This window comes from Triticum urartu, chromosome 3A, assembly GCF_056163025.1.
Source record: "Triticum urartu cultivar PI428250 chromosome 3A, HENAU_Tu73, whole genome shotgun sequence".
NCBI lineage: Eukaryota > Viridiplantae > Streptophyta > Magnoliopsida > Poales > Poaceae > Triticum > Triticum urartu.
Window position 1 is genome coordinate 436,546,757 of NC_141875.1, and position 71,766 is coordinate 436,618,522.

Consider the following 71,766-nt stretch of genomic DNA (forward strand, 5'->3'; position numbering starts at 1 on the left):
GCTCAACCCGTAGAAATGTGTGTTCGGTGTCCCTTCCGGCAAGCTGCTGGGCTTCCTCGTGTCCCACAGGGGGATTGAGGCCAACCCAGAGAAGGTCAAGGCAATCAAAGACATGAGCCCTCCACAAACCCTCAAGGAGATGCGGAAACTTGTAGGCTGCGTGACTTCGCTGGAGCGCTTCATCTCCAAGTTGGGGGAGCGCGCCTTGCCATTCTTCAAGCTGATGAAGAAGAAGGGTTGATTCAAGTGGACCTATCGGCGTTCTGGGAACGGGGGTCCCTAGACTTGCCTGCCTGCGGCCCATGGCGTGGCTCTACGAGCGGGCCCGAACGGCCCATCTTCACCAGCAAGGACTCAAGACCCTCGCGAGGGGCCAAGCCTCGCGGGGAGGATGATGCAGGACCACCTCAGGAGCGGCCTCACCAGGCTGGCTTGCGAGGGGCATAGAGATCAAGGCGAGGCAAACTTCGTGAGGTCCCAATGGCGTGAGCCATGACGATCGAGGCCAGGCGGGCGCCAGCGCGTACAATTTCCTTGTTTCCTCTTTGGTGCTAAGGAGGCAAGCGTAGGCGAGGAGTTCCAAGGCATCAGGCAAAGGTTTCCATATCGGTGCAACGAGACCAAGACCAGCAGGACAGCAAGACGGAGGTCACCGTGGAGCCCAAGACGGCGTCACCACCAGAGCCTTTGGCAGGCGAAGACCACTTTTGTCAGGATAAGCTGTACTAGTTGTCCCCTTTCAAATTGGCCGTTGCTGGCTCCCTCGCCGCTCAATATTTGGGAAGAAGACCAGGGCCTCTATAAATAGGACTAGCCAACACATAGAAAGGGAGGCCGAACCTTGGATCCCCACAACCATAGGTTCACCAAGCACAAGAACACCTCACCTAAAGAGGCTGTTCTTCCCCTTGTACTATTCATCCTCAGCCCAAGAGGCAATCCGCCACCACCACACTGGAGTAGGGTATTACACCGCAATGGTGGTCCGAACCAGTATAAATCTTGTGTCTTGTGAGTTCGTGTGCCCAGCCTAGAGATCGCAAAGTGCGTAAGAGCGCGATCGGCGAGGGAGAGATCTTCGCGCGCACCCAGTGTTTGAACCTTAAGGGTTTTGCTGGAACCCGGAATCCAACATTTGGCGCACCGGGTAGGGGTGCGCCAGAGCCTCTCTCTTGTCAGTCGATTCACCGACGCTCCGCGGCCCCGATATCTGGCGACTCGAGGACCAACGCCGACCGCTGGATAGCCTGGCCAGCCCGGGCAGTGTTGCCACCCCAGGAAGACCTCAACCCCGTGCTCCCGGCGGCATGAGCGCCACCTAACACCGCGGGGCCCAGGCGCTGTCCACCCTTACCCCACGACAGACGCGAGCTGCTGCAAGGGCCGCAAGCCACGCCGCGGCGACGGTGCCGCACACCCGGAGGGAGCAGGTGAACATGCGGGCTGCACTCACGGTGGTACGGGAGCTGCTGTGCTGCAGGCTGATGGAGAACGATCGGGACGCACTGCTGGAATGCATCGCCGAGTTACTGGATGCAGCGGCCATGGGAGCATCGCCCTTCTGCTACCTGCTCATGCCCCAAGCAGCGGTCGGATCCCACGGCGGGCCTCGCCACGCCCGCGTGCCCCCGAGTGTGCCGGGGGCCTCGTTGACATCAGCACGATCCATAGCGGAGGGCGTCCCGTCGCACCCGCACCACCCCAGATGGGTGCGGTCAGGAGCGTCGCCGCACACGGCCCCGGCACGGCGCTACCCCACCATCTTCAGGACGACGTGATGGGCCAGGCGACATGGAGCGTGGGGCATTTCGACGAGGTCTTCGAGGCAACAGCCTCGGAGGCCTACGTGCCCCGCATGGTGAACCAGGAGTACACCCGGAAGATGACCCTGGCTTGTTCCTCGAGCCAGGCTGGAAAGAGGAGGCGTTAGGAGCTGAGGCCTTCCAGGAGCCGCCCGAGAGCCCCATCAACCGCTCCGTCGACAACAGCTACAGGGTACCACTAATCTACCAGGGGCAGACTTATGCTAACCATGAATTGCAAGTGAATCAGGTCACAGCGCCAGGTGACGGTTCTGGCATGGCGGCGTCCGTCTCACTAGGAGAGGCTCACTGGGGGCTGCGTGGGAGAGGCCCGGATCTAGGCCCCTTCCCACATCGCGCGGAGCAAGGCATCGCCTGGAGGTAGGCCCTCTGCCGGGGAGGTGCCGACGAGCCTTCCCCCGGCAGAGGGCCCGTGGTCGCCTAGGACGCCACTAGCGTCTCCTCTGCCCCCGTTGGTGCCCTCCTGGTCTCCGGTCGTCCCAACGGTGGTAGAGGGTGGAGCAAGGCGGGGCCCTCGTCTGGCGATATGAAGTAAGGCTCACTCTGACGTAATAATGAGTGGGGTTGTACACGCCCCGGAGCCTCAGGAGTGCCGCCCTCGGGCCTCGGGGGCTCCCTCCCACGTCCTAGTGGCAGCACTTAGCTCTGCGCTGGTGAGAAGTCTTGAAGACAAGAAGACTATACTAGGCACTGGACGCGGCCATTTGCTTTTAACCTCTTTTCTGTAACCCTGCTTTCTGGATTTGGATTTAAGTTGGAGTTGAGTTTTCATTTGATGCTCTCGGGGGGTGCGTTTTCTCGTTGGTGCTATTTCTCGCAATCTGGTTCTTGCCCTGCTTCGGAGCTCACGCTTATTGCCTCCCCCACACGAGCCCCTCACGGGCGGGGGTGGGCATAACGCACGCGCACCACACGTGTGTCGTGCCACAACTGGCGTACGCCTCTCGCAAGGCCCTCTCAGGCCGATCGGAAGGCTCCTCAGAGGCTCCTCAAGAACGCGCAACCTTGTGAGTCAGTTTGGTACCTGACCAGGTCAAGGTAAATTACAACAGCAAATTTGCCCCAATATACGTGACTTCATGAAGAAACATATTCAACTCGACCTAAAAAGATAGAGGCAGTAGTATATTTACATGAGGGGCTTCCCCTCCAAAAATGCTCTTACAACCCGTAGTTCCCGCCCGAGCTTCTACATGTAGGGCATTCAACTAGGAAGCACGGGATCAGTCGGACATGTCACTCGCCGCGTCCCCCGGATCGCCCTCAGACGCGTCGCTAGCATCGCTCCCACCATCGCTGGCATCACCATCACCTCCACCAGCGCCGCCATCACCGTCATCGACCACGTCACCTTCATCCGCCGCGACCACCAGCCCATCATCATCAGAAGTGAAGGCCCTGACCAGTGCGTCCACACTGTCTTCCACCCATCATGCCAGGTCACACCGGATGGCCTCAGGTACGGGAGCGATGGCGGCATCAAAATCAAAGTTGGGATCAATGTTTTGGAGATGGTTGAAGACGCGGGAGAACGTGCGCCCAAGCAGACCGCGGCTCGTCTCTTCAGCAAGTTGGCGAGCTCTCTCAGAATGATTCTCCAGGCGTGTCACTGAAGGAAATATGCCCTAGAGGCAATAATAATGTCATTATTTTATTTCCTTATATCATGATAAATGTTTATTATTCATGCTAGAATTGTATTATCCGGAAACATAATACTTGTGTGAATACATAGTCCAACCAAACATCAATAGTATGCCTCTACTTGACTAGCTCGTTAATCGAAGATGGTTATGTTTCCTAACCATAGACATGTGTTGTCATTTGATTAATGGGATCACATCATTAGGAGAATGATGTGATTGACATGACCCATTCCATTAGCTTAGCACCCAATCGTTTAGTATGTTGCTATTGCTTTCTTCATGACTTATACATGTTCCTGTGACTATGAGATTATGCAACTCCCGTTTACCGGAGGAACACTTTGTGTGCTACCAAACATCACAATGTAACTGGGTGATTATAAAGGAGCTCTACAGGTGTCTCCAAAGGTAAATGTTGGGTTGGCGTATTTCGAGATTAGGATTTGTCACTCCGATTGTCGGAGAGGTATCTCTGGGTCCTCTCGGTAATGCACATCACATAAGCCTTGCAAGCATTACAACTAATGAGTTAGTTGCGAGATGATGTATTACGAAACGAGTAAAGAGACTTGCCGGTAACGAGATTGAACTAGGTATTGAGATACCGATGATCGAATCTCGGGCAAGTAACATGCCGATGACAAAGGGAACAACGTATGTTGTTATGCGGTCTGACTGATAAAGATCTTCTTAGAATATGTAGGAGCCAATATGAGCATCCAGGTTCCGCTATTGGTTATTGACCAAAGACGTGTCTCTGTCATGTCTACATTGTTCTCGAACCCGTAGGGTCTGCACACTTAAGGTTTGGATGACAGTTATATTATGAGTTTATGCATTTTGATGTACCAAAGTTTGTTCAGAGTCCCGGATGTGATCACGGACAAGACGAGGAGTCTCGAAATGGTCGAGACATAAAGATTGATATATTGGAAGCCTATATTAGGATATCGGAAGTGTTCCTGGTGAAATCGGGATTTTACCGGAGTACCGGGAGGTTACCGGACCCCCCCGGGAGGTATATGGGCCTTAGTAGGCTTTAGTGGAAGAGAGGAGAGGTGGCCAGGGCTGGGCCGCGCGCCCCTCCCCCTAGTCCGAATAGGACAAGGAGAGGGGGGCGGCGCCCCCCTTCCTTCTCTCTCTCCTCTTTCCCCCTCCCGAATCCTATTCCAACTAGGAAAGGGGGGAATCCTACTCCCGGTGGGAGTAGGACTCCTCCTGGCGCGCCCTCCTCCTGGCCGGCCGCACCCCCCCTTGATCATTTATATACAGGGGCAGGGGGCACCCCTAGACACAGAAGTTGATCCACGTGATCATATTCTTAGCCGTGTGCGGTGCCCCCTTCCACCATAATCCTCGATAATATTGTAGCGGTGCTTAGGCGAAGCCCTGGGACGATAGAACATCAAGATCGTCACCACGCCGTCGTGCTGATGGAACTCTTCCCCGACACTTTGCTGGATCAGAGTCCGGGGATCGTCATCGAGCTGAACGTGTTCTAGAACTCGGAGGTGCCGTAGTTTCGGTGCTTGATCGGTCGGGCCGTGAAGACGTACGACTACATCAACTGTGTTGTGCTAACGCTTCCGCTATCGGTCTACAAGGGTACGTAGATCGCACTCTCCCCTCTCGTTGCTATGCATCACCATGATCTTGCGTGTGCGTAGGAATTTTTTTGAAATTACTACGTTCCCCAACAGTGGCATCCGAGCCTAGTTTTTATGTGTTGATGTTATATGCACGAGTAGAACACAAGTGAGTTGTGGGCGATATAAGTCATACTGCTTACCAGCATGTCATACTTTGGTTCGGCGGTATTGTTGGACGAAGCGGCCCGGACCGACATTACGCGTACGCTTACTTGAGACCGGTTCTCCCGACGTGCTTTGCATAAAGGTGGCTAGCGGGTGACAGTTTCTCCAACTTTAGTTGAACCGAGTGTGGCTACGCCCGGTCCTTGAGAAGGTTAAAACAGCACCAACTTGACAAACTATCGTTGTGGTTTTGATGCGTAGGTAAGATTGGTTCTTGCTTAAGCCGGTAGCAGCCACGTAAAACTTGCAACAAAAAAGTAGAGGACATCTAACTTGTTTTTGCAGGGCATGTTGTGATGTGATATGGTCAAGACATGATGCTAAATTTTATTGTATGAGATGATCATGTTTTGTAACCGAGTTATCGGCAACTGGCAGGAGCCATATGGTTGTCGCTTTATTGTATGCAATGCAACTGCGGTGTAATGCTTTACTTTATCACTAAGCGGTAGCGATAGTCGTGCGAGCATAAGATTGGCAAGACGACAACGATGCTACGATGATGATCAAGGTGTCATGCCGGTGATGATGGTGATCACGATGGTGCTTCGAAGATGGAGATCACAAGCACAAGATGATGATGGCCATATCATATCACTTATATTGATTGCATGTGATGTTTATCTTTTATGCATCTTATCTTGCTTTGATTGACGGTAGCATTATAAGATGATCTCTCACTAATTATCAAGAAGTGTTCTCCCTGAGTATGCACCGTTGCGAAAGTTCTTCGTGCTGAGACACCACGTGATGATCGAGTGTGATAGGCTCTACTTTCAAATACAACGGGTGCAAAATAGTTGCACACGCGGAATACTCAGGTTATACTTGACGAGACAAGCATATACAGATATGGCCTCGGAACATGGAGACCGAAAGGTCGAGCGTGAATCATATAATAGATATGATCAACATAGTTATGTTCACCAATGAAACTACTCCATCTCACGTGATGATCGGACATGGTTTAGTTGGTTTGGATCACGTAATCACTTAGAGGATTAGAGGGATGTCTATCTAAGTGGGAGTTCTTAAGTAATATGATTAATTGAACCTAAATTTATCATGAACTTAGTACCTGATAGTATCTTGCTTGTTTATGTTTGATTGTAGATAGATGGCCCGTGCTGTTGTTCCGTTGAATTTTAATGCGTTCCTTGAGAAAGCAAAGTTGAAAGATGATGGTAGCAATTACACGGACTGGGTCCGTAACTTGAGGATTATCCTCATTGCTGCACAGAAGAATTACGTCCTGGAAGCACCGCTGGGTGCCAGGCCTGCTGCTGGAGCAACACCAGATGTTATGAACGTCTGGCAGAGTAAAGCTGATGACTACTCGATAGTTCATTGTGCCATGCTTTACGGCTTAGAATCGGGACTTCAACGACGTTTTGAACGTCGTGGAGCATATGAGATGTTCCAAGAGTTGAAGTTAATATTTCAAGCAAATGCCCGGATTGAGAGATATGAAGTCTCCAATAAGTTCTATAGCTGCAAGATGGAGGAGAATAGTTCTGTCAGTGAGCATATACTCAAAATGTCTGGGTATAATAATCACTTGATTCAATTGGGAGTTAATCTTCCAGATGATTGCGTCATTGACAGAATTCTCCAATCACTGCCACCAAGCTACAAGAGCTTCGTGATGAACTATAATATGCAAGGGATGAATAAGACTATTCCCGAGCTCTTCGCAATGCTGAAAGCTGCGAGGTAGAAATCAAGAAGGAGCATCAAGTGTTGATGGTCAACAAGACCACTAGTTTCAAGAAAAAGGGAAAAGGGAAGAAGAAGGGGAACTTCAAAAAGAACAGCAAGCAAGTTGCTACTCGAGAGAAGAAACCCAAACCTGGACCTAAGCCTGAAACTGAGTGCTTCTACTGCAAGCAGACTGGTCACTGGAAGCGGAACTGCCCCAAGTATTTGGCGGATAAGAAGGATGGCAAGGTGAACAAAGGTCTATGTGATATACATGTTATTGATGTGTACCTGACTAATGCTCGCAGTAGCACCTGGGTATTTGATACTGGTTCTGTTGCTAATATTTGCAACTCGAAACAGGGACTACGGATTAAGAGAAGATTGGCTAAGGACGAGGTGACGATGCACGTGGGAAATGGTTCCAAAGTCGATGTGATCGCAGTCGGCACGCTACCTCTACATCTACCTTCGGAATTAGTATTAGACCTAAATAATTGTTATTTGGTGCCAGCGTTAAGCATGAACATTATATCTGGATCTTGTTTGATGCGAGACGGTTATTCATTTAAATCAGAGAATAATGGTTGTTCTATTTATATGAGTAATATCTTTTATAGTCATGCACAGTTAAAGAGTAGTCTATTCTTACTAAATATCGATAGTAGTGACACACATATTCATAGTGTTGAAGCCAAAAGATGCAGAGTTGATAATGATAGTGCAACTTATTTGTGGCACTGCCGTTTGGGTCATATCGGTATAAAGCGCATGAAGAAACTCCATACTGATGGGCTTTTGGAACCACTTGATTATGAATCACTTGGTACTTGCGAACCGTGCCTTATGGGTAAGATGACAAAAACACCGTTCTCCGGTACTATGGAGAGAGCAATAGATTTATTGGAAATCATACATACAGATGTATGTGGTCCGATGAATGTTGAGGCTCGTGGCGGATATCGTTATTTTCTCACCTTCACAGATGACTTAAGCAGATATGGGTATATCTACTTAATGAAACACAAGTCTGAAACATTTGAACAGTTCAAAGAATTTCAGGGTGAAGTTGAAAATCATCGTAACAAGAAAATAAAATTCCTACGATCTGATCGTGGAGGAGAATATTTGAGTTACGGGTTTGGTGTACATTTGAAACAATGTGGAATAGTTCCGCAACTTACGCCACCCGGAACACCACAGCGTAATGGTGTCTCCGAACATCGTAATCGTACTTTACTAGATATGGTGCGATCTATGATGTCTCTTACTGATTTACCGCTATCGTTTTGGGCATATGCTCTAGTGACGGCCGCATTCACGTTAAATAGGGCACCATCAAAATCCGTTGAGACGACGCCTTATGAACTGTGGTTTGGCAGGAAACCAAAGTTGTCGTTTCTGAAAGTTTGGGGCTGCGATGCTTATGTGAAAAAGCTTCAACCTGATAAGCTCGAACCAAATCGGAGAAATGTGTCTTCATAGGATATCCAAAGGAAACTATTGGATACACCTTCTATCACAGATCCGAAGGCAAGATTTTTGTTTCTAAATTCGGAAACTTTCTGTAAAAGGAGTTTCTATCGAAAGAAGTGAGTGGGAGGAAAGTAGAACTTGACGAGGTAACAGTACCTGCTCCCTTATTGGAAAGTAGTACATCACAGAAACCTGTTTCTGTGACACCTACACCAATTAGTGAGGAAGCTAATGATAATGATCATGAAACTTCAGAACAAGATACTACTGAACCTCGTAGATCAACCAGAGTAAGATCCGCGCCAGAGTGGTACGGTAGTCCTGTTCTGGAAGTCATGCTACTAGATCATGATGAACCTACGAACTATGAAGAAGCAATGGTGAGCCCAGATTCCGCAAAATGGCTTGAAGCCATGAAATCTGAGATGGGATCCATGTATGAGAACAAAGTATGGACTTTGGTTGACTTGCCCAATGATCGGCAAGCAATTGAGTATAAATGGATCTTCAAGAAGAAGACTGACGCTGACGGTAATATTACTGTCTACAAAGCTCGACTTGTCGCAAAAGGTTTTCGGCAAGTTCAAGGGATTGACTACGATGAGACCTTCTCACCTGTAGCGATGCGTAAGTCTGTCCGAATCATGTTAGCAATTGCCGCATTTTATGATTATGAAATTTGGCAAATGGATGTCAAAACTGCATTCCTAAATGGATTTCTGCAAGAAGAGTTGTATATGATGCAACCGGAAGGTTTTGTCGATCCAAAAGGAGCTAACAAAGTGTGCAAGCTCCAGCGATCCATTTATGGACTAGTGCAAGCCTCTCGGAGTTGGAATAAATGCTTTGATAGTGTGATCAAAGCATTTGGTTTTGTACAGACTTTTGGAGAAGCCTGTATTTACAAGAAAGTGAGTGGGAGCTCTGTAGCATTTCTGATATTATATGTAGATGACATATTGCTAATCGGAAATGATATAGAATTTCTGGATAGCACAAAAGGATACTTGAATAAGAGTTTTTCAATGAAAGACCTTGGTGAAGCTGCTTACATATTGGGCATTAAGATCTGTAGAGATAGATCAAGACGCTTAATTGGACTTTCACAAAGCACATACCTTGACAAAGTTTTGAAGAAGTTCAAAATGGATCAAGCAAAGAAAGGATTCTTGCCTGTGTTACAAGGTGTGAAATTGAGTAAGACTCAATCCCCGACCAATACAGAAGATCGAGAGAAAATGAAAGATGTTCCCTATGCTTCAGCCATAGGCTCTATCATGTATGCAATGCTGTGTACCAGACCTGATGTGTGTCTTGCTATAAGTCTAGCAGGGAGGTACCAAAGTAATCCAGGAGTGGATCACTGGACAGCGGTCAAGAACATCCTGAAATACCTGAAAAGGACTAAGGATATGTTTCCCATATATGGAGGTGACAAAGAGCTCATCGTAAATGGTTATGTTGATGCAAGCTTTGACACTGATCCAGACGATTCTAAATCGCAAACCACATACGTGTTTACATTAAACGGTGGAGCTGTCATTTGGTGCAGTTCTAAACAAAGCGTTGTGGCGGGATCTACATGTGAAGCGGAGTACATAGCTGCTTCGGAAGCAGCAAATGAAGGAATCTGGATGAAGGAGTTCATATCCGATCTAGGTGTCATACCTAGTGCATCGGGTCCAATGAAAATCTTTTGTGACAATACTGGTGCAATTACCTTGGCAAAAGAATCCAAATTTCAGAAGAGAACTAAGCACATCAAAAGACGCTTCAATTCCATCCGGGATCTAGTCCAGGTGGGAGACATAGAGATTTGCAAGATACATACGGATCTGAATATAGCAGACCCGTTGACTAAGCCTCTTCCATGAGCAAAACATGATCAGCACCAAAGCTCCATGGGTGTTTGATTCATTACTGTGTAATCTAGATTATTGACTCTAGTGCAAGTGGGAGACTGAAGGAAATATGCCCTAGAGGCAATAATAATGTTATTATTTTATTTCCTTATATCATGATAAATGTCTATTATTCACGCTAGAATTGTATTATCCGGAAACATAATACTTGTGTGAATACATAGACAAACCAAACATCACTAGTATGCCTCTACTTGACTAGCTCATTAATCGAAGATGGTTATGTTTCCTAACCATAGACATGTGTTGTCATTTGATTAATGGGATCACATCATTAGGAGAATGATGTGATTGACATGACCCATTCCATTAGCTTAGCACCCGATCGTTTAGTATGTTGCTATTGCTTTCTTCATGACTTATACATGTTCCTGTGACTATGAGATTATGCAACTCCCGTTTACCGGAGGAACACTTTGTGTGCTACCAAACGTCACAACGTAACTAGGTGATTATAAAGGATCTCTACAGGTGTCTTCAAAGGTAAATGTTGGGTTGGCGTATTTCGAGATTAGGATTTGTCACTCCGATTGTCGGAGAGGTATCTCTGGGCCCTCTCGGTACTGCACATCACATAAGCCTTGCAAGCATTACAACTAATGAGTTAGTTGCAAGATGATGTATTACGAAACGAGTAAAGAGACTTGCCGGTAACGAGATTGAACTAGGTATTGAGATACCGACGATCGAATCTCGGGCAAGTAACATACCGATGACAAAGGGAACAACGTATGTTGTTATGCGGTCTGACTGATAAAGATCTTCTTAGAATATGTAGGAGCCAATATGAGCATCCAGGTTCCGCTATTGGTTATTGACCGAAGACGTGTCTCGGTCATGTCTACATTATTCTCGAACCCGTAGGGTCCGCACGCTTAAGGTTTCCATGACAGTTATATTATGTGTTTATGCATTTTGATGTACCGAAGTTTGTTCGGAGTCCCGGATGTGATCACGGACATGACGAGGAGTTTCGAAATGGTCGAGACATAAAGATTGATATATTGGAAGCCTATATTTGGATATAGGAAGTGTTCCGGGTGAAATCGGGATTTTACCGGAGTACCGGGAGGTTACCGGAACCCCCCGGGAGGTATATGGGCCTTAGTGGGCTTTATTGGAAGAGAGGAGAGGTGGACAGGGCTGGGCCGCGCGCCCCTCCCCCTAGTCCGAATAGGACAAGGAGAGCGGGGCGGCGCCCCCCCTTCCTTCTCTCTCTCCTCTCTCCCCCTCCCGAATCCTATTCCAACTAGGAAAGGGGGGAATCCTACTCCCGGTGGGAGTAGGACTCCTCCTGGCGCGCCCTCCTCCTGGCTGGCCGCACCCCCCCTTGATCCTTTATATACGGGAGCAGGGGGCACCCCTAGACAAACAAGTTGATCCACATGATCATATTCTTAGCCGTGTGCGGTGCCCCCTTCCACCATAATCCTCGATAATATTGTAGCGGTGCTTAGGCGAAGCCCTGCGACGGTAGAACACCAAGATCGTCACCACGCCGTCGTGCTGACGGAACTCTTCCCCAACACTTTGCTAGATCGGAGTCCGGGGATCATCATCGAGCTGAACGTGTGCTAGAACTCGGAGGTGCCGTAGTTTCGGTGCTTGATCGGTCGGGCCGTGAAGACGTACGACTACATCAACCGCGTTGTGCTAACGCTTGCACTGTCGGTCTACAAGGGTACGTAGATCACACTCTCCCCTCTCGTTGCTATGCATCACCATGATCTTGCGTGTGCGTAGGAAATTTTTTGAAATTACTACGTTCCCCAACAGTCACCATGTCGGTAAAGAAGCGGAGGTGGCTGGCGTAGTCATTCGCGTGGGGATGATGTAACGCCCCAAGGCCGGAGCTTCAGATGCCTTCCATGGGTTTCGAGATTCCTCGTGTGATTTGTTTGGTTCTTTGCATTCATCATTGCATCATGTCATCCTGCCATCATGTCATCCTGCCATCATGTCATTTCTTTTCCTAACTCAACTAAATAAATGGCATGGATCTTTTATCCATTTAAATCGAGGGAATTCACATGATGATTCTATTTATAACATATCCTCCCGATATTAGGGAGCTATATTAAATATTCCATTTTCGGAATCACCCATGAACACAGTTGTAAATAATCACATGCCTTTTGTCGCTTCAAGTTTGGTCCCCAACTTTGCTTTTTATCCATTCTCCATTTTCCGGAGCTCCACCAAAAATCCGAACATTTTTGGACCTTCCTAACCCTCAATTCCTATTCAAACCATTTGATTTTAAATCAAATGAGTTTGAATTTAAAATTTTCAAAAATGCCCACTCCATTTTTCTTGGAACATGCGCATTTTTGCGAGCCCTGGAAATTTAGTCCCATGCCCAAACTCTTTCTCTACCCTTTTTTTTTCTTCCCTTTTCTTCCGCTTTTTCTGCTGTTTTTGAATAGAGTAAATAGAGGGAGAGCAGAGCCCAGCCTCTTAGGCTTCCCAGGCCTGCCCTTTTGCCTTAAGGCCCAGCCGACCCCCTCTCTACTGGGCTGGCCCCAAGGCCACTTCTGCCGTAACCCTAGCCGCCAGGGAGCGGGCTCCCTCGAGCTCATCTCTCTCCCTCGACCATTTCCTCTACCACCGCCTCCTATCGATCCCCACAGCGCCCGCCCAAAACCTCTCTCTCCCTTGAGCCCGATCCCCTCGCTCGTCCTCCTCTAGACCCCGTCACCCTCCCCTCCTAGTCGTGATCTGTTCCCTGGCCACCAAGAGCGCGAGACACCGCCGCCCCTCACCGGATCCTGCAGCCCCGCACAGTCCTCTCCTCCGCTCCTTCTTTGTCCTCCCATGCGAGTTGCTGCGACGCCGCACCCCCACAAGTCCAGCTGCGCATCCCCTCTGCGCCAACACCACAGCCTCGCCGGCCGGCCATCGGAGTTGTCGACCTGACCTGCCCTGCCGTGCTCTACACCTTCCCCGCGTCCCCGTCTCACCGGAGCGCACCACCACCATCGCTACCTCCTTGCTCGGGAGAGCAAAGGCTCGACCCCGAGCAGAACTGCCCTGCTTCTCCACTGGAGCTCTTCTCCCGTGCGTCGTTGCCGCCCAAGTCCATCAAGCCACCGCGGCGCGTTTTTTGCCTCCTCCACCTCGCCTATGTGACCTATCCTGCTGCTCCGTGCATCCGGCCGGAGTCAAACTCTCCTCCCCGAGTCCCCTGCATTGGACTCGGTAGCCGGTGTTCCTTGCCGGTGGTCTCCGCTGTCCTGTGCACCTCCGCTGGCTCTTGCCATTGACGTCAAGTCAGACGAGTACCGAACAAAGATTATCGCCAAGTTCCATTGTTGAAGATTTCGTCAAGTTCCCGTGGTTTCGGCAAACACCACCCCGCAAGCACCAAGTACCACGACGGCCCTCGAAGAGTTCAGATTCGACAAGTCTGATGGCGCACTTGTACAACTACATTGTCGAGACCGAGACCGGCAAGACCGACTACACGAAACTGCCAAGTGCCTCCACGCTGCATAAATTTCCTTTTGAACGTGTACGACTACGTGGATTCGTCAAGACCCTCATGTACGACTACACCCGATAATGCGTCTAGTACCTCTACCAATGACCCGAGCACTATGACTACGGGTACCACTACCGCCGCCCGAACGTCTACAGAACAGGTACCGTCGACCCTCGAAGACCTCTGGATGTCAAGTTCCGTGTAGTGACCCCGAACATCTACGAAAATGTTGTACGACTACTTTCGTGGCCGAAGACCCGTGTACAACTACCGTGGCCGTGTATGACTACTTCCCTCTATGAACTCGTTCTGCCCGAAACGCATGCTTCAAAGGTATAACCACCGAGACGATGCCCATGTTTGCACCGTTGTCGGCGTTCTGGGAACGGGGGTCCCCAGACTTGCCTGCCTGCGGCCTGCGGCGTGGCTCAAAGGGGGGCTCAGCACGGCCCATCTTCAACAACACAGACCCAAGACGCTCGCGGGGCGGACGACACGGAGCTTCCTCAGGCACGGCCTCATCAGGCTGGCTCGCGAGGAGGCGGAGAGATCAAGGCGGGGTACCTCACGAGGTGCCCGTGACGCAAGCCATGACGACCAAGGGTGCCAGGTGGGCGCCAGCCTGCGCAGTGTCCTCCTTTCCTCTTTGGTGCAAAGGGAGCAAGCGCAGGTGAGAGCATCAAGCAAAGGCACCCGTTTCGGTGCAACGAGACCAAGACCAGTCCAACGGCAGGGAGGAAGTCATTATGGAGCCCAAGCCAGTGTCACCACCAGAGCCTTTGGCAGGTGAGGACCAACTTTAGTCAGGATAAGTGTACCAGATGTTCCCCTTCAAAATGGCCAATTGTTGGCGCCCTTCCCGCTCAATATTTGGGAAGAGGCCCAGGGCCTTTGCCTATAAATAGGACTAGCCACCCCCAGGGTAGAGGGGGGTGGAGATCGATCAGAGAGAGATCGAGAGGGAAATCAGAGAGAGAATCGAGAAGAGAGAGAGAGAAGGGTGACTGAACTCCTCCTAGCAGTTCATCCCTCCAGCCAAGAACAGACCCTTGCGAGGCTGTTCTTCCTTGTATTGCTCATCATCATCAGCCCAAGAGGCAATCCACCACACCACACACTGCAGTAGGGTATTACACCACAACGGTGGCCCGAACCAGTATAAACCCTGTGACTCTTGTGCTGTTCTTTCCATAGCTTAGATCTTAGCGAGGCGGAGGGGTGCAGGTAGGTAGAAGGCGAAATCTCCGCGCGCACCCCAGTGTTCAAACCTGAAGGGTCTGCTGGAACCCGAAATCCGACATTTGGCGCGCCAGGTAGGGGTGCGCCGGAATTCGTCTTCCACCACCCCGTTCTCCTCCGACCATCGCGTCCATGTCTGACGCTTGTCGGGCCCGCGCCGAGTGCCGGGCCGCTCTCGCTTCCCGCATCGCCCAGACGGCTCCTATCGGCGGGCATCCTCACCGGTCCCCGTCACCTGCCGTCAACGCCGCCACCGGCCCGGCGGGGGACGAGGAGCAAGCGTCGTCTCAGCATCTGTCCGGGCGACAAGACGGCCGCACCGCTACTCCCTCGCTCACCCCAGCTGGTTCTTCGTCCCGCGCGCTCCGCGCACCCATGGAGGCTCGAGCTGCGCTCATCGCGGCAAACGAGCTCCTGCGCTACCGTCCCGTCGACGAGGTCTATGAAGAATGGCTCGACCGCGTCGCCGAGCTCGTCCGCGCCGTAGGGGGCTCTCCTGCGCCGTCCATTCCGCTGCACCGCACCCCACCCCGCGCGGGCGACGAAGCTCCGGCGGCACCCCAGCCGCCTCCTCCTCAAGAAGGCGCCATGGCTCCAAGGCGCGTGGCCCCTGGGCGGAACCCGCTCCATCAGGTGCCAGCGCGGCAAGAGCAGAGCTGCCAAGAAGTCCCTCGCCGCAAGAAGCTGCCTGGGCACTCCCTGCTCCAGCACGTCGCGACCATGCTCCTGCTCCCGCACGTCATGACCCCGCGCTGCTCCCAGCTGTAGTGCGTGGGGACATGCAAGACCAAGCTCTCCATCACCCAAGGCCTCCCGTGGCCGCAGCAGGCTGTCGTGCCTTCACCATCGAGCTACACAGCGTCGCGTGGCCCGACAAGTTCAAGCCAGACCTGCCTCCTCGTTACGATGGCACGGCCGACCCTGCGGAGTTCCTCCAGCTCTATGAGCTGGGCATCGAAGCTGCCGACGGAGACGAGAAGGTCATGGCGAACTGGTTTCCCATGGCGCTCAAGGACGGGGCCCGCACCTGGCTCCTGAACCTGGCTCCAGGCATGATCTCCTCCTGGGATGAGATGCACACCCGCTTCATCGCCAACTTCCAAGGTACTCGCGACCGGCCACCCGCCGTGAGCGACATGCGCCGCATCAAGCAACAACCCGGAGAGACCCTGCAGAAGTACATCCAGCGCTTCAACAACGCAAGCCTCAAGATTCCCAAGGTGACTGAGGAGGCCATCATCTCAGCCTTCTCCGACGGTGTGCGCGATGTCAAGATGAAGGAGGAGCTGGCGATGCATGAAGACCCGTGCACTTCCTTGGAGTTGTTCAACTTGGCAACCAAGTGCGCCAGGGCTGAGGAAGGGCGTCTCTCCCTCCTCGAGTTGCCTGCCGCAGACCCAGAAGAGAAGAAGCCCAAGGCCAAGGATGTGAAGCGCAAGGGGGCTGCCATGCTCGCGGCAGAACCAGACACCAAGAGGGGCAGAGATCAGCCCGAATCTTCCAAGGGCAGTCGGTACTGTGTGTACCACGACCTCCACACCCACAACACCAACGAATGTCAAGATCTCCGAGCCGTGCGAGAAGGAAGGATCGGCCGTCGCCCCGACCGCGGTGACCGGGGCTACGGTCGAGGAGGAGGAAGGAACGCAGGACGCTGGGAAGACCGCGGCCCGCGCCAAGGGTGGCGCGATCAACCTCGCGAGGATCGCTGGCAAGACCCGCCTTGCGAGGGAGACTGGAGGGATCAGCCTCGCGAGGATCGCCCGCAAGGCAACGCAGGCCTCCCTCCGCTGCCGCCACAGCCAAGGAGAAACGAGGACCACCATCAGGACGAGGGGGCTGGGGGCTTCCAGGAGCCGCGCGCGATCGCCTACATCCTGGGCGGGGCTCAAGCCCCAGCCTCTCAACACATCTTCAAGCAGTTCGCCCGTGAAGTGAATGCAGTCCTCCCCAAGCTCGAAGCCATGCACCCTCTCAGGTGGTCGGCGTGTGCCATCACGTTCAGCTCAGCAGATCAGCTCAAGTGTGCGGCTACAGCCGGAGTCCTCCCGATGCTTTGTTCCCCAATCATCAGCAACGTGGTGGTCACCAGGACCCTCATCGATGGCGGGGCAGGGCTCAACGTCCTGTCCGTGGAAACATTCAACAATCTCCAAGTGCCCTACAGCCAGCTTCAGCCAACCAAGCCTTTCTCTGGAGTCACCGACGGCTCCACGGCCCCGATTGGGCAGGTCCGCCTCCCTGTCACCTTCGGGGCACGCGACAACTACCGCACCGAGCTCATCGACTTCGACGTCGCTCACATTCGCCTGCCATTCAACGCCATCCTTGGGTACCCAGCGCTGGCCAAGTTCATGGCCATAACTCACCACGGCTACAACGTCCTCAAGATGCCAGGAAGTGGCGGAGTCATCACGGTGCCCTGTGAAGAGAAGGACGCGGTGTGTTCCCTGGAACGAGCCTTTCAGGCCGCATCACTGGAAGACCCGGATCGCGGAAGCAGGAGGCTTCCCGAGACTGCCCCCAAGAAGAACAAGACATCGTCCGGCCCGGCCCCTCAGGAGGCAGGCCCCTCAGGGCCCGCGCCTGCCCTAGGGGAATCTCCTTCCATCGCATAGGAAAGTGCGCCCGGCGCCCTCCTCAGGCAGGGCTCGGGGGCTCTCCCCTGGAGGGCGACCGACCTGGCTAAGGTCACGAGGGAGGCGCTTGGGCACCACATGGAGGCGTTTTTCGAAGCATGTTTCCCTCAAGAAGGAGTAAGGCAAGGAGAGCCAGACCCTCAGGAGTTCGTCAGCAAGGCCATTCAGGAGCTACAGGAGTCAAGAGTCATGACAAGCGGCCGCCGCCTACCAGCTGTGGCTCCCCATCCAGGCGAGGATGGTGGGCTACGCGTCTGCATCGACATACCAGGGCTCAATCGAGTCACCTCTCTGGAGCGCCTCTGGCCCTCGCGAGTGGGGCGCTGCGAAGGTCCACCCCACAGCTACGTTCGCATGACTTATGGCTTGCCGAACACGGCTGCCACGTACCAGCGCCTCATGAGGGGCATCATGGAGGCTCAAGAGGCCAAGCGTTCCACAGCCCTGGCGGAGATGGAGATGGTCCGCGAGGAGCCACCAGCGCCTCCGGAGCCTCCCGAGGCCCCTGGGCCTGGGGGCTCGTGAGGATAGGCTTCCGCAGCCCACCGAGTCTGCTACATCAACACTCCTTCGTCCTCAACATCATCAGGTGACATCTTTCATGTTTTATTTCCAGCTAGGAGCGCCCCCCAGGGCTGCATTATTCCCAGGCCGCATGGGTCCGTCCCTGCGGCATGTATCCCTTTTATTTCATGTTGTTAGCTTACTTTGTTGGGGGCGCCCCTCGGGCTGCATCATCCCCAAGTCGCTCGGGCCAGACCCAGCGGCATGTATCCCTTTTGCGTTTATTTCCGGCTATGCGTTCGACCCACCATGCTTGATTATTTGATGCCGGTCCACGGCACCTCTTCTTCTCCATGCCGACCATTTGCACGTTAGAGGGGGGCGTACCTGAGCATCGCGACTCAGGGCTCTTACTGGCTCTCCAGCCCTCACCCTCTGGCCTTGTCCACGGCATCGCGACCTGGCATACCAGCGATGGCTGAGATCAGCTCGAGGGCCGGGACCCGAGGACGTAGAGTGTCGGCATCTAACCAAATTTGCAGGTACACATCACAAGATAAGGCCCAGTGCCAGGCGCAACCCGCCTAGAGGTAGGGCCCCGTTAGTCCCGCGCTGGCTCACGGGTGCCTAGATACACCTCGCCAGGCCCTACCGTGCCAGCCACGTGTCAGGGCGGGGCTGTACTCGCCCCGGGAGCTCCTCCCAGAGGGGAGCCCCCTCCCACGTACCAGTGGAAGCACCGTGCTCCGCACTGGCTGACGACACTGCCGAGGAGCGGCTTTGCCCATACACATACGGAAGCGCTATGCTCCGCGCTGGTGATAAGCAACTAAGGGTGCCCCCCGGGCCGCATCAACCTCAGGGAGCCCAGAGCTTAGTGTCCAGCCTCATCGTAAGGCCTCCCCTCGTCAGTGCCACGCGAGGGGGCTGGGCACAGGGGCTGCGCCTGGGTCACGCCCAGACGCACGCCGCCCAGCCAGGCCCCCCCGGGCCTGGTTCGTCACGCGTCTCTCCCCGAGCGGAGCCAAGGTACGAAGGCCGTTTGAGCATCAATGGGGACTCCTGAGCATCGCGACTCAGGAGCCTAACTGGTCACGTAGCCCCTCACTCCTTAGTTCCGAAAGGCTAACGGCGGTTGAGGTATGCGCGCGGCCGGGCTCTACAGACGTAGAACGGTAGATCCACCCACATCACACCTCCCTACTTGTTGTTCGTGCGCCAAGGGGGACTCCTGAGCATCGCGACTCAGGAGCCTAACTTGTCACGTAGCCCCTCACTCCTTGGTCCCGTCCTGGTTTCCGGTCGGGGCTAACGGCGGCTGAGGTATGCGCGGGGCCGGGCTCTGCCGGCGTAGAACATAAGCAAGTAGGAAGGAAAAGCGTAAATTTCAAGGAATTCAAAAGCAAATATTACAGTCCACACTGTTATCTCAATGCCAAACGCAAGTTTAAACACCTCCCCGAGGCATGATACATGTGCAGGAATTAAAGGCAGGACATGAGCCACAACGGAGTCACTTGTCGGCGGTGGAGCGGCGCGGAGTGGGCCTGCCTCATGGAGCAGCGGGGTCGGTAGCGCCTTGCTTCGGCTTGGTGCTGAAGGCCCGGAACTTCCCCAGCAAAGCCTCCGTGTGACCCTTCACGGCCTCGGCAGCGGCAGCGGCACGCTCGCCACTTACTGGCTCCAGCAGGATGTCGAGGTCGACGCCGGGATCATGAAGGTAGATGTGGGTGAGGACCTGCGTCATCACTACAGAAGACAGGACACGCGCCTCAGCCTCGGCCGTGGGGCCAAGGCCAAGGGCGACATCTTCAAGAGCGCGAACCAGGAAGGGAAGCAGCTTGGCGGGGGCGTCCTCGGCGCCAGCCAGCGGGCTCTCCAGGCCGCTGTCGTAAAGCGTCCTCAGTGAGGAGCGAGCCTTCGCCTCCATCTCCGTGAAGGCCACGCGGTCCTCGGCAAGAACCTGGGCCTTGTCGTCCAGCTCGACCTTCCTCGCCCCCCAACTCCTACTCCAGCGCGCCTAGGCGGTCGCGGTGCTTCCTGAGCTTGGCCTCCCGGCCCTCGACGGCCGCCTCGCGAGCCTTCACGCCTTCTTCCTGCTCTTGGCGAAGGCGGACCTCTTTCGCGAGCTGGTCCCGTAGGCCTTGCAGCTCGTCCTCTAGTGCCTTGCAGCGACCACGGACGTCGACCACCTCCCCCAGGGCTGCGTCACGAGCAGCCTTCGCCTCAAGGACGGCCTGCCTCTCCTCATCGCAAGCCGTCGAGGCCTGGACCAGCACCGCCCGAATCGAAGCGTCGGAGTGAATCCATCCTAAAGCCAGCTCCAAGCGCCCGGCCACCAAGCGAGGGTCGGCGCCAAGAAGATCCTGCCGCAGCTGGTCCAGCTCAGCAGCAGCACGATCTAGAACGGCAGCAGGAGTCGGAGAGACAGCAGTCGATGGAGTAGGAGGAGAAGGCGGCAGCGCGGCCATAGCATCCTGAGGCGGAGCCTGCTGCGCCCCAACGGCTGTAGTGGCGCCAGCAGGCAAAGGCACCTCGGGAGTCACTTGGGCCATGGGGGCTGAGCTGGCCACAACCGGCTCAGCCAGGCCTCGCGAGGACGACTGGGCAAGAGAAGCCCGTGCGTCGCGGTCACCTTCCTTCGTGGGCAGAGGCGCTGCCACGGATGGAACCTCAGGAGTTCCCTTCAGCTTCTTTGCTGCGGGCGCCAGCCTGTCCAAGAGATGTGGACGTCAAGCCTCAGCAGCAGAACAAGAAATAAAGACAAGGATCAAGCGCTTACGGGTCGTCGCCAGTGAGCTCAGCTGCTTCCGGCCATATTTGAAGCCTGAAAGCCGGCTCGAAGGGTCAACCATGTGAAGCTCGGGAGCGAAAGGCGCGTCTGCGGTCCGCCTCGAGGCCGGGGCAGACCCGCGGGAGATCAGCCCGGTCCTGTCCTTCTTCGGGATCGGGGGCAAGCTCCCACCGCCTTGCTCGTCATCATCCTCGTCGTCATCGCTCGGAAAGAGGCGGAGAGCGTGGGACCTGCACCGGGGGAGGGGAGCCCTCGACTCTCCGTCAGTTGCCTCGGAGTCAAGCCCCTTTTCCCGCTCCCCTCCTTCCTCCCCTTCGCTGGAGTCATTGGAGGACACGTCCACCGATTCCCCGGGAGTTTCCATGGGCACGGGCCCGTCCCCGTTGAAGACGGGCATGGACTCCACTACCTACTCCCAGTCGTCGCGGAGGAACAAGGGCGTAGGAGTGCCCTCCAACCTCGGCACATCACCCCCGACCAGAGATTGGAGGACCGCAGCCAGATCTCCGTCGGCCAAGGCCGCGGGGCTCGGATGGGGCCTCCACATTGGGAGTGAGTACTACCGAAGCGGAGCCAGCTGGTGCTCCAGGAATTCCCTCAGCAGCGACGCGCCGGTCAGCTTCGCCGCCGCCATGTTGGCCGGCCTCAGATCCGCGTCCATCTTCTCCAACACCAGCTTTGCGTGGGGGTCCGCGAGCTCCGCTCGACCCCAATTGCTGGAGCTCGTGGGTTGCTTCGTGGGCAAGATCAGCCGAGGGTGGATGCGCCCAGCATCTGCCAAGACCCACTTGCTACTGAAGCCCTCAATCCTTTTCCTGGGGTTCGAAATGGCAATGGCACCAGCGTATGCGATGAAGCTCGCGCACGCGGAAGCAGGACCGTGAGAGGTCCGGAGGTAGAAGTAGTGGCGCAGCAAGGCCACTGAAGGCTGCACCCCTACGTGAGCCTCGCAGTAATAGGCGAAGATTGCCAGGAGAAGGACGGAGTTGGGGTGGAGATGCAGAGCCTGTAGCTTATAATGGCGGAGGACAGAGAAGAAGAACTCGGAGAAGGGAGGCACCAAGCCAGCAGCAATGGCGCTTACAAAGAACGGATAGAAGGTGCTCCCTTGGCCCTCAGGGGTGGTGGAGCCGGCCTTGAACACCTTTGCCCCGTCGATTCCCTGCGCTGCCACCATCCGGCGCAACCGGGCGAGGCTCGCCTCCGACACGTTCGGCGTGTCCGGGGCAGACGAGTACCAAGCTCTGGCCGGGGACTGACGAGGCGCCATGGCTTCCTAGGTCACGCAGTCAGAGTAGATCTGGAAATTTTGGAGGAAGGAAGGAGAGGCGCAAGAAAGGGGATCTGGGGAGCAACCGGAGAAAGCAAAAAGCAAAGCCTAGGCAGATGCCGCTCCTTTATCAACTCGCGCGGTTGCTGAGGCGCTCACGTCCAATCAACCGCCACGCGGTGCCCAAGGCCGCAGGCGGTTAGGGCCCGTGGCGCTTTGCCCTTGCCCTTCTGCCTCCCTGCACGGCCAAGTCCGGGTGCGCCTTGGGCCTGGGGGCTACTGTCGGCGTTCTGGGAACGAGGGTCCCCAGACTTGCCTGCCTGCGGCCTGCGGCGTGGCTCAAATGGGAGCCCAGCACGGCCCATCTTCATCAACACAGACCCAAGACCCTCGCGAGGGGCCAAGCCTCGCAGGGCGGACGACACGGAACTTCCTCAGGCACGGCCTCATCACGCTGGCTCGCGAGGAGGCGGAGAGATCAAGGCGGGGTACCTCACGAGGTGCCCGTGACGCAAGCCATGACGACCAAGGGTGCTAGGCAGGCGCCAGCCCGCGCAGTGTCCTCCTTTCCTCTTTGGTGCAAAGGGAGCAAGTGCAGGCGAGAGCATCAAGCAAAGGCACCCGTTTCAGTGCAACGAGACCAAGACCAGTCCAACAGCAGGGAGGAAGTCATTGTGGAGCCCAAGCCAGCGTCACCACCAGAGCCCTTGGCAGGCAAGGACCAACTTTAGTCAGGATAAGTGTACCAGATGTTCCCCTTCAAAATGGCCAATTGTTGGCGCCCTTCTCGCTCAATATTTGGGAAGAGGCCCAGGGCCTTTGCCTATAAATAGGACTAGCCACCCCCAGGGTAGATCGGGTGGAGATCGATCAGAGAGAGATCGAGAGGGAAATCAGAGAGAGAATCGAGAAGAGAGAGAGAGAAGGGTGACTGAACTCCTCCTAGCAGTTCATCCCCCCAGCCAAGAACAGACCCTCGCGAGGCTATTCTTCCTTGTATTGGTCATCATCATCAGCCCAAGAGGCAATCCACCACACCACACACTGCAGTAGGGTATTACACCACAATGGTGGCCCGAACCAGTATAAACCCTGTGTCTCTTGTGCTGTTCTTTCCATAGCTTAGATCTTAGTGAGGAGGAGGGGTGCAGGTAGGCAGAAGGCGAAATCTCCGCGCGCACCCCAGTGTTCGAACCTCAAGGGTCTGCCGGAACCCGAAATCCGACAATCGTGCCCGACTTGCTCGTCGCACATCATCACTCATTTCCTTGCCACTGTCATGTGGGACACCCGGTATCCGGGATCACTCCCCGTTGCTCTTGCACGTTTCCATCACCCCACTCGTTCCTTGGACAGAGTTATCGAAACCGGGATGTTGCTATGGCGCCATGTCCATTTTCACCGCCGTGGCACCATTCCCGTTTCGCCGCCGTGGCACCCTTTTGTTCCGCCATGGCGACAAATGCTTCATAACATGCTCTTGTCAACTTCTAATAAAAATTGCATAAACTTGCATATTTCATCCGCATCATGATAATAACTTTTAAAATGTTTAAAATTGTTGTTTGCATTAATTTTCTAAATGCATATGGGGATTTACCAGATTTGTTGTTTGTTATATCCAGCCCCATTTAAATTGTTTAGATGCTATAGTCTAGTTATGCTTCACCACTTGCCATGCTTAACAACATTTAATATTGTTGGTAATCAGAGCCTTCCCCGACTTAGCAGCCCACTGCTTGATCGACCCCGAGCAGCACCGCTCTGCTTCTCCACTGGAGCTCTTCTCCCGTGCGTCGTCGCCGTCCAAGTCCAGCAAGACACCGTAACGCCTTTTTTTGCCTCCTCCACCTCGCCTATGTGACCTCCCCTGCTGCTCCGTTTATCCGGCCAGAGTCAAACCCTCCTGCCCGAGTCCCCTGCATCGGCCTTGAGAGCCGGTGTTCCCTGCCGGTGGTCTCCACTGTCCCGTGCACCTCCACTGGCTGTTGCTGTTGACGTGAAGTCAGACGAGTACCGAACAAGGATTCTCGCCAAGTTCCATTGTTGAAGATTTCGTCAAGTTCCCGTGGTTTCGGCAAACACCACCCCGCAAGCGCCAAGTACCACGACAGCCCTCGAAGATTTCAGATTCGACAAGTCCGATGGCGCGCTTGTACAACTACATGGTCGAGACCGAGACCGGCAAGACCGACTACACGAAACAGCCAAGTGCCTCGACGCCGAATAAATTTCCTTTTGAACCTGTACGACTACGTGGATTCATCAAAACCCTCGTGTACGACTACACCCGATGATGCATCTAGTACCTCTACCGATGACCCGAACACTATGACTACGTGTACCACTACCGCCGCCCGAACATCTACAGAACATGTACCGTCGACCCTCGAAGACCCGTGGATGTCAAGTTCCGTGTCGTGACCCCGAACATCTACGAAAATGTTGTACGACTACTTCCGTGGCCGAAGACCCGTGTACAACTACCGTCTCCGTGTACAACTACTACCCTCTACGATCTCGTTCCGCCCGAAATGCACGTTTTGAAGGTATAACCATCGAGACGATGCCCGTGTTTGCACCGTGCCCGACTTGTTCGTCGCACATGATCACTCATTTCCTTGCCACCGTCATGTGGGACACCTGGTATCCGGGATCACTCCCCGTTGCTCTTGCATGTTTCCATCACCCCAATCGTTCCTTGGACGGAGTTATCCGAACCGGGATGTTGCTGTGGTGCCATGTCCATTTTCACCGCCGTGGCACCATTCCCGTTTCACCGCCGTGGCACCCTTTTTGTTCTGCCATGGCGACAAATGCTTCATAACATGCTCTTGTCAACTTTTAATAAAAATTGCATAAACTTGCACATTTCATCCGCATCATGATAATAACTTTTAAAATGTTTAAAATTGTTGTTTGCATTAATTTGCTAAATGCATATGGGGATTTATCGGATTTGTTGTTTGTTATATCCGGCCCCATTTAAATTATTTAGATGGTATAGTCTTGTTATGCTTCAACTCTTGCCATGCTTAACAACATTTAATATTGTTGGGTACATAAACGGGAGAGAACTAAATAATTGATGTGGTGTTCTGTCAATATGCAACTCGTTGCATATTGGGCTCCATTTAACTTGTAGTTTTGTTTGTGCACTTTGCCATGCCATGCATATTTAAACCGGACATGCATCATACTTGGTTGTGCATCATGCCATGTTTATGTGATGGTTTTTTACTATATTGTTTGCTTCATTCCGGTGTTGCTTCTTCGGGTTAGTTTCCGTTAACGTCGCGTTTGTGAGGATCTGTTTGACTACGTCCATTTGTCTTCTTCATGGACTCGTTCTTCTTGCTTGCGGGATCTCAGGCAAGATGACCATACCCTCGCAATCACTTCTATCTTTTCTTGCTAGTTGCTCACTCTTTTGCTATGCTGCGATACCTACCACTTGCTATATCATGCCTCCCATGTTGCGTTGTCAAGCCTCTAACCCACCTTGTCCTAGCAAACCGTTGTTTGGCTATGTTACTGCTTTGCTCAGCCCCTCTTATAGCGTTGTTAGTTGCAGGTGAAGATTGGAGTTTGTTCCTTGTTGGAACATGGATATTGTTGGGATATCACAATATCTCTTATTTAATTAATGCATCTATATACTTGGTAAAGGGTGGAAGGCTCGGCCTTATGCCTGGTGTTTTGTTCCACTCTTGCCGCCCTAGTTTCCCTCATACCGGTGTTATGTTCCTTGATTTTGCGTTCCTTATGCGGTTGGGTTATAATGGGAACCCCTTGACAGTTCGGCTTGAATAAAACTCCTCCAGCAAGGCCCAACCTCGGTTTTACCATTTGCCAACTAGCCTTTTTCCCTTGGGTTCTGCAGACTCAAGGGTCATCTTTATTTTAACCCCCGTGGGCCAGTGCTTCTCTAGGTGTTGGTCCAACCTAAGCGATGTCCGGCGCCCCCTGGGCAACCAGGGTCTATGCCAACCCGACGTCTGGCTCATCCGGTGTGCCCTGAGAACGAGATATGTGCAGCTCCTATCGGGTTTTGTCGGCACATCCGAGCGGCTTTGCTGGTCTTGTTTTACCATTGTCGGAATGTCTTTTAACCGGGATTCCGAGTCTGATCGGGTCTTCCTGGGAGAAGGAATATCCTTCGTTGACCGTGAGAGCATGTGATGGGCTAAGTTGGGACGCCCCTGCAGGGTTTGAACTTTCGAAAGACGTGCCCGTGGTTATAGGCAGATGGGAATTTGTTAATGTCCGGTTGTAGAGAACTTGACACTTAACTTAACTAAAATGCATCAACCGCGTGTGTAGCCGTGATGGTCTCTTTTCGGCGGAGTCCGGGAAGTGAACACGGTTCTTGTGTTATGCTTGAACATAAGTAGTTTCAGGATCACTTCTTGATCACTTCTAGTTCACGACCGTGCTTTGCTTCTCTTCTCGCTCTCATTTGCGTAAGTTAGCCACCATATATGCTAGTGCTTGCTGTAGCTTCACCTCACTACCCTTCCCTACCCATAAGCTTAAATAGTCTTGATCGCGAGGGTGTGAGATTGCTGAATCCCCGTGACTCACAGTTTACTTCCAATACCAGTTGCAGGTGCCGATGATACCATGCAGGTGACGCAACTGAGCTCAAGGAGGAGCTTGATGAAGATCTTGTCTGTTGTGATGTTTCGTTTCCAGTTGATCAGTAGTGGAGCCCAGTCGGGGCGATTGGGGATCTATTGCATTAGGGGTTGTCTTTCTTAGTTTTGGTTCCGTAGTCGGACCTTGGCTCTATTCTGGATGATGTAATGCTATATTCATGTATTGTGTGAAGTGGCGATTATAAGCCAACTCTTTATCCCTTTCTTATTCAGTACATGGGATGTGTAAAGATTACCCTTCTTGCGACATGCCTACTATGCGGTTATGCCTCTAAGTCATGCTCCGACACGTGGGAGATATAGCCGCATCATGGGTGTTACAAAGCGTGCCAAGGGTTCCTCCCCTGCTCATGGCCGGCGACTTGTTGGTGGCGATCCTGGGGTTTTCTTCAAGCGGCGAGTCTCCACTCGTTTGGGCTCCTCGCGAGGCTTGGCCTGTAACTGGGCGTGTGCCAGCCCCTAGCCCCCTGTTGAAAGGGGGCGAGCCGCTTCGTGCCCCATCTGCGGTCCCCGCAGAGGAGGACGGAGTCAGCAACATGCTCAAGTCGGCGCAGGAAGGGAGCATCGTCCTCCATGAGCTCTTCCAGGAGGCGATGGGCGCGATGAACCGGCTTGGTGAAGAGATAGTGGATGTGGATGCGCACCTCGTGGCCGAGGGTCTTCGGCTGGTAGAGGAGCGGTGTAAGCTGAAGGTGGCCGGGCTTATTAGGGATGATAGACTACTCATATCAATAAGGAATTCCTTCTTTTCTGGGAGCCCACTCGAACAGAACTCCAAAGTTAAGCGTGCTCAGCTTGGAGTAGTGTCAGGATGGGTGACTGGCTGGGAAGTTGCTCCCGGGTGCGCATGAGTGAGGACAAAGTGCGCAAAAAATATTAGTATTGATCTGTGGGGCCAGTCTAGATCCCGCCATGAGTAACGACCACCGGCGGGTGTGTCCGGGGCGTTACAAGTTGGTATCAGAGCCGACCCTCGCGGTTACACGAATGGTTGCGGATAGGTGCGTGGTCATGTTGTTCATGATGTTTGTGACCCGTCGTGGCACACGGCATGGCACATGTACTGGACTGGAAGCACAGACGTATGTGCCAAGAGGGAACGTTCCTGTGGCCCGACGAGGACGTCGGTTCCTCTGAGTGGGGGTGTATGTGATGGCCTGGCTTATTAGGGATGATAGACTACTCATATCAATAAGGAATTCCTTCGTTTCCGGGAGCCCATTCGGACAGAACTCCAAAGTTAAGCGTGCTCAGCTTGGAGTAGTGTCAGGATTGGTGACTGGCCGGGAAGTTGCTCCCGGGTGCGCATGAGTGAGGATAAAGTGCGTAGAAAAGACTAGTATTGATCTGTGGGGCCAGTCTAGATCCCGCCAGGAGTAACGACCACCGGCGGGTGTGTCCGGGGCATTACACGCTTGGTGTACTCCAAGCAAGGCTGTGAAGGAGAGACGGCGAAGGCGCGAGATCAAGATGCCTTGTCGACGGGCCAGCTTCCCCAGTTGACTCCACGCCGTGGGCAGCGTGCGGGCATGCAGCGCTCAGGTCTGGCGGGAGAAACTTGGCGAGAGGAAGTTGATCCTCGGGAGATTCCGTGGCCTTGGCGGAAGGGATCCTGAAGAGACATTGTCAGGAAGGGAAGCAACACGTGGAGAATCACCAAGATCCAATACTTACTCGTCAACAGCGATGTACTTTCTCCGTTTTAATGGCCCGAAGGTGCCGCTGCCGTGGCTTGGGGACCCATTCATCTTGCGGAGCTCTTCGAAGTCCACGCAAAGACGACCGAAGCGCTGGACATGGCGGCCAACACGAGGCGCAACCGGAGAAGTGCTCGAAAGGGCAGCCTCAGGAGAGCCAAGCTGAGGGGAGCTATCGGGCTCAGCCTCACCATGACCTGCCGAGGCCTCAGGAGCCCCGGCCTCGGGAGACGGGGCTGCAACGCCTCCTCAACCGCCGCCCCAGGGCAAGGATTGCGAGTTCCCGAGGATGACTGTCGGATCATGGGTTCCGGCAAAACCCTTAAGGTTCGAACTCTGGGGTGCGCGCGAAGATCTCTCCCCCCTATCGATCCGCGTCTTATCTTGGCCTAGGTCTCTCGAACTGACTCGACGAACTCGCAACACAAAGGACACAAGATTTATACTGGTTCAGGCAACTGCTGTGGTGTAATACCCTACTCCAGTGTGGTGGTGGTGGATTGCTCTTGGGCTGAGGATGAACAGTACAAGGGGGAAGAACATCCTCCTCAGGTTGAGGTGTTCTTGTGCTTGGTGCACTTGTGTGGCTGGGGGTGAACTTGATGATCTCCCTCCCTCCCTATGGTGGTGGCTAGTCCTATTTATAGAGGCCCTGGTCCTCTCCCCAAATATTGAGCGGGAAGGGAGCCAACAATGGCCAGTTTGCAAGGGGACAACTAGTACAAGCTATCCTGACAAAAGGTGGTCTTCGCCTGCGAAAGGTTCTGGCGGTGACGCCGTCCTAGGATCCATGGTGACCTCCGTCTTGCCGTCCTTCTGGTCTTGCTCTTGTTGCACCAATATGCAAACCTGTGCTTGATGCCTCGGTACTCCGCGCCTGCGCTTCCCCCCTTAGCACCAAAAGGGAAACAAGGACGCTGTGCGTGCTGGCGCCCGCCTGGTCTCGATCCTCATGGCTTACATCACGGAAACCTCACGAGGTTTTCCCAACCTTGAACTCTCCGCCCCTCATGAGCCGTCCTGCTGAGGCTGCTCCTGAGGAGGTCTTGTGTCATCCGCCTCGTGAGGCTTGGCCCCTCGCAAGGGTCTTGATTCCTTGTTGATGAAGATGGGTCGTACAAGCCTGCCAGCAAAGCCACGCCGTGGGCCGCATGCAGGCAAGTCTGGGGACCCCCGTTCCCAGAACGTTGATAGTAGCCCCCGGGCCCAAGGTGCGCTCGGGCTTGGCTTCAAGGCGAAGCCAAGGGTCAAGTGCGGAGCGCCGCGGGCCCCAATAGCCTCTGGCCTCGGTCGACGCGTGGTGGTTGATTGGATGTGGGCATCTCCGCTTACCCATGCTGCATCGGCAACTGCCCAACGTGATAAGTCCCTGTGACATGCAAGGAAGACCATCATTACCTATGATCCTGGGGGGTGCCGGTTGGCCTTCTCCTGGTGCCCATCGCCCATCTTTCCTCTGCCTCTCTTGCTTCTTCTTATTCCTCGCTCCACTTCTTGCTTGTGTAGACATGGCGCCGATCCGGAGGTTCTCGGCCGCAGAGAAAGGCAAGGCTCCCCTTAAATTGCACGACCTGCTCTCGCCAAAGAAATGGAGGTCTCATCGCCGCGAGGTGGTCGTGAGGCCGGTGGTGTCGAGGCCTTGGTATGAGACGCCACCTCATGGGTACCCGCTGCCCTCGTACACTCACACTGACGATTCCGGAGGGAGGAGTGGTGAGCGGCGCCACCCATGCCAGGGCCATGGTCGCCGTGCCGCGGAGGCGCACGCCGTCGCCCCAGGGGTCCAGGGTGCGGAGTCTTTGCACGAATTCGTGCTGTGGGCGGCGATGCCCCCGAGAACCTGGATATGCCTCCCACCGTCTTCGCCGCTGAGATGCCGCCGAGGGGCCTTCGTGAACTTTGGGTGCAGCTCCAGGGCGACGTTGCGACGGGCGCGGGGCCCGCCACTGGTCTTGGCTGCAGCACCTCCAGCGACAGCAGTGACTCCTGGTGGTCCAGCGACTCTCCTGAGCTCTTGGAGTCTTCGGAGACGAGCGACGACAGTTACGTGCCCCCGAGCTCCCGCCGAGCCCGGAGCAGGGCCGCGGCGTCCTGCCACCATTGCCGCTGATCTGGATGGGGTTGGCGCCGTCCTCACGTGGCCCACTGTTGATGATGGCGTCGGCGACACCTGGTGCGCATAGATAGAAACCCCTAGGAATTCCTTCCCTTTGTTCCCTGCGAGGAATCAAGAAATGAGCCCCATGGGGGCGTGTAAAGCGTCTGTAATGACTTTTGTCAACATAGCCCTCGTTATGAAGATTTGTGTGTGCATATCCTGCTGAGGCTTGGCCTCCCCTTTCCAATCCCGCGGCAGCTTGGTGCTCTACGCTGATAGGTCCCGGTCCCCAGGCAGGCTGCAGCCGTCGCTGGTATGCCAGGTCGCGTGCCGTGGTCAAGGCCAGGAGGTGAGCGGCCCGAGGTCCAGTAAGAGCTCCTGAGGCGCGATGCTTAGGAGGTCACCCTTAGCGCGGAAGCAGCTGTCTTAGAACGGGAAAGGAAGAAAACATTGCCGCAGCAGGGCAGCGAAGGGAGTGAGCGGGGGTCTCGTGCCACAAGCGACTGGTGGATCCGGAGCGAGAACTTATCTTTGGCTATCTGGGGTCTGCTCCTCGGGCATACTAGTGTGGCTAGGTCTGGCCCGTGCGGGCCTCCCCCTCCCCTCCATGTCCTTCTTGGTGCTATGCATCCTCACGTCCCGGCCCTCGAGCGAGCTCACCCGCCGCTAGTATGCCAGGTCGCATTCCCTGGTTAAGGCCAGGGTGTGTGGGCTGGAGAGCCAGTAAGAGTTCCTGAGGCATGATGCTCAGGAGCCTCCCTTTTAACATGCAAGCGAATCGCATGAGGAGAGAGAGTGAGTCCATGGTACCGCCTGCTGTGGCCCTCATGAAGTTCTTGCAAGCAAGCACACGGAAGGGCACCGGTCGCCGTGGTGATTTCTAGTTTGCTTCTGGTGCGTGAGTGGGGACTCCCTACTGCGGAGAGCCCCCAGGGCGTGTACAGCCTAGCCCTAACACGTGGCTTGCAAGGCAGGGCTAGACGAGGTGTATCTGGGCGCTCGTGAGCCAGCGCGGGACTCACGAGGCCCTGCCCCAAGGCGGGTTGCGCGTGTTCTTGGTTCCTGTTTGCTGACTTGGTCCTGCGAGATGGTTAGACAACGCGAAGGGTCTTGAAGAAAGACGACTGGCGCGCGGCTCCCACGGTGGGTGACAATCAAGCAGGCGATAGTCATAGATAGATTAAGCATGGAAAGCAACCTAGCTCAGGTAAGCACAGGGAAGATGCATGCCACCGGGTCCGGCCCGAGTGGCCTGGGAATGATGCAGCCCTGGGGGCGCTCCCAGCTTAATGAACCTTGGAAAATGTCACCTGGTCCTGTCGATGAAGGAGAGTTGGGGTAGCTGAAGGCGTGCAGAGAAGGGTTGCCCCTCATGGTCCACTGGGGCCCTGAGGCTCGCGAGGCCCTGGGGGCCCAGGGGTTTCCTCGAGGGCCGTCTTCATCTCCGTCTGCACCGTGTGGTGCCTGGCCTCCTGAGCCACCAGGATGCTCTACGGGTTGCGATGATAGGCCGCCGCCATGCTCGGCAGACCGAAGGGCATGCGAACATAACTGTGGGGTGGGCCCTCACAGCGTCCCACACGCGAAGGCCAGAGAAGCTCCTGAGAGGCGGTCCGATTGAGCCCTGGAATGTCGATGCAGACGCGCAGCCCGGCATCCTCGCCTGGATGGGGAGCTGCGCCTGGTGAGCGGCGGCTGCTGCGCATGGCCCTCACGTCTTGCAGTTCATGAGTGGTCTTGGTGATGAACTCCTGAGCGGTGGGCACTCCTTGCCCTGTGTCCTCCTGAGGGAAACATGTCGTGAAGCACGCCTCCAAGTGGTGCCCAAGGGCCTCCCTCGTGATGCTGGCAAAGTCTGAGGCCCTCCAGAAGAGAGCCCCTGAGCCTTGCCCGAGGGTGGCACTGGGCGCGCCTCCCTATGCGATGGAGGGAGGCGCCCCAGGCACGGACGCCGATCCTGATGAGGTGCCGCTTGTCTAAGGCCCCGCGTGACCAAGCTGCTTCTTTTTCTTGGGGTGGCCTCAGGAGGGCGCTCGCCCTGACTGTCGGGGTCGTAGATTGCTGCAGCTTGGAAGGCACGCTCAAGGGAGCACACCGCGTCTCTTTCTTCGCACGGGACTGTGATGATTCCGCCGCTTCCCGGCATCTTGAGGACATTGTAGCTGTGATGGGTCACCACCATGAACTTGGCCAGGGCTGAATACCCGAGGATGGCGTTGTATGGCAGGTGGATGTAGGCGATGTCGAAGTCGATGAGTTCGGTGCGGTAGTTGTTGCATTCTCCGAAGGTAACGGGAAGGCAGACCTGCCCGGTCGGGGTAGTTGAGCCGTCGGTCACTCCTGAGAAAGGCTTGGTGGGATGAAGCACTTGGAGGTTGTCGAATGTGTCAACGGATAGGACATTGAGCCCTGCGCCGCCGTCGATGAGGGTCTTGGTAACTTGTACGTTGTTGATGACTGGCGAACAGAGCATTGGGAGGACGTGAGCAGTGGCCGCATACTTGAGCTGATCTGCCGAACTGAACGTGATGGGGCACCTGGACCATCTGAGTGGGCGTGTGGCCTCGAGCTTGGGGAGAACTGCATTCACTTCACGGGCAAACTGTTTGAAGATACGCTGCGAGGCTGGGGCTTGAGCTCTGCCCAAGATGCAGGCGACAGCGCGTGGCTCCTGGAAGCCCCCAGCCTCCTCATCTTGATCGTGGTCGTCATTCCTTCTAGGTGGTGGTGGTAATGGAGGAAGGCCTGCGTTTCCTTGAGGACGAGCCTCACGAGGCTGGTCCCTCGAGGCGCCCTCGCACGGCTGATCCTGCCAGCAGTCCTCATGAGGCCGGTCGTGCCACTCCTGGCACGGGCCATGGTCCTCCTAGCGTCCGCCACCACGTCTTCCTCCTCGGCCGTAGCCCCGGTCGCTGCACTCGGGGAGTCGACCGAAGCCTCCTTCTCGAATGTCTCTGAGCTCTTGACACTCGCTGGTGTTGTGGGTATGCAGGTTGTGGAAAGCGCAGAACGGCCAGCTTCCCTTGGATGACTCGGGCTGGTCTCTGCCACGCTTGGTGTCTAGCTCCGCCACGAGCACGGTTGCTCCCTTGCGCTTCACGTCCTTGGCTTTGGTCTTTATCTCCTCTGGGTCCGCAGTAGGGAGCTCGAGGAGCGAGAGGCACCCCTCCTCAGATCTTGCACACTTGGTCACAATGTTGAATAGCTCCAGGGTCGTGCACAGCTCTTCATGGATGGCGAGCTCCTCCTTCATCCTGACGTCGCGGACACTGTCGGAGAACGCTGAGATGATGGCCTCATCGGTCACCTTGGGGATTTTGATGCAGGCGCTATTGAAGCGTTAAATGTACTTTTACAGGGTCTCTCCTGGTTGTTGCCTGATGTGGCGTAGGTCACCCGCAACCGGGGGCAGCAGCGAGTGCCCTAGAAGTTGGCGATGAAGTGGTTGCACATCTCGTCCCAGGAGGAAATTCAGCCTGGAGGCAGGTTCAGGAGCCAGGAGCGGGGGCCATCCTTGAGAGCCATGGGAAACTAGTTCGCCATGACTTTCTCGTCACCATTGGCCGCCTCGATGCTCAGCTTGTAGAGTTGCAGCAACTCCGGGGGGTCGGGGGTGTTGTTGTAGCGAGGAGGCAGATCTGGCTTGAACTTGCCCGGCCAGGCGACGCTGCGCAGCTTGGGGGTGAAGGCGCGGCAGCCGTCTATGGTCACCGGGGCCTGCCTTGGAGGTGGAGCTTGGCCTTGGCGCCCGCGCACCGCAACGGCCAGCAGTGCGCGGCCTTGCCGCAGCAAACAATCCTGGCGCGGGGGAGCGAGGAGTGGCAGAGCGTTCGCTTGCGGTCGAGGGACTTTTTGACAGCTTCTTTCTTCACGCGCGGGCATCAGATGTGGTGGGTCGCGCCACGGAGCCGCGTGCCTCGGCGCTAGGGCGCCACCTTGGGGCAAAGGTTGTGGAGGTGCTTCATGAGCTGCGTCGCCCGTGGCTGGCGGAGGGCGAGGCAGAGAGTGGGATGGCGCAGGGGAGCCCCCCGCGGCGCGGACAAGCTCGGCGATGGAGTCAAGCCAGTCATCGTAGAGTTCTTCGACTGGGCGGTAGCGCAGGAGCTCGTGCGCCATGAGGACCGCGGCCCGTGCGTCCGTGGGAACGCGACGAGCGTGAGACAACGAACCAGCGGGAGTCCGCGATGGGGTGGCGGTGCGGCCGTCCTGCCGCACCGATGAGTGCAGCGAGGATGCTTGCTTCTCGTTTCCCGCCGGGCTGGTGGCGGCCTTGGCGGCAGGCGGTGGAGGGAGACGGGGTGGCCCGCCGACAGGGGCTGTGTGAGCGACGCGTGTGGCGAGGGCTGCCCGGCGCTCGGCACGGGCACGACATGCGTCTGCCATGGAGACGATGGAGCGGCGTGATGCGGAGCGATGGAAGGGAAGCTTCGATGTATCCCTACCTGGCACGCCAAATGTCGGATCACGGGTTTCGACAAAACCCTTAAGGTTCGAACTCTGGGATGCGCGTGAAGACCTCCCCCCCTATCGATCTGCGTCCTAACTTGGCCTAGATCTCACGAACTAACTCGACGAACACGCAACACAAAGGATACAAGATTTATACTGGTTCGGGCCACCATTGTGTTGTAATACCCTACTCCAGTGTGTTGGTGGTGGATTGCCTCTTGGGCTGAGGATGAACAGTACAAGGGGAAGAACAGCCTCCTAAGGTTGAGGTGTTCTTGTGCTTGGTGCACTTGTGTGGCTGGGGGTGAACTTGATAATCTCTCTCCCTCCCTATGGTGGTGGCTAGTCCTATTTGTAGAGGCCCTGGTCCTCTCCCCAAATATTAAGCAGGGAGGGAGCCAACAACGGCCAGTTTGCAAGGGGACAACTAGTACAAGCTATCCTGACAAAAGGTGGTCTTCGCCTGCCAAAGGTTCTGGCGGTGACGCCGTCCTGGCCTCCATGGTGACCTCCTTCTTGCCGTCCTTCTGGTCTTGGTCTCGTTGCACCAATATGGAAACCTTTGCTTGATGCCTCGGTACTCCGCGCCTGCGCTTGCCCCCTTAGCACCAAAGGGGAAACAAGGACGCTGCGTGCGCTGGTGCCCTCCTGGCGCCCACCTGGTCTCGATCGTCATGGCTTACATCATGGAAACCTCACGAGGTTTGCCCAACCTTGAACTCTCCATGAGGCTGCTCCTGAGGAGGTCTTGTGTCGTCCACCTCACGAGGCTTGGCCCCTCGCGAGGGTCTTGATTCCTTGTTGATGAAGATGGGCCATACATGCCTGCCAGCAAAGCCATGCCGTGGGCCGCAGGCAGGCAAGTCTAGGGACCCCTTTTCCTAGAACCCTTAAAATGATGCCTCGGGAGCCTTGGTCGGCGTCAGCACCTGGGCACCTGCTCCATCGACCTCCAGTAGTGCTCACCCCCCTGCATACACTCTTGGGGAGAGCTCGATGCTTGCGGGAAGGAGGGGAACCACGTCGATGGGGTTCTCACAGGGTCCCACCAGGCCACCTGGACGTGGCCCCCACTCATCGAGGGAAGGCATGTGCTCCGCGAATGTCCCCTTGTTCAAGCAGCGGTATAGAAGGAAACTCTTCCTTGGCATGTTGTCTGGCAACAGGACACCCGTCACGACCTCAAGCACTGTGCGCCGTGCCTCAAGGGGGAGCCCGGACTCCTGAAGTCTCATGCGGTCCATGCTGTTGAGCAAGACCCACATCGGTCGAGACTGGCGCTGAAGCGGAGCAATTCGGCGCCGGACGAACTCGTTGACCACCATAGGCGCACTCACGCCAAGGTCTTTGAGCTTCTTCAGCCTTAGCCAGACGGGGACAATCGGCATTCTGGGAACGGGGGTCCCCAGACATGCCTGCCTGCGGCCCACGGCGTGGCTGGGTTGGCAGTTCAGTACGGCCCATCTTCATCGACAAGGCATTCAAGACCCTCACGAGCGGCCATGCCTCGCGAGGCAGATGATGCAAGACCTCCTCAGGAGTGGCCTAGCCAGGCAGGCTCGCGAGGGGTGGATAGATCAAGGCAAGGCGAACCTTGTGAGGTCCTCGTGACGTGAGCCATGATGATCAAGACCAGGCGGGTGCCAGCGCGCAGTGTCATTGTTTCCCCTTTGGTGCCAAGGGGGCAAGCGCAGGCGTGGAGTACCAAGGCATCAAGCAAACGTTTCCATATTGGTGCAATAAGACCAAGAGTAGAAGGACGGCCAGACGGAGGTCACCATGGAGCCCAAGACGGCGTCATCATCGGAACGTTTGGCAGGCGAAGACCACCTTTTGTCAGGATAACTTTTACTGGCTATCCCCTTTCGAATTGGCCGTTGTTGGCTCCCTTCCCGCTCAATATTTGGGGAGAGGACCAGGGCCTATATAAGTAAAACTAGCCGCCGTTGTGGGGGAAAAACCTGAGAGGATCGACCTCATCACAAGTCGAGAGCGGATCCAAGATCATCTCACCCACACAAGTTCACCAAGCACAAGAACACCTCAACCTTAGGAGGTTGTTCTTCCCCTTGTAACTGTTCTTTATCAGCCCAAGAAGCAATCCACCACCACACACTGGAGTAGGGTATTACACCACAATGATCACCCGAACCAGTATAAATCTTCTGTCTTTCTGTGTTGTGAGTTCGTTGAGTTCGTCCGCAAGATCTTAGAGTGCTAGGGCATGGATCGATAGGGAGAAAACCTTCGCGCGCACCCTAGTGTTCGAACCTCAAGGGTTTCCCGGAACCTGTGATCCGACATTTGGCGTGCCAGGTAGGGGTGTGCCGAAGCTTCCTTCCGTCGCCCCGTGCCCTGTTGCTTCGTTGTGTCCATGGCGGACGCGCACCACGCTCGTGCTGAGCGTCGGGCTGCCCTCTCCGTCCATGCCGCTCAGACGGCTCCCGTCAGCGGGCCACCTCGTCATTCCCCGTTGCCTGCCGCCAACGCCTCCACCGGCCCGGCGGGGAATGAGCAGAAAGCATCCTTGCTGCATCCCACGGTGCGGTGGGACGGCTGCACCGCCACTCCATCGCTGACCCCGGCCAGTTCTTCTTCCCATGCATGTCGCCCTCCCATGGACGCACGTGCCGCACTTCTCATGGCGCACGAGCTCCTGTGCTACCATCCGGTCGACGACCTCTATGAGGACTGGCTCGACCGCATCACCGAGCTTGTCCACGCCGCAGGGGGCTCCCCTGTGCCGTCCCTCTCTCTGCCTCGCCCTCCGCCAACTACGGGCGACGTAGCCCATGGAGCACCTCCACCACCTCAGCCCCAAGATGGCACCCTGGCGCCAAGACGCGCGGCTCCGCGACGCGACCCGCCATGTCCCGCGCCCGTGCGTGAAGAGAGAAGCTGTCAAGAAGTCCCTCGGCCGCAACAAAACGCTCCGCCGCTCCACGCGCCACCGCGCCAGGACTGGCTGCTGCGGCAAGCCTACGCGCCACCTGTAGCGGTAGTGCGCGGACCCCATCAAGACCAAGCTCCACCCCCAAGGCGGGTCGTGATTACCACAGCTGGCTGCCGCGTCTTCACCCCTGAGCTGTGTAGCGTCGCCTGGCTGGGCAAGTTCAAGCCAAATCTGCCTCCTCGCTACGACGGCACCCCCGACCCCGAGGAATTCTTGCAACTCTACGAGCTGAGCATCGAAGCAGCCAACGGCGACGAGAAAGTCATGGTGAACTAGTTTCCCATAACTCTCAAGGAAGGCATCCGCTCCTGGCTCCTCAACCTGCCTCCGGGCTCAATCTCCTCCTGGGACGAAATGCGCCCCCGCTTCATCGCCAACTTCCAAGACACGCGCGACCGCCCCCTGGTCACGGGCGACCTGCGCCGCATCAAGCAACAACTAGGAGAGACTTTGCAGAAGTACATTCAGCGCTTCAACAGCGCACGGATCAAGATCCCCAAGATGATTGACGAGGCCATCATCTCTGCGTTCTCTAATGGCGTCCGTGACGTCAAGATGAAGGAGGAGCTCGCCATCCGTGAAAAGCTGTGCACGACCCTGAAGCTATTCAACATTGCGACGATGTGTTCAAGAGCTGAGGACGGGTGCCTCTCCCTCCTCGAGCCCCCTGTTGTGGACCCAAAGGAGAAGAAGACCAAGGCCAAGGACGTGAAGTGTAAAGGAGCAGCCGTGCTCGCAGCGGAACCAGATACCAAGCATGGCAGAGACCAACCAGAGTAATCCAAGGGCAGCCGTCCATTCTGTGCCTTCCACAAACTGAACACCCACAACACCAACGACTATCAAGAGCTCAGAGCCATTCGTGAAGGACGCTTCAGTCCGCGCCCCGAGCGCGGCGACCGAGTCTACGGCCGAGTAGCAGGACGTGGTGGCGGATGCTGGGAAGACCGTGGCCCGCGCCAGGAGTGGCGCGACCAGCCTCGTGAGGACCACTAGCAGGATCAGCCTCGCGAGGGCTCTTGGAGGGATCAGCCTCGTGAGGATCGTCCTCAAGGCAACGACGGACTCCCTCCGCTGCCGCCACTGCCAAGAAGGAATGACGAACACCATCAGGACGAGGGGGCTAGGGGCTTCTAGGAACCACGTGCTATCGCCTGCATCTTGGGCGGAGCCCAGGCCCCAGCCTCGCAGCGTATCTTCAAGCTGTTTGCTCGTGAAGCGAATGCAGTCCTCCCAAAGCTCGAAGCCACGCACCCGCTCAGATGGTCCCAGTGCCCCATCACATTCAACTCGGCAGACCAGCTCAAGTGCGCAGCTACCGCTGGCACCCTCCCGATGCCTTGCTCCCCAGTCATCAGTAACGTGCAAGTTACCAAGACCCTCATCAACGGCGGCGCAGGGCTCAACGTCCTGTCTGTTGACACGTTCGACAGCCTCCAAGTGTCGTATGACCAGCTTCAGCCAACCAAGCCTTTCTCAGGAGTGACCGACGGTTCCACCACACCGATAGGGCAGGTCCGCCTCCCCGTCACCTTCGGGGAACGCAAGAACTACCGCATCGAGCTCATCGAGTTCGACGTTGTGCACATCCTCCTGCCGTACAGTGCCATCCTCGGGTATCCATCCCTGGCCAAGTTTATGGCACTGACCCATCATGGCTACAATGTCCTTAAGATGCCGGGAAGCAGTGGGATCATCACGGTCCCATGTGAAGAAAGAGATGCGGTGTCCTCCCTCGAGCGTGCCTTCCAAGCCGCAGCAATAGACGACCCCGGCAGCAAGGGTGAGGGCCCTCCGGAGGCCATCCCCAAGAAGAAGAAGCAGCTGCGACACGTAGGACCTCAGGAGGGTGGCGTCACAGCCGGAGCCTCGTCAGGATCAGCGCCCGCTCCAGGTGCGCCTCCCTCCATCGCATAGGAAGGCGCGCCCGACGCCCTTCTCGGGCAGGGCTCTTGGGCTTTCTTATGGAAGGCCTTAGACCTTGCCCACATCACGAGGGGGCGCTTGGGCATCACATGGAGGCGTGCTTCATGGAACGTTTCCCTCAGGAGGGCACAGGGCAAGGATTGCCCACCGTTCATGAGTTCATCACGAAGACCACCCAGGAATTGCAAGACGCAAGGGCCATGCATAGCGACCGCCGCTCACGAGACACAGCTTCCCATCCAGCCGAGGATGCTGGGCTGCGTGTTTGCGTCGACATTCCAGGGCTCAATAGGGCCGCTTCTCAGGAGCTTTTTCGGCCTTCGCGCGTGGGACGCTGCGAGGGCCCACCGCACAGCTACGCCCGCATGCCCTTTAGCCTGCCAAGTGCATCATCCGCCTAGTAGCGCAACTTGTGGCACATCCTAGCAGCTCAGGAGGCCGGGCACCACGCCGCCCTGATGGAGATGGAGACAGTCCTCAAGGAACCACCTGAGCCCCTAGAGCCTCCCCGAGGCTCAGAGCTCCGTTGGCTCGTAAGGAGCAACCCCTTTGCCGTGCACCTTTAGCTGCCCCAACTCTCCTTCGTCAACATGACCAGGTGATATCTTCCCAAGTTCATTTAGCTGGGAGTGCCCCTCGGGCTGCATCATTCCCAGGCCGCGTGGGTCAGTCCCTGTGACATGTATCCCTTTTTATGTCTTTAGCTTACCTTGTTGGGAGAGCCCCTCGGGCTGCATCATCCCCAAGCCGCTCGGGCCTGACCCAGTGGCACATATCTCTCATGCACCTGCTTAAGATTGCTACTCCCATGTTTAATCCACCCATGATTATTACTTGCTTGATTGCCACCCATCATGGGGACCGCGTGCCGGCCGTCTTTATTTAGAACCTTTCACGTGAGTAAATTGAGCATGACGTTTGTGCTCGGGTCCGTCCCTGCAGTATCATAAATCCAATGGCTGAGCTCTGTCTGGAGGGCCGGCCCCGTTTACGGCACCTCCTGGGGCCGTTGGTGCTTGGCCTTCTCGCGCGATAACCTCAGGAGATTCATTCAGCGCAAGTTTCCTGACCACCTCGCAGGTCCAACACCGCAAACAAGAACCAAGACCAGGCACAACCCGCCTTGAGGTAGGGCCTCGTGAGTCCCGTGCTAGCTCACGGGTGCCCAAATACACCTCGTCTAGCCCTGCCGTGCAAGCCACGTGTGAGGGCGGGGCTGTACACGCCCCGAGGGCTCTCCACAGAGGGAGCCCCCCTCCCATGCACAAGTGGAAGCACCATGCTCCACGCTGGCCATCGACACTTCCGAGGAGTCGCTATGCCCGTGCACAAGCGGAAGCACTATGCTCCGCACTGGTGATAAACAACTAAGGGCGGCTTCACAGTCATACCAACCTCAGGGAGCCCCAGAGCTCAGCGTCCGGCCTCACCGCAACGCCTCCCCACGGGAGAGCCGGGCGAGGGGGTTGGGCATGGGTGCTGTGCTCGGGTCATGCCCGAGCGTACGCCACCCAACCAGGCCTCCCGGACCTGGTCGTCGCACGCCCCTCCCGAGCCGATCCTTGGCGAGGGCAAAGGTATAGATTGTTTGCGCGTCAAGGGGGACTCCTGAGCATCGCGACTCAGGAGCCTAACTGGTCACGTTGCCCCTCACTCCTTGGTCCGTCTTGGTCTTCGTTCGGTCCAACGGCGGTTGAGGTATGCGCGGGGCCGGGCTTTGCCGACGTAGAACAATAACCTATCCTCATGAACTCTCCCTGTAAGCTGTTTGCGCGTCAAGTGGGACTCCTGAGCATCGCGACTCAGGAGCCTAACTAGTCATGTAGCCCCTCACTCCTTGGTCCGTCCTGGTCTCCGGTCGGCCCAACGACGGTTGAGGTATGCGCGGGGCTGGGCTCTGCCGACGCAGAACACAAAGCAAATAGGAAAAAAATCGCCAAATCTCGAAGCAAATATTACAAGACATATTTTCCTCACAATATCAAATGAAAGTTTTAATGCCTCCACGAGGCCTGATGCATATTGCAGGAATGAAACAGGAAAGCAGCTGCAGGTCACCCCTGGACACCGCCATCTGCAGGATCGCTGGCATCGCCGGTCGAGGGAGCGAGGACGAAGCCGCGGAACTTCTTCAGCAGGGCCTCCACCTGACCTTTCACAGCTGCGGCAGCGGCTGCACAATGTTCATCAGCTACAGGCTCCAGCAGCTCGCCAAGACAAGCATTGGGGTCGCGAAGGTATAGATGGATGAAGACACGCGTCAGCGCAGCTGAAGAAAGGACACGAGCCTCCGCCTCAGCCATAGGACCGATGCTTCTATTGGCCTCGCGAGGGCGACCGGGCTGGGGAGGTGCGGGTGCTATCGCCTCTCTTCTCCACAGAGGGAGGCACGGCCGCGACATCTCCCTTCCTCTTCTTCACTGAAGACTCTAGCCTGATCGACCAGGCGAATGTTAGAAAATAGCAAGTACAAGAAGGAACAAAACGAAGCTCGAAGCACTTACTGATCCATCGCGACATAGTCCACCCTCCGCTTGGTGAGCCTAAAACCCGAAAGTGTTGGAGCCTGAGGAGTGGGCACACGGGCTCCGGGAGTAGAAGACGACACAACAGAAGGACCGGAGCCGGCCCCAGGAGGTACCACGTCGGAGACAGCATCTCGAGAGACAAACGATGATCTACCCCTTGTCAGGATGAGGTGCAGCTCCCTCACCTCCTAGCGGGCGACGATCTTGGCGTCGTCTGGTAGGGCGCAGAGGATGTCGGCCTTGCTCAAGGGGGAGTTCTCACCCATTCCCTCAGGGATCCCCTCCGAGTCCTCCTCCTCCTCTTCCTCCTCGCGGGACTCGACAGAAGACACCTCCACCGGCTTCGGCATTGCGGAGGCCCCAGCGAGCGCCGGCGGTACCAGCCCGCACGCGTCAAAGGTCGGCCTGGAGGCAACGAATTGCTCCCAATCCTTGTGATGGAACGTAGGTAGAAAGGCGCTCAGCGGGTACTCTTGGTTGTCCCCAACCAAGAGGCGTAGAGCTGCAGTCAGCTCGTCATCAGGCAGGGCCATCGGGCTCAGACGAACATTATCTTCCTCATCTCCAAGCTTCCACAAAGGGCGCGTGTGCGCCTGGAGTGGAGCAACATGCAGCGTCAAGAATTCCCTCAGGAGCATGACCCCAGTCACCTTGTCCGCCTTCGCATTGCCCGGCTTCAAGTCGGTCTTCATCTGCTCTAACACCAACGACTCCCTCTCGTCGGTGAGCTCTACACGAGACCACCCCTTGTCAGACTAGGGCGCCTCCGTCGGCAGTTCCAAGCGTGGATGGGCGCACTTGGCACTCATCATGACCCATTTGGCCCTGACGTTGTGAACCCTCTTTCCGGTGTTCGAGATCGAGTTGGCCTGGCCGGCCGCGATGAAGTTGGCGCACCCGGAGATATTGCCACCGGTGACGCGGAGGAAGAAGAAGTGGCGCAGTAGTGCCACAGACGACATCACGCCTAGGTACGCCTCGCAATAGTAGGCGAAGATAGACAAGAGAAGAACAGAGTTGGGATGGAGATGTAGTGCCTACAACCCGAAGTGGTCGAGGACCTCGAAAAATAAATCAGAAAAGGGGGGAACCAACCCGGCAACGATGCTGCTCCTAAAGAAAGGGAAGAAGGTGCTTCCCTCGGGCTCCGTCACATCTGAGGCAAGCCGGAGCTCTGTCTTCCCCGTCTCGTTGCTCGCCCCCCCCCCCCCCCGTCTGCAAGCGCATGGCGGCAATGTTCTTCTCTGTGACGATGGGCGCATCGAGGGCTGGCTCGAACCAGGCCGGCGCCGAGGAGGACTTGAGCTTGCGCGGTGCCATTGGTCGCCGATGCGAAGCGAAGTTGAAGCGGATCTGGAATTTCCGGCAGCAAGAAGCAAGAAAGGGGGTCTGGACCAAGGCGTGGAGGAAGCAATGAAGGCAAGCGCTGTCCGCGCCAGCCTTTTTGTCAAGTCGGGCAGTTGCCGACGCAGCATGGGGAAGCAAAGACGCCCACGTCCAATCAACCGCCGTGCCTACAACCGCGGTGCTCTACGCTTGGCCTTTGGCTTCGCCTCGAAGCCAAGGCCGAGCGCACCTTGGGCCACAGGGCTACTGTCAGCCTTCTAGGAACGGGGGTCCCCAGACTTGCCTGCCTGCGGCCCACGGTGTGGCTGGGCTCGCAGGTCTGTACTGCCCATCTTCATCGACAAGGCATTCAAGACCCTCGCGAGGGACCAAATCTCGCAAGGCGGACGACACAACACCTCCTCAGGAGTGGCCTAGCCAAGTAGGCTCGCGAGGGGCGGAGAGATCAAGGCAAGGCAAACCTCGCGAGGTCCTCGTGACGTGAGCTATGACGATCGAGACCAGGCGGGCGCCAGGCGGGCGCCAGCGCACGTAGTGTCCTTTGTTTCCCCTTTGGTGCCAAGGGGGCAAGCGCAGGCGCGGAGTACCGAGGCATCAAGCAAAGGTTTCCATATTGGTGCAACGAGACCAAGACCAGAAGGACGGCCAGATGGAGGTCACCATGGAGCCCAAGACGCCGTCATCACCGGAACCTTTGGCAGGCAAAGACCACCTTTTGTCACCATAACTTGTACTGGCTGTCCCCTTTCGAATTGGCCATTGTTGGCTCCCTTCCCACTGAATATTTGGGGAGAGGACCAAGCCCTATATAAGTAGAACTAGCCACCGCAGTGGGTGGAAAACCTGAGAGGATCGACCTCATTACAAGTCGAGAGCGGATCCAAGATCATCTCACCCACACAAGTTCACCAAGCACAAGAACACCTCAACCTCAGGAGGCTGTTCTTCCCCTTGTAACTGTTCTTCATCAGCGCAAGAGGCAATCCACGACCCCGCACTAGAGCAGGGTATTACACCACAATGGTGGCCCGAACCAGTATAAATCTTGTGTCTTTCTGTGTTGTGAGTACGTTGAGATCGTCCGCAAGATCTTAGAGTGCTAGGGCGTGGATAGATAGGGAGAAAACCTTCGCGCGCACCCCATTGTTCGAACCTCAAGGGTTTGCCAGAACCCGTGATCCGATAGGGACAAGGCACGAATGGGTGAGCCTTTGGTGGCACCAACCGGAGATAGGAATGGCGGGCGCTGACGGAGAAGAGAGCAGGGGGCTGAGCACTCCGACATCAACAAACACCCACCATGTCCGAAACTCACTCGTGGATGGTGGGAGCTCGAAGTCAATCCCCGCACCAGCCCTCGCTGCCACGGTCTAGAAGCTCAGGCATCCTGAGCTCTGCCGGGGATCAATCAGGTGCAATGAGAAGAAGTGGCAGAGAAGGGCCACAGAAGGAGCAATGCCTACCATGGCCTCGCAAACAAAGGCGAAGACGGTGAGAAGGGTCACGAATTGGGGATCAAGGTGCATCATGTGGATCTGATAATGGGCAAGCACTTCGTTGAAGAAGGCGGAGAAGGGAGGAACCAAGCCAGCCTAAAGGGCGTCGATGAAGAACGGGACCTCGGTGGCCGTCCGGTCGACGCGGGCTCGAGACGCAGGCCAGGCCACCATCCCTCCCCACTCATTGAAGCTAGAGGCAAGCTTGGGGCGCACCTTGTCCATGGCCTCTTGCTTGAGCACCAGGGACCAGCTGCCAACGGCGGGCTCAATGGCCGGAGGTAGTTCAGTGGAGGACAGGGGCTTCTTCCCTTTCTCCCTCTGATCTGGTGCCATGGCAATGGGAGAACTGAGCTCAGATTGGATTGGGAGAAGGGGCTGAACTTTGAGAGAGCGGAAGAATAGGGGGAATGAGCCGCAACAATGAGAGGGAAACCGTGTAGATCGCGATGGCCACCTAGCCAGCCGGGCATCAAGGCAACGTGGGGAAGCGGAGACGCCCACGTCCAATCAACCACAACGCGCCATCCAAGGCCGCAGGCTGATGGGGACCACGACACTAAGAACTTTCCCTTTGGCTTCGCCTCGAAGCCAAGACTGAGGCTAGGCGGGCACCAGCGCACATAGTGTCCTTGTTTCCTCTTTGGTGCTAAGGAGGCAAGCGTAGGCGAGGAGTTCCATGGCATCAGGCAAAGGTGTCCATATCGGTGCAACGAGACCAAGACCAGTAGGACGGCAAGATGGAGGTCACCGTGGAGACCAAGATGGAGTCACCACCAGAGCCTTTGGCAGGTGCAGACCACTTTTGTCAGGATAAGCTGTACTAGCTGTCCCCTTTCAAATTGGCCGTTGTTGGCTCCCTTCCAACTCAATATTTGGGAAGAAGACCAGGGCCTCTATAAATAGGACTAGCCACCACGTAGAAAGGGAGGCCGAATCTTGGATCCCCACAACCACAGGTTCACCAAGCACAAGAACACCTCACCTCAAGAGGTTGTTCTTCCCCTTGTACTGTTCATCCTCAGCCCAAGAGGCAATCCACCACCACCACACTGGAGTAGGGTATTGCACCGGAACGGTGGCCCGAACCAGTATAAATCTTGTGTCTTGTGAGTTCCCGTGCCCAGCCTAGAGATCGCGAAGTGCGTAAGAGCGCGGTCGGTGAGGGAGAGATCTTCGCGTGCACCCTAGTGTTCGAACCTTAAGGGTTTCGACGGAACCCGAAATCCAACAGGACCCCCGAGGCCGACCTGGCGTTCCAAGACCTCAAGAGATACTTGACCAGCCCGCCGGTGATGGTGGCGCCTCGTCCTAGCGAGCCCTTGGTACTCTACCTATCTGCCACACCCCACTCTGCCAGTGCAGCGCTGGTGGACCTCAGAGAGGAGCCCCAATTCAAGGGCCCACCAAATGGAGCCATCAAGCTAGATGAGGCTGCACAACACCAAGGCAATGCTCCTGAGACAGCGGCTGCCCCAGCTAGTCATCGAGCCCCAGGAGTTGGAGGTCCACAGGAAACAGCTCATCCCTCGGGAGCCCAAAACTCCGTCAGCATAGTGCTACGAGATGCGAGAGCATGGTACCCCATGCCTCAGAAGCTCTTGCTCGCGCTCCTGGTGGCCTCGCGTAAGCTACGCCACTACTTCCAAGGTCACCCCATCAAGGTTGTCTCAGCCTACCCATTAGAGAGAGTGCTCAGAACCCTAATGCTTTGGGAAGGGTCGCCGAATGGAACATCGAGCTGCAAGCGTTCGACCTGGAGTTCGGCACAACCTGGGTCATCAAGGGGGCTGCACTCGCCGACTTCGTGGCAGAATGGACTGACACCCTAGAGCTCGAAGCAGGCGAGGACCGATCTCTCTCACCAGGAAGTGAAGCACCAGATGGGTGGGTCATGTACTTCGATGGCGCGTTCGCACACCAGGGTGCGTGGGGGGGGGGGAGCCGTGCTCATCTCGCACACCTAGGACAAGCTTTACTATGCAGTGCAGCTCTGCTTCCAGCGGGGCGAAAAGGCCTCCAAAAACATCACAAAGTACGAGGGTCTCATCGCCGGCCTAAAAGCTGCAGTGGCCCTAGGGGTGAAACGCCTCACCATCAAGGGAGACTCGCAGCTCCTCGTCAACTTGTCCAACAAGGTGTACGAGCCAAAGGATGAGCACATGGAGGCATACCTCGCGGAGGTACGCAAAATGGAGAAGCAGTTCCTGGGCCTGGAGCTATAACACGTGCCTCGTGGCATCAACAAGGAGGCCGATGACATCGCCAAAAGAGCATCCAAGCGGCTACCTCAAGAGCCTGGTGTCTTCGAAGAACGGCTCGTCAAGCCTTCAGCAACACCTTCGCCCACGGAACCGGCGCCACCTCAGGAGGAACTCCCCCAGCCACCAGCCTCGGTAGCCCCCGCCTGCGGCCTGACCTCAGGAGCGCGCCTCCTCTTAGCGCTCGAGCCTCAGGAGGGGTGCTGGACCGAGGAGTTCAAGGCATACCTGACACATGGCACGTTGCCAGAGAAGGAAGAAGACGCGGAGCGTGTGGCCTGGCAGGCTACGGCGTACTGCATTCAGGACGGTAAGCTATACATGAAGCGGCCAAATGATGTTTCTCTATGATGCATTTCTAGGGAACAGGGGAACGAGATACTGGCTGACATACTTGGCGGGGACTGCGGGCACGACTCGTCGTCGTGCACCCTGGTCGGCAAGGCTATCCATAGTGGTTCTACTAGCCCACGGCACTCAACGACGCGGCCGAGTTGGTGAAATCCTACGAAGCCTGCCAATTCCACGCCAAGAAGATCCACCAGCCGGCTCAGGACCTCCAGACTATCCCGCTCTCATGGCCATTCGCTGTCTGGGGGCTGGATATCGTGGGTCCATTCCCTCAAGTGCCTAGAGGTTACCGCTACCTCTACGTCGCCATCGACAAATTCACCAAGTGGGCGGAAGTGGAAGCCGTCCGCACCATCCCAGCTGGGTCAGCAGTCAAGTTCATCAAGGGCCTCGTAAGCCGATTTGGGATCTCTAATCGCATCATCACCGACAATGGCTCACAGTTCACTAGCAATCTCTTCAAAACATTTTTTGCTAACCTTGGAACGCAGATCTGCTACGCCTCCGTGGCACACGCCAGGAGCAATGGCCAGGCCGAACGCGCCAATGCAGAAGTCCTGAGGGGACTCAAGGCCAGGACATTCAAGAAGAAGATCGAGGCCTGCGGCAGGTGCAGGAACGACGAGCTCCAGTCCATGCGGTGGTCCACCCGCACCACCGCCACCAGGCCGACAGGCGAGACCCTGTTCTTCCTCGTCTCGGAGCAGAAGCGGTTCTCCCACACAAGGTCAAGCATCGATCCGCGCGTGTCCTGGTGTTTGATGAAACGCGGCAGGACGCCATGCGGGGGATGGACCTCGTGCTGGGGAAGAAACGCCGCCGTGAAGCCTCGCTCCGAGCTGCGAGGTATCAGCAGGCGGTGCAAGGTACCACCGCCGCAACGTCCGCTCCAGGACGCTCGAGGTGGGTAATCTTGTCCTGAGGCGGGTGCTCTCCAGGGAAGGGCTGCACAAGCTCTCACCCATGTGGGAGGGCCCATTTCGGGTCGCCCACGTCTCCAGGCCTGGCACCGCGCACCTGGAGACGCAGGACGGGATCCCCATCCAGAACACCTGGAACATTCAGCACCTCCGAAAGTTCTACCCATGAAGCAAGGCCCAGTGCGTGTGAAGAATCTCCGCCCGTGATACTGTGACGTAATATTGAGTGGGGCTGTACACGCCCCGGAGTCTCAGGAGTGCCGCCCTCGGGCCTCGGGGGCTCCCTCCCACGACTAGTGGCAGCACTTAGCTCCGCGCTGGTGAGAAGACAAGAAGACTAGACTAGGTGTCGGACGCGGTTTCTCATTTGCTTTCCGCAGTTGGTTCGCCCCTCTTTAGTAAGAATTTGCTTTCTGGTGTTCCTTACTGGCCTAGTTCCGTTCCTGTTTGCCTCCTTTCTGCTCTCGGTTCCTCATTTTTGACCTATACTCTCCCTCGCATGCCTCACAAGGGGGCTGGACAGGTGCCCTCGTGAGCGTTTTCATTTTCCTGTCTTTCGCAAGGTACCCTCGCTCGAGATCGCAAGCTAGCACACCCCTCTCAATCCATGACCCCCGGGTACCGCGAGGCGAGGCGCTGGGTCGTGGCCAAGCAGGCGCCTGCCACCAGGATCCGGAAGAGTAAGAATTTCCTAATGAATTTTTGCGGTCCCCAGACACCTTCCGAGCACAGGAGGCCTCGTCAGGTACTGAGAAACACGCACCTCGCGAGGCGGAAGCTAGTTCAGGTGCATTAAACTAAGTTATTTCTACGCGCATACATAAAACATTGACGCTGCAACACGACACAAGAGCGATAAATATAGCACAACTACTTGGAAATCATATTTGTTGCACGCCCCAGCAGGGGCCCCATACACGTTCAGTGCAGGTTACCCAACCATCTCGCAGGACCACCACAGTCAACAAGAACCAAGACCAGGCGCAACCCGCCTTGAGGTAGGGCCTCGTGAGTCCCACGTTGGCTCACGAGTGCCCAGACACACCTCGTCTAGCCCTGCTGTGCAAGCCACGTGTCAGGGCGGGGTTGTACACACACCGGGGGCTCCACTCAGAGGGAGCCCTCACCCATGCACCAGTGGAAGCACCATGCTCCATGCTGGCAGTCGACACTGCCGAGGAGCGGCTATGCCCATGCAAGTGCAGAAGCGCTGTGCTCTGCATTGGTGATAAACAACTGAGGATGGCCTCATGGCCGTATCAACCTCAGGGAGCCTCCGAGCTTAGTGTCTGGCCTCATCGCAACACCTCCCCTCGGGAGAGTCGCGCGAGGGGGCTGGGCATGGGGGCTCCGCTCGGGTCACGCCCAAGCGTACGCCACCCTGCAAGGTCCCTCGGACCTGGTCCTCGCGCGCCCTCCCAAGCGAAGTCAAGGTATGAAGGTCGTTTGAACGTCAAGGGGGACTCCTGAGCATTGCGACTCAGGAGCCTAACTGGCCACGTAGCCCCTCACTCATTGGTCCGTCCTGGTTATCTGGACGGTCCAATGACGGCTGAGGTATGTGCGGGGTCGGGCCCTACTGATGTAGAAGACCAGACCTATTCTTGCGTCTCCTTTCTGTAGGTCGTTTGCGCGTTAAGGGGGACTCCTGAGCATCGTGACTTAGGAGCCTAAGTGGCCACGTAGCCCCTCACTCCATGGTCTGTCCTGGTGATCCGGACGGTCCAATGGCGACTGAGGTATGCGCGGGATCGGCCCCTGCCGACGTAGAACACTAGGCCTACTCCTGCATCTTCTTTCCATAAGCTGTTTGCGCGTCAAGGGGGACTCCTGAGCATCGCAACTCAGGATCCTAACTGGCCACGTAGCCCTCACTCGTTGGTCCGTCCTGGTGATCCGGACGGTTCAACGGCGGCTGAGGTATGTGCGGGGTCGGGCCCTACCGATGTAGAACGTAAAGCAAATGGGAAGGAAATCACAAAATCTCAAGAAAATATTACAAGTCATATTGTTCTTCCGATACCAAACGCTAGTTTAAATGCCTCCACGAGGCATGGTGCATATCGCATGAGCTAAACAGGAAAGGAGCCGCCAGTAGGTCATCTCGTCATCCCCGGACGCCGCCGTCGCCCGCAAGGGATGCTTCTCCCATAGCGGTGTTGCCCTCACCTGCACCACCCACCGGAGTTGCAGGATCTGCAGCACTGCTAGTTGAGGGAGCGGGATCGACGGTGCCAAACCTCTTCAGCAGGGCCTCCACCTGACCCTTCACGGCTTCGGCAGCAGCTGCGTGGTGCTCGATGTCCACAGGCTCCAGCAGCTCGTCGAGGTGGGCCGCAGGATCGCGAAGATGGAGGTGGCTGAAGACACTCGTTAACGTGGCTGAGGAAAGGTGTCGGATCACAGGTTCCGGCAAAACCCTTAAGGGTCAAACTCTGGGGTGCGCACGAAGATTCCCCCTACCAATCCACGTCCTAGTTTTGCTAAGATATCGCGGACTAACTCGACGAACCCACAACACAAGGGACAGAAGATTTATACTGGTTTGGTCCACCATTGTGGTGTAATACCCTACTCCAGTGTGGTGGTGGTGGATCGCCTCTTGGCCTGATGATGAACAGTACAAAGGGAAGAAAAGCCTCCTGAGGTTGAGGTGTTCTTATGCTTGGCGAACTTGTGTATGTGAGGATTTGATCAGCTCAGGCTGGCTTCCCTTGCTTGCTTCCTTTCTCCTCCTTCTTCCCCTCTCTACTGAGGTGGCTAGTCCTATTTATAGAGTCCCTGGTCCTCTCCCCAAATATTGAGCAGGAAGGGAGCCAACAACGGCCAATTTGAAAGGGGACAACTAGTACAACTTATCCTGACAAAAGTGGTCTTCGCCTGCAAAAGGCTCTGGTGGTGACACCGCCTTAGGCTCCATGGTGACCTCCATCTTGCCGCCCTGCTAGTCTTGGTCTCGTTGCACCGATATGGAAACCTTTGCTTGATGTCTCAGTACTCCGCGCCTGCGCTAACCCCTTAGCACCAAAGAGGAAACAAGGACGCTGCGCGTGCTGGCGCGCGCCTGGTCTCGATCGTCATGGCTTACGTCCCGAGAACCTCGCGAGGTTTGCCTTGCATTGATCTCTCTGCCCCTCGCGAGCCTGCCTGGCGAGGCTTCTCCTGAGGAGGTCTTGCATTGTCCGCCTCGTGAGGCTTAGCCCCTCGCGAAGGTCTTCAATGCCTTGTCGATGAAGATGGGCCGTATAGGCCTGCTAGCAAAGCCATGCCATGGGCCGCAAGCAGGAAAGTCTGGGGACCCCCGTTCCCAGAACGCCGACGAAAGGATGCGGGCTTCTGCCTCTGCCAAGGGGCCGATACCGCTCATGACTTCCTCAAGTGCCTCAACCAGATAAGGAAGCAGCTGGGTGGGGCCCTTGTCATCGGTAGCCAGCGGCTCCTCCAAGCCCTTCTCGTAGAGTGATCGTACCACCGCGCGAGACCTCTCCTCGAGGGACTTGAAGGCCATGCGGTCTTCGGCCAGGACCTGTGCCTTGGTTTCCACCTCGGTCTTCTATGCCTCCACCTTCTGCTCCAGCCTCTCCAGCTGGCTGCGCTCCACAGCTTGCGCCTCCGCCAACCGCTCTAGCTCAGCGTCATGACCCCTGACGGTGACCTCCCAGCCTTCATCTTTTCCTCCTCCGCCCAGCGGCCGCGAGCTTTGTCCACACGTTCACTGCGCATTGTCTTCAGTTCGGCCTATAGCAGCTGGCAGCGATCCTGGGCGGCTCCGACATCCTTCAGCACTGCCTCGCGGGCAGTCATGGCTTGGGTGACGGCCTTCTTGTCCTTCTTGGAGTCCACCACAGCCTGGCTCATCGCCACCTGGATGGCCACATCGGAGTGGAGCCAGCCAGAGATCAGCTCCAGGCGCCCGGCCACCAGGCAATGGTTGGCGCCTTGAAGATCCTCCCGTGGCATGGTCAGTGTAGAAAGAGCGTGTTCGAGGATATCAGGGGAGGCGAAAGGTGTCGGATTTCGGGTTCCGGTAGACCCTTGAGGTTCGAACACTGGGGTGCGCGCGGAAATCTCTCCCCTACCGATCTACGTCCGATCCTCTCGTGCGAACTAAGATGAAAATGATGAACGACACAAGAGACACGATGTTTATACTGGTTCGGGCCACCATTGTGGTGTAATACCCTACTCCAGTGTGTGGTCTGGTGGATTGCCTCAGGGGCTGATGATGAATAGTACAAGGGAAGAACAGCCTCGTGGGAGGTGTTCTTGAGCTGGTGCGATGAACTACTAGGGTGAGTTCCATCGCCTCTCTTTCTCTCTCTGCTAGGGTTCTGCCAGATCTCTCGATGTTCGCGGGGTGTCTCCCTTTCTTCTGGGTGTCCCCCTTCCTTTGTGGAGGCTAGCTCTATTTATAGAGGCCCTGGGCCTCTCCCCGAATAATTGAGCGGGAAGGCCTCCAACAATTGGCCATTTTGAAGGGGAACATCTAGTACAAGTTATCCTGACCAAAGGTGGTCTTCGGCTGCCAAAAGCACTGGTAATGACGCCGTCTTGGGCTCCACGGTGACCTCCATCCTGCCATCCAGCTGGTCTTGGTCTCGTTGCACCGGAATGGCAACCTTTGCCTGATGCCTTGGCCTGTGCTTGCCCCCTTTGCACCAAAGGGGAAACAAGGACCCTGTGCAAGCCGGCGCCCGCCTGGCGCCCGCCTGGCCTTGATCGTCATGGCTTGTCTCATGTGATCCTCGCGAGGTACCACTTCCTTGATCTCTCCGCCTCCTCGTGAGTTTGCCTGATGAGGCCGCTCTCTTGAGGAAGCTTCCTGTCATCCGCCGCGCGTGGCTTGGCCCCTCGCGAGGGTCTTGAGCTCGAGCTGATGAAGATGGGCCGTGCTGGGCCCCCACTTGAGCCACGACGCAGGCCGCAGGCAGGCAAGTCTGGGGACCCCCGTTCCCAGAACGCCGACAGTAGCCCTCGGGCCCAAGGCGCGCGCGTGCTTGGCTTAGCAGAGAAGCGAAGGGGCAAGCACGAAGCGCCGTGGGCCCTAATAGCCTGCGGCCTTGGGCACCGCGTGGCGGTTGATTGGACATGGGCGTCTGCGCCTCCCATGACGCCTCAGTAACCGCACGACTTGACAAGTCCTTGCATGCAGAGAAACCGGTCATGATTACCTGCAATTGTGGTGCTGGGCGAGCCCATTCAGTCCATCCCTTTCCGTTACTCCTCCTCTTCTTCTTCCTCATCCTTGCTTCCTTTTGCATCAATGGCACCGATGCGCTGGTTTTCAGCTGAGGAGAAGGGAAAGGCCACCAGAGAGGGCCCTGACCCCCTCCCGCCGAAGAAGCGGCCAATCCTCTGTCACCGGGACGAAGGCGCCTGGCAGGTGGTGTCGAGGCCATGGTACGAGCGGCCGCCTCCTGCGTTTCCGCTGCCCTTGTATGCCCGCGTCGTTGGCCCCAGGGGGGAGGGCATCGAGCAACACCGACAGTGTCGCCGTCGACGCCGGCGAGTCACAGTGGTGCGCGTCGTTCCCCCAGGAGTTCACACGGAGCGCTCCTCTCGCGAGCTTGTGCTCCACGCCGCCATGCCTCCAACTTCGTGGATCCACCTTCCTCCCTCCTTCGCCTTCGAGATGCCGCCGAGCGGAGCCCTAGAGCTCTGGCTGCAGCACGCCGACTGTGGCACCCCTGCAACCGAAGCGGAGGTCGTGGTCGTTGCTCCGCGAAAGGTCTTCCTTACTCGGGGCTGGGGTGAGATTGCCCAGGTCTGTCGCGCGGACAGCGCCTTGGTGATCCATCTTGAATACGATGGCGCCTCCTTGATGTTCTTCAAGGTCTTTGATGCAAAAGGATGGCTGGAATGCTTCCCTAAGGGAAGCGACAGTGGTGACGAACTGGCGAGGACCACCCCCGCCCATTGGTCCTCCTGCAGCTCCTCAGGCAGCAGCGGAGGGACTGAGGGCTTCTGCGGCTCCCCCGAACTCCTCGCGACCCCGGAGACGAGCGACGACAGCTACGAGCCTCCGAGCTCGCGCCGCGCTCGGAGTGGGGCAGCTGCATCGGGCCACCGATGCCACTGATCTGGATGGGATTGGCTCCGTCACCGGGCAACCCACTGTTGATGATGGCATCGCTTGGGGAGGTGCTAGCAAGTAGCGTTCCTTAGGGTTAGCACCTTTCGTTCCCTACAAGGAATTAAAGCAACACCCCGCGGGGGTATGTAAGGCGTCTGTCGTGCCTTCTGTAAATACTATATCCTTAATATGAATTGGCGTGAGGTGTCCGTTCTGTCCCGGCTAAGCTCCCCCTTTCTATCCCCACGAGGACTTGGCGCTCTACGCTGACAGGTCCCAGTCCCCAGTCAAGCTTAAGCCGTCACTGGTATGCCAGGTCATGATGCCGTGGTCAAGGCCAGGAGGTGAGCGGCCCGAGGTCCGGTAAGAGCCCCCGAGTCGCGATGCTCGGGAGGTCCCCTTTAGCGCTCAAGCAATCCTTGGTGGGCGAGAAAGGAAGGTAGCGTCGCGGTGACAGAGTTGCACTGGGCGGGGATTTAGCGCTGCGTTGGTCTAGCTCTTGCGTCTGATGTAGTTCCTCGGAGAGGCGCCCGGCCCGAGAGGCGATGGCCGAGGTACTGCTGGGTGAGGCCCTTGCGAGCTTCTTCCCACTCCCCCGCACTTTCCTTAACGCTCTACATCCTCAGGTCCCGGCCCTCGAGCGAGCTCAGCCGCCGCTGGTATGACAGGTCGCGATGCAGTGGGTCAAGGCCAGGGGGTGAGGGCTGGAGAGCCAGTAAGAGCCCATGAGTCGCGATGCTCAGGTGCCCCCTTTTAACGTGCAAGCGGTCCGTGCCGAAGAGTGGGAGAGAGAGCTCACGATGCCCCCAATGCTGCTCCTGGAGTAGGTCCTGCACACCAATCATGAGGAGAAACAAGGCATGTCGTTATGGTTGCCGGCCAACCTATGGTCACTCCATGGGAGCGGTCAGGGTACTGAGGGCCTGGTGAGGTGGCGCCGTGTGGGGCTGCCACGGCCAGAGCTCGACCACTCAGGTTTATCAACGCTGCAGGGACAGACCCGTGCACACGCGCCGTGCCAGAGCGAGCGGATCTCCAGATAGGCGTCGATCGAGCAGGTGGTTAGGTCAGGTATGTTAAGCACATAGGAAATCCAATTTCAAGCAAGTGCAAGTAAAAGCAACCGCCGCTGGGTCGGGCCTGAGTGGCGTGGGGATGATGCAGCCCGAGGGGCGCCCCCAACAAGGTAAGTAAAGAGAATAAGCAAAATGGATACATGCCGCGGGGACAGACCCACGCGGCCTGGGAATGGTCCAGCCCTGTGGGCGCTCCAAGCTGAAAGTAGAACTCTGACAGATGTCACCTGGTGCTGTTGAAGATGAAGTGATGCTGAGGAAGTGAGTGATGCGCGGTGAACATGTCGGCCCTCATGAGCCCCCAGGCCCAGGGGCCTCGGGAGGCTCCGGTGGCACGTGCAGGTCTCCGGGGGCCATCGCCACCTCCGCCAGGACCGCGTGATGCCTGCCCTTCTGAGCCTCCAAAATGCTCCGCAACAGGCGCTGATGTGCGGCGATCGCGCTCGGCAGGCCGAAGGGCATGCGAACATAGCTGTGAGGTGGTCCCTCGCAGCGCCCTATGGCCGAAGGCCATAGGCACTCCTGGGACGCAGCTCGGTTGAGCCATGGTACGTCGACGCAGACGTGCAGTCCACCATCCTCGCCTGGATGTGGGGCCACAACAGGTAAGAGGCGGCTGGCGCGCATGACTCTAGACTCTTGTAGCTCATGGGTGTTCCTTGCGATGAACTCCTGAGAGTTTGGTCTCCTTTGACTGTTACCTTCCTGAGGGAAGCGTGCTTGAAAGCACACCTCCAAGTGGTGCCCGAGTGCCTCCCCCGCGGCCTTGGCAAGGTCGGCGGCTCTCTAAGAGAGAGCCCCCGAGCCCTAAATGAGGAGGGCGCTGGGCGCACCTTCCTATGCGTGAGATGGCGGCGCTCCCTGATCGGGCGCGAATCCTGGCGCGATACCTCCGGAGGTGCCTGCCTCCTTGTGGCTCGGGCCAGGTGAGGTCTTCTTCTTCTTGAGGGTCGCCTCGGGTGGCCTCCCGCTCCTGTGATCTGGGTCTTCGAATGCTGCGGCTTGGAACGCACGCTCAAGCGAGCACACTGCGTCCCTTTCTTCACAAGGTATGGTGATGACTCCACCGCTTCCTGGCATCTTGAGGACATTGTAACCATGGTGAGTTCCTGCCATAAACTTGGCTAGGGCTGGGTACCCAAGGATGGCGTTGTACGGCAGGCGGATGTGAGCAACGTCGAAGTCGATGAGCTCGGTGCGGTAGTTGTTGCGTTGCCCGAAGGTGACCGGAAGGCGAACCTGCCCAATTGGAACAGTGGAACCATCGGTGACCCCTGAGAAAGGCTTGGTCGGCAGAAGCTGGTCGTATGGCACTTGGACATTGTCGAACGTCTCGATGGACAGGTCGTTGAGTCCTGCTCCGCCATTGATGAGGGTCCTGGTGACCTGCACATTGCTGATGACTAGGGAGCAAAGCATCGGGGGGACTCCGGCCGTTGCCGCACACTTGAGCTAGTCCGCGGAACTGAATGTGATCGCTCATGCAGACCACCTGAGAGGGTGCGTGGCCTCAAGCTTGGGAAGGACTGCATTCACCTCGCAAGCAAACTGCTTGAAGATGCGATGTGAGGCTGGGGCCTGGGCGCCACCCAAGATGCAAGCAATTTCACGCGGCTCTTGGAAGCCCCCAGCCCAATCGTGTTGGTGTTGGTATTCGTTCCTCCTTGGTGGAGGCGGCAGAGGAGGGAGGCCTGCGTTGCCGTGCGGGTGGCCCTCATGAGGCTGGTCCCTCCAGCCTCCCTTGCGATGATGGTCCTGCCAGCGGTCCTTGCGAGGGCGGTCACGCCATCCCTGGCGAAGGCCACGGTCTTCCCATCGTCCGCCGCCTCTTCCTCCTCCTCGGCCATAGCCCCTGTCGTTGCGCAATGGGCATCGGCCGATTCGCCCATCTCGCACAGCTCTAAGCTCTTGACATTCATTGGTGTTGTGGGTGTGGAGGTCGTGGTACATGCAGTACCGTCCGCCCTTGGATGACTCGGGCTGGTCCCTGCCTGGCTTGGTGTCTGGTTCCGCTGCTAGCATGGCAGCCCCCTTGCGTTTCACGTCTTTGGCCTTGAGCTTCTTTTCTTCCCGGTCGGCTGCCGGGAGCTCGAGGAGGGAGAGACGCCCTTCCTCAGCCCTGGTGCACTTGGTCGCCAAGTTGAACAGCTCTAGGGATGTGCACAGGTCTTCATGGATTGCTAGCTCTTCCTTCATCTTGACATTGCGCACGCCGTCGGAGAAGGCTGAGATGATAGCTTCTTCAGTCACCTTGGGGATCTTGAGGCGAGCGTAGTTGAAGCACTGGATGTACTTCTGCAGGGTTTCTCCCGGCTGTTGCTTGATGCGGTGCAGGTCGCTCATGGCCGGGGGCCGGCCGCGAGTGCCCTGGAAGTTGGCAATGAAGCGGGTGCGCATCTCGCTCCAGGAGGAGATCGTGCCGGGAGCCAGGTTCAGGAGCCAGGTGCGGGCGCCGTCCTTGACAGGCATGGGGAACCAATTCGCCATGACCTTTTCGTCTCCGTTGGCGGCTACGATGCCCAGCTCATAGAGCCGCAGGAACTCCGCGCGGTCCGCTGTGCCATCATAGTGGGGAGGGAGGTCAGGCTTGAACTTGCCTGGCCATGTGACGCCGCACAGCTCGGGGGTGAAGGCGAGGCAGCCCACCGTGGCCACCGGCGCCCTTTGCTGGTGCTGGACTTGTTCTTGCGGGTCACCATGCGCCGCCACTAGGAGCAGCGCGGGGTTTCGTCATGGCGGCGCGGGGGCGCGATCTTGGCGTGCAGGCGCTGGGACCGCGCGAGCACCTTCCCGGGGTCGTGGGATCTCTTGGCAGCTCCCTTCTTGCTGCGCAGGCGCCAGACGTGGAGGGTCCCACCCTAGGGCTGCACGCCTTGGAGCCAAGGCACCTTCTTGGGGAGGAGGCAGCGGAGGTGCCTCCTGATCCTTGTCCCCTGCACGGGATGGAGGGCGAAGTAGCGAGAGGGACCGCAAGGGGGAGCTCCCTACGGCACTGACGAGCTCGGTGATGCGGGCGAGCTAGTCCTCGTAGAGGTCGTCGACGGGGCGATAGTGGAGGAGCTCCCGCGCCAAGAGCAGTGAGGCGTGTGCATCCATGGGTGTGCGACGGGCGTGGGACGACGAGCCAGCTGGAGTCAGCGACGGGGTGGCGGTGCGGCCATCCCGCCGCACAGAGGGATGCTAGGACGAGGCTTGCTGCTCGTTCCCCGCCGGGCTGGTGGCGGCATTGGCGGCGGGCAACGAGGAACGGCGTGGGGGGCCGCCGACGGGCGCCGTCTGGGCGACGCGAGTGGCGCGAGCAGCCCGATGCTCGGCGCGAGCCCGGCGAGCATCAGCCATGGACACGTCGGAAGATCACACGCGAACAGCAGAAAAAAACATTCCGGCGCACCCCTACCTAGCGCGCCAAATGTCGGATTTCGGGTTTTGGCAGACCCTTGAGGTTCGAACAGTGGGGTGCACGCGGAGATCTCTCCCCTACCGATCTACGTCCGATCCTCTCGTGCGAACTAAGATGAAAATGATGAACGACACAAGAGCACGAGGTTTATACTGGTTCGGGCCACCGTTGTTGTGTAATACCCTACTCCAATGTGTGGTGTGGTGGATTGCCTCAGGGGCTGATGATGAATAGTACAAGGGAAGAACAGCCTCGCGGGAGGTGTTCTTGAGCTGGTGCGATGAACTGCTAGGGTGAGTTCCGTCACCTCTCTTTCTCTCTCTGCTAGGGTTCTGCCAGATCTCTCGATGTTCTCGGGGTGTCTCCCTTTCTTCTAGGTGTCCCCCCTTCCTTTGTGGAGGCTAGCTCTATTTATAGAGGCCCTGGGCCTCTCCCCGAATAATTGAGCGGGAAGGGCGCCAACAATTGGCCATTTTGAAGGGTAACATCTAGTACAAGTTATCCTGACCAAAGGTGGTCTTCGGCTGCCAAAAGCATTGGTGATGACGCCGTCTTGGGCTCCACGGTGACCTCCGTCCTGCCGTCCGACTGGTCTTGGTCTCGTTGCACCGGAATGGCAACCTTTGCCTGATGCCTTGGCCTATGCTTGCCCCCTTTGCACCAAAGGGGAAACAAGGACCCTGTGCAAGTCGGTGCCCGCCTAGCGCCCGCATGGCCTTGACCGTCATGGCTTGCGTCATGGGATCGTCGCGAGGTACCCCTGCCTTGATCTCTCCGCCTCCTCGCGAGTCTGCCTGATGAGGCCGCTCTCTTAAGGAGGCTTCCTGTCATCCGCCCCGCGAGGCTTGGCCCCTCGTGAGGGTCTTGAGCTTGAGCTGATGAAGATGGGCCGCGCTGGGCCCCCACTTGAGCCATGCCGCAGGCCGTAGGCAGGCAAGTCTGGGTACCCCCGTTCCCAGAACACTGACAAAAGGATCTGGGGTCAGCAGAGCGGCGGAGGAAGGACGAGGCGACATCGTCATGATGGCTTGGGAGGCTGAGAGCTCCTGAGATTTGGGGACCTCAGCAGCCGAGCCGGACGCCAGTGCCTTTTGTGCCAGCGGGGCCATGGGGGCTGCCTCCTCCAGAGGACGCTCATCCAAGTTTCGAGAGGACAATCTGGCTGGGGAAGTGTGAGCATCGCCACCATCCTTCCCTGCGGAGGAGGGTGCGGCCGCTGCAGGTGATTTGGTCAAGAGCAGCACCGCCGTGTCCTCCTTCCTCCTCTTCGCCACGGACGTCTTCCTGGTCAAGCAACCGAGGCGTCAGGAATCAGCAGCAGAAGTAGGAACAAGACAAGAAGAAGATCCTTATTGGTCCACCGCGGTGTAGTCCCTCTACCTCCTGAGCTTGAAGCCTGAGAGCCTCCCAGCCAGAGGCGCGGGCGCAAGGGCTCTAGGCGCAGGAGAGCGGGCAGCAGGCAAGTTGGAAGCAGCTTCAGGTAGCGACTGAACAGGAGCCTCATCTCGGGAGACCAGCGCTGACCTTCCTCTCGTCGGAGCCCTGACAGGAGACTTCCTCTGGGGATTGGCCTTGGACCTTGAGGAGCCCCCTGTAGTATGCAGCTCCTCCATTTCTAGGAGGACATCGGCCTCGTCATCATCATCAGAGAGGGTGCGGAGGATGTAGGCCTTTTGCAATGGGGAGGTCTCGCCCGCCCCTTCGGGGGTCACCTCCGAGTCGTGCTCCTCCTCAACCTCTTCTTCCTCCTCTCCCTCCTCGTGAGGCTCGCCGGAAGACAAGATCACCGGAGTTGTCACCATCGGGATGTTTGTGGGCGCAGGCGGCACGAGCCCACACTCGTTGAAGACAGGCAGAGCGGCAACAACCTTCGCCCCATCCGAGTAGAGGTACAAGGGAACAAGGCCATTAGGCGGGTACCCTTGGTCATCCCTAACCAAGGAGCAAAGAGTCGAGCGCAATTCCTTGTCAGAAAGGGGCTCCGGGTGTAGGAGGAGGTCGTCCCCTTCGTCTCCAGGCTTCCACAGTGGGCACGGGCGCGCTTGGAGGGGAGCCACACGCTGCTCCATGAATTCTTTGGCGATCATGGCCCTCGCCAGCTTCACCGTTCTCGAGTCTCCGGGCTTCAGGTCGGCGGTAATCCTCTCCAGCACCTGTGTCGCCCGCGGGTCGGTGAGCTTCACGCGAAGCCATCCCTCGTGGGACACAGGCATCTCCGTCGGCAGCACCAGCCGGGGGTGGACGCGCTTGGTGTCCATCAGGACACACTTGCTCCTGAAACCCTCGGCCTTCTTCCCGGCCTTCAAAATGGCATTGGTCTTATTGGCCGCGAAGAAGCCAACGCACCCTAAGCAGGGGCCCTCCTTAAGCCGAAGGAAGAAGAAGTGGCGCAGCAATGCTACAGACGGCATCACTCCGACGTACGCCTCGCAGTAGAAGGCGAAGATCGATAGGAGAAGGACGCAGTTGGGATGAAGATGGAAGGCGTGGATCTTATAGTGACTGAGGACAGAGTAGAAGAAGTTGGAGAAGGAGGGAACAAACCCGGCGACGATGCTACTTGTGAAGAAGGGGTAGAATGTGCTGCCAGTGGCCTCAGGCTCGGCGGAACCAACCCGGAGCACTGTCTTCCTCTTCTTGTCACCCTCCGCCGTCATCAAGCGCACGACGACAAGGTTCTTCTCCGACACGCTCGGTGTGTCGAGCGCGGGCTCGTACCAGGATGGCGAAGGAGTAGCCCGGCCTTTCTTAGGCACCATCGATGGCAAGCTCGAAGGAGGATCTGGGTGGATCTAGAGTCTCTAGAAGCGAAGGGCAACAAAGGGGATCTGGAGCAAAATGAAGGAAGGTAATGAAGGCAAATACAGCCCATGCCAGTCTTTTGTCAGTCGGGCAGTTACCGAGGCAGCATGGGGGAGCGGTGTCGGTGTGAAAACTGGCGGATCTCAGGTAGGGGGTCCCGAAATGTGCGTCTGGTGTTGATGGTAATAGGAGATAGGGAACACAATGTTTACCCAGGTTCGGGCCCTCCCGATGGAGGTAAAACCCTATGTCCTACTAGATTAATATTGATGAGTATGGGGGTTACAAGAGTTGATCTACCACGAGATCGTAATGGCTAAAACCCTAGAAGTCTAGCCTATCTGATTATGATTGTTTGTATGGACTAAGCCCTCCGGTTTAGATAGACACCAGAGGGGACTAGGGTTATACAAAGTCGGTTACAGAGAAAGGAATCTTCATATCCAAACGCCAAGCTTGCCATTCATGCCAAGGAGAGTCCCATCCAGACACAGGTGGGAGTCTTCAGTCTTGTATCTTCGTAGCCCATCAGTCCGGCACATGTCCAATATGCCGGATGCCCATGGACCCCTTAGTCCAGGACTCCCTTAGTAGCCCATGAACCAAGCTTCAATGATGAGGTGTTCGGCGCGCTGATTGTATTCGGCATTGAAAGGCGGGTTCCTCCTCCGATCACTTCAAAACACCTGACTTAAAGAGCTGTATTCGGTCTTCCATTTAATGTCACACCCATCGGCTTCTGTGCCTCCACACCTTCTGCTCCACACGTCGATCGAATATGAGAGGTCGGGGGATTTTTCCCCCCTACAACCACATAAGAAACGCCTCTATTTAAGGGGAGTGGATCCCAGATCCATTGCATACCCCGCGGAAAAATCCTCAGAGCTTGCTAGGAGGAACCACTCCAATATGGCTAGCGCCCCCAACTCTTCCTCCCGTCTCCATGGCTGTGAGAAAGGTGATTGGGAGAGATGTTCTATATCTCACGGTCAGCTGACGAAGCTGCAAACACAGGGCTTTCTCTCCCCTCCCCCTCCCCCCCGCGCATCTAGTCCCCGTCTAAGCAGGATTGATGTCCTTTAACGACGGGATTCAGGCGGAGAGTTTCCCCAATCCGTCTAGGGGGAACGAGTGTGCTTTGTTCCCTAATTGCTAAGATGCATCGGATTTCCAATCCACCCATTCGTCCGAGGACTTCTGGAGTATTATGGCCTCCAACCGCACAATTCCACTCCTGCCTCCATCCTGCACATCGCGGGTTACGTTGCTCTATGTGAGCTATTCCGGGGTTGTGAGGCCCATTTTGAACTATGGAGGAAACTACTCTGCCTCGTCCCTTGTAATCAAGGGGGGTTAATATTCGAAGTAGGGGGAGCCGAGGTATGGCGCATCGCGGGGACCGGATACCTGTCCAGCATGCCAAAGAAGGCGTCCGAAGAGTGGCCTTCCGAATGGTTCTATATTGACGACGTCGCTCTTCCTGACCTAGTCCAGATAGGTCTGCCCGAATTTTTCAAGCGCTCCGTTGAAGAAACACCACAGCTGGCGCCCTCGGAGCATCGAGGAGGAGGACAGTGCGGAAGTCAGTCAGTTAATGGGAAGGATCAAGATGCTCGCCCAGTCCAGATTATCCATAATTGAGGTAACGGTGATTTCTATAGCGCGGGGGGTCCAACCACTCCAATACAGAGGGCTTCCCATGTGGCACTATAATGGAGAAGATGACACCTCACGCTGCGGTCAGAATGGTCCGAAAACCCCCGCCGCTTTGGCCAAAATATTGGACGAACTGTACAAAGGGGAGAAGGAGGAGTTCACTCATCTCAAACGCCGAGATGGATTTTCCATGTATAGTCCCCCTAGCTGGGTGAGTTCCAATCCCACCATTTTACTCCTCTCCCTGAATCATTTTTAATGGACAGTAACCTATCCACTCGCAACAGGAATGGCAGAAGGCTACCGAGGGGATCCATAGCCCCGCCCCCTAGCCGGAGGGTCACAACCGGGACCTTGACCCCAGATTCGAACAAGATCTGGACATATTTGTGGAGCTCGAGGATGGAGTATTCTATCAGACAAGCTATGATGGTACAAAAGTACCCATCATCGCCGATTATCCCGGCCTGCTCCCTGCTTCGCATGTTAGTAATTTAAGAGACACCTTCTTCAAAAGAGTTTCTTTATTATGCCTCACCCACCGCACTATTTTGTGTTCCATAGGGGAGGCGCTCGACGTCACAACATGCACCAGAAGCATCTCCGAGGAGAACGACGCCCATGCCGAGCACATCTTCGAAGAGAAAGGCAAACTATAATATGGCAGAACCTACATCAAAGAGGCAAGGCTTTCTTTTAAAAATACATCTCCAGATTGCCACATCAAATCATGATGCCATTTGCCGCATTCTATCAAGAAAAGTGTCCATCGGACTATGTCCGGGGATCCTGTCGGTCGTGCCTCCACTAGTCAGGTTCCAGGCCCTGCCTTAAGGAAGGGGGCTCACACGGGAGTGGCACCGAACTGTCCTTCCGCTGAGGATTCAGACGATATGTCTGTCACAACTCTAAAGTGGAGAGTGATACGTCTCCAACGTATCTATAATTTTTGATTGTTCCATGCTATTATATATTCTGTTTTGGATGTTTAATGGGCTTATTTATACACTTTTATATTATTTTTGGGACTAACCTATTAACCGGAGGCCCAGCCCAAATTGCTGTTTTTTGCCTATGCAGAAAAATAATATCAAACGGAGTCCAAACGGCATGAAACCTTCGGGAGCGTGATTTTTGGAACAAACGTGATCCAGAGAACTTGGAGTGGACGTCAAGCAATCAACGAGGAGGCCACGAGGCAGGGGGGCGCGCTTACCCCCCTAGGCATGCCCTCCACCCTCGTGGGCCCCTCGTTGCTCCACCGAGCTACTTCTTCCTCCTATATATACCTATGTACCCTGAAAACATCCAGGAGCACCACGAAACCCTATTTCCATAGCCGCAAACTTTTGTACCCAAGAGATCCCATCTTGGGTCCTTTTACAGAGCTTCGCTGGTGGGGGCATCGATCTCAGACGGCCTCTACATCAACTCCATGGCCTTTCCGGTCATGTGTGAGTAGTTTACCTCAGACCTTCGGGTCCATAGTTATTAGCTAGATGGCTTCTTCTCTCTCTTTGGATCTCAATACAAAGTTCTCCTCGATTCTCTTGGAGATCTATTTGATGTAATCTTCTTTTGCGGTCTGTTTGTCGAGATCCGATGAACTGTGGGTTTATGGTCAAGATTATCTATGAACAATATTTGAATCTTCTCTAAATTCTTTTATGTATGTTTGGTTATCTTTGCAAGTCTCTTCGAATTATCAGTTTGGTTTGGCCTACTAGATTGATCTTTCTTGCAACGGGAGAAGTGCTTAGCTTTGGGTTCAATCTTGCGGTGCTCGATCCCAGTGACAGTAGGGGAAACAACACGTATTGTATTGTTACCACCAAGGATAAAAAGATGAGGTTTATATCATATTGCATGAGTTTATCCCTCTACATCATGTCATCTTGCTTAAAGCATTACTCCGTTCTTATGAACTTAATACTCTAGATGCATGCTAGATAGCGGTCGATGTGTGGAGTAATAGTAGTAGATGCAGGCAGGAGTCGGTCTACTTGTCACGGAAGTGATGCCTATATACATGATCATGCCTAGATATTCTCATAATTATTCGTTTTTCTATCAATTGCTCGACAGTAATTTGTTCACCCACCGTAATACTTATGCTATCTTGAGAGAAGCCACTAGTGAAACCTATGGCCCCCGGGTCTATTTTCCATCATATTAATCTTCCATCAACAAGCTATTTGTATTACCTTTTATTTTGCAATCTTTACTTTTTATATTTATTATAAAAATACCAAAAATATTATCTTATCATATCTATCAGATCTCACTCTCATAAGTGACTGTGAAGGGATTGAAAACCCCTTTATCGGGTTGGTTGCGAGGTTCTTATTTGTTTGTGTAGGTGCAAGGGACTTGAGCGTGGCCTCCTACTGGATTGATACCTTGGTTCTCAAAAACTGAGGGAAATACTTACGCTAGTTTTCTGCATCACCCTTTCCTCTTCAAGGGAAAACCAACGCAGTGCTCAAGAGGTAGCAGAGAGCGCCATGAATCATCGTCGTCGGAGGGCCGCTCTCCGTGACCCCGGCTTTTCAAAGGAGGCATTCGATGCCTTTAGCTCGGCCGATGCGTACATCCAAGCTACTCGGGATGGGCTTGCCAGAGCCATGGGCTAGCATCTAAAAGATATGCGGGTAAGTGTAGATTTAATAATCATACACCAGTGGCCCCCGAGACTTAAAGCATGTGATACAACTGATTTAAGGATCATTGTATAATCAGGCACTAATGGAGAATAATAGCATGTTGTCTCAAGAGCTGGAAAAATGTCAGACTCAACTAACTGCGGCTACCACCGAATTGGAAAAATCCATGGAGGCACCACCTGGTAATGTTTCTCCCCATCAGAAAGAAGTATAATCATATACCAGTTATATTAATCATGTTGTGTTTCTCCTGACAGAATCAGTAGAGCAACTAAGAGAGAAACTGAAGGACGCGCAGGCTGGTGAACAAGAGGCCAAAAGGCAACATGCGGCAGGCGAACGTGTGCTGATGCGGGTTAGGGATGAAAAGAACAAGCTGCAGGGTTCCCATACCCAACTGGGCGAAGAACTAAAAGATATTTGAGCCCAGCTAGCTGACGCCGTCAAGGATAATAGGAGGCTACAAGGAGGCATATTTAGTATGCTTTTCAAACTTGCCTCCCTATAATTCGGCGAGGGCCAGAACTGACAGATTTATGTCTGCAGGTATGCTGACTGGCCATCCTGAGGAAGAAATGTCCGGATCTCAAGGCGACTTACTGCAAGAGCTCTCCCAGATGCATGAGCGAGTTCGGCAGGTAATGCGTAGTATTGCCAAGGCTTTATGGCCATCCGCCTCTCCTCCAGGAGATATGGCGGAGCTCGAGGAGCTGTTAAAAGGGGCACAACAGCGTATTCGAGTATGGAAGATATCAGCCTGCCGGGAAGGTGCGCGAGAGGCCTGGGCCATGGTAAAAACACGGTATACCAAGCTTGATCTGAATCATATGGCCCGATTCGTACCGCTAGGGTCAGATGGGAAAGAAATTCCCGTTAATTTTGTATATGACCAAGTAGAAGTAGCTGCCAAATATTCTCAATAGGATTTTATGCTAGATAGCCTGTTAAACAGTATAGAGGAGGTAGTTTTTGAGTCCAAGTGACTATGTACATTCCTTGATATATTTGTTCCTAGCCGGATTGTAAAACGATTGTCATGGCCGACCTTTTCGCTTCGACCTCTGGACCCGAAGGTGCGGAGTGTTTCCAAATACTCGATTGGTAAAATAGACCAGGGTATGCATGGAAACCAGGCGTAGGGGTCATAGTTCCTTGAACAGACAAGTTGTATCCGGCTAGGTATGTTATATTACATTGTGATTGTAAGAAACATCTTCCAGAGAGAATAGTTCCATTAAGGGTTCCTTTCCCTGGGTGTGCATGCGTTAATATGCATGTCCAAACTGTGATTGAAAACATCGCATTATAGGTAACTTCTGGAGGTTCATAGTGGAAGAAATGTAAAACATGTTTACTCCACCGACCGAATATTCCCTTAAGAACACTAGCTTTCGGCTTTACCTAGTCTGAGGTACACATCCGGATGACCCGGCAGTAACAATCGCAGAGGTGCTCTCTTTATGCCCTAGCCGAACTAATGGGAACGTACGGCATGCATAAGCACAGGAGCCAGGCAACCCATCTTGGCCAAGACTTAAGTCATAATTATGCATATAATGGCGAAGAAAAGGTACACATGAGGAAAAAACGCTGATGTGATGAGCTTGATGCTCGAAAAATAACAATAATAAGCTTCTGTGCAAGAAGCCCCTAGGTATAATGGGCGTACACATTTGAGAATGTGTACGCCATAGGTGTATGGCTTAGCCACACAAAAGCTTTAAGGCTAAAAAGGGCGAAAAGAGAGGATAAAAAATAATGTAATCAATAGGGAGAAGGAAACAAACGAAGGGTTCGGCGCTAGGCATAGAATCTTCGGAGTCTGGTCGCATTCCAAGGGTTCGGTTCTAGGCGGTTGTCTGATGCATCACGCAGGAGGTACACTCCTCCAGTGAGAACTTCGTCAATGATGAAGGGACCCTCCCACTTGGGCTTGAGTTTGTCCTTTTTCTTCTCCAACAAGCGTAGAACGAGTTCGCCAACATTGTAAGTCTTGGCCCGTACTTCTCTGCTTTGATATATGCGGGCCTGCTGTTGATAAAATGTGGAACGGGTTTTTACAACTTCGCGCTCCTCCTCTAGGGCATCTAAGTTGTCCTGCCGATCAAGCTCGGCCTCTCTCTCTTTGTACATGCGCACTCGAGGTGAGTCATGAATAATGTCGCAGGGTAACACAGCCTCTGCGCCATACACCATGAAGAAAGGTGTATATCCGGTAGTGCGATTGGGTGTGGTCCGCATCCCCCAAAGTACGAAGTCGAGCTCCTCAACCCAGTGCTTGTCTGATTCTTTCAAAGACCGCACTAGTCTGGGTTTGATGCCGCTCATAATAAGACCATTGGCTCGTTCGATTTGACCGTTTGTTTGTGGATGATAGATGGAGGCATAATAGAGCTTAATGCTTAGATTAGCACACCAGGCTTTCACCTCATCGGCTGTAAAATTGGAGCCGTTGTCGGCGATGACGCTGTGTGGGACACCGTAATGGTGCACAACACTGGATATAAAGTCTATCACTCGTCCGGCTTCGGCCGTTTTTACTGGTTTGGCCTCTATCCACTTAGTGAACTTATCTACCATGACTAACAGATATATTTTTCTTATGGCTGCCTCCATTAAGGGGTACAACCATGTCAAGCCACTAGACCGCGAAAGCCCAGGTGATGGGGATTGTTTGTAGAGCAGTGGGTGGCATATGGCTTACGTTGGCGAAAAGCGGGCTTCCGACGCAACGTTGGACAAGGTCCTGTGCATCCGTCGCTTGATTACTTTCTCGAGCCACATGGTGAAACTCGAGCCCCTCGAACCGAGTCGACATTTTGAGAACGGTGTTATGGTATGCCGCCATCTTCGGATCCTTGGCATCGAAATCTCCATTTATTTGACATATCACGAGGTTCGAGTCCCCGCGCACTTCTAGGCATTGTATGCCCATGGAGAAAGCCATCCGAAGACCATGCAATAAGGCCTCGTATTCAGCTGCATTGTTGGAGTCTGTGTATAATACTAGCAAAAGAGCCCGTGCATTGCAATGGGAGAGAAAACATAACACATGCTCTTAACTCAACAACCATCACTCAAAGACCACAATAGGTCCATCTCCATTACTTTTGCGAGGCATCATATTTGTGTTGCCGCTTATCCTCCTTCTCACCGTCGCCGGCGATGGCCTCGATGTTCACACAAAACAACAAAAAACGTGTGTTGAATATGGTTAATCCTAAGGCGTCTCTCTCTCCCTCTCTTCTCCCTCTCCCTCTCTCTCCCTCTCTCTCTCTCTCGCTCACTTTCTCTCACTCTCACGATATGAAATCTATTGTTTTCCCCTGCAACATTTTTCAGAGGTATGCATGTGTAGTTATCGATGTTTTCTTTTCCGTATATGGTTATAGTGGGGTGTATATTTGCAATCCGGATTGCCGCCGGTATGAAAAAAAGGAATCTTGCGCTATAAATTATATGTTTGCTTCCATAAAAATATTTTAAAAATATTTAACAGGTAAAATTAACATCATATTTAGATTCCACACATTTTTCTAATAAAATTTCATATATAATATGTTAAAATTGAAGTTACGGTTTAAAAGATACAGATAATTTAGAAAATCATTTGGTTTGACTCAAATATATTCCAAAAATATATTTAAAAATACTTAATAGGTAAAATTAATCTCATACTCATACTCTACATATTTTTCTAATCAAATTTCATATATAAAATGTTCAAATCGGAGTTACGGTTTAAAAGATATGGATGATTTTAAAAAGCATTTGTTTGACTTAAATATGATCCACGGATGAATTACCTAAAACATCAGGGGGGTTTCAAAAAATTTAAAATAATGGTTCGGATGTGGCTTAAATCCGGGCGGCGGGTTGATTTCAAGAAAAGACAGGGACTTTTGTGTAAAATACGAAAATAACGATTCGTTTTAACTTAAAACAAGACTCTGGGTTGAATTCTCTGAAATAAAGGAACTTTTTTGAAAAATGCCATGACAGACGAAAGAAACCCAATTTACTTTATTATCTGTGTATAATATTTGGAGTACATACTGAACTGTATCTCCAGTGGGGGATGTTAAGACAACGCCCGACCCTAAGCCCGCCAGCATTATGGAACCATCGAAGTGCATGACCCAGTTGGAATATGTGCCGTACTTTTTTGGGAGTTCGGTTTCTGTCCATTCGGCGATGAAGTCTACCAGTAGTTGGGATTTGAGGGCCCGGCGCGGCTTATATGTTATATGGAATGGAAGGAGCTCAATGGCCCACTTGGCAATCCGGCCCGTGGCATCGCGATTGTTTATTATGTCGTTCAGTGGAACTTCGGAAGCCACCGTGATCAAGCACTCTTGGAAATAGCGCCGTAGCTTCTGGGATGCCATGAAGACCGCATATGCTATCTTTTGATAATGAGGGTACCGGAATTTGCATGGAGTTAGGACAGTGTATACATAGTATACCGGCTTCTGGAGCGGGAATCTGTGTTCGTCCTCCTCTCATTCGATGACGAGTACTACGCTCACCACCTGGTGTGTTGCAGATATGTATAATAACATTGGTTCGCTGATGCTTGGCGCGACTAGGATTGGGTTGCTTGCTAAAAGAGCCATTATTTCTTCCAATCCGGCCATTGCTGCATCTGTCCACTCGAAGTGATTAGTGCGTCAGAGAAGTCGATGAAGTGGCAATGCTTTTTCTCCTAGTCTGGAGATAAAGCAGCTAAAAGCTGCCACGCATCCAGCTAGTGTTTGGACCTGTTTAAGGTCTGTTGGTGTAGCCAATTGTGATAAATCTCGGATTTTGGCTGGATTTTCCTCGATTCCTCTACTGGAAACAATGAAGCCCAGTAGTTTTCCAGAGGGGACACCGAAAACACATTTTCCCGGATTGAGCTTAATGTCATATGTCCAGAGATTGTCGAATGTGAGACGTAAGTCATCTATTAATGACTTCACACGCTTAGTCTTGATGACGACGTCATCCACATATGCTTCAACTGTCTTATCGATTTGTTTCTCCAGGCATTTTTGAATCATGCATTGGTAGGTGGAGCTGGCGTTTTTGAGCCCAAAGGGCATAGTGTTGAAGCAGAAAGGCCCG